General features: G+C 39.1%; 2 protein-coding genes and 1 long non-coding RNA gene across 3 annotated transcripts; all 3 read right to left on the minus strand.

The window, feature by feature from the left end:
- Positions 1-10953: 10953 nt before the first annotated feature.
- Positions 10954-11998, minus strand: LOC133778893 (uncharacterized). Its single transcript, XM_062218906.1, has 3 exons — positions 11242-11998; positions 11124-11153; positions 10954-11003 (listed from the first exon to the last, which is right to left on the minus strand). The coding sequence occupies exons 1-3, from the start codon at positions 11996-11998 to the stop codon at positions 10954-10956; spliced, it is 837 nt and encodes a 278-aa protein (XP_062074890.1).
- Positions 11999-41553: 29555 nt separating this feature from the next.
- On the minus strand, positions 41554-42801 carry LOC133834534 (rust resistance kinase Lr10-like; the record flags this gene model as incomplete). The annotated part of the gene is made up of 1 exon (XM_062264180.1): positions 41554-42801. A coding segment is annotated over one exon (1125 nt), but the record flags the coding sequence as incomplete, so codon positions are not given.
- Positions 42802-63065: 20264 nt separating this feature from the next.
- LOC133780285 (uncharacterized) lies at positions 63066-68661 on the minus strand. The gene is made up of 3 exons (XR_009869208.1): positions 67688-68661; positions 67432-67558; positions 63066-63236 (listed from the first exon to the last, which is right to left on the minus strand). It is a non-coding gene; the product is annotated as an uncharacterized LOC133780285 (long non-coding RNA).
- Positions 68662-72089: the final 3428 nt, after the last annotated feature.

The raw sequence follows: 72089 nt of genomic DNA on the forward strand, positions 1-72089 counted from the left end.
GTGGATTCTCCACTTGAGGTATGGATTTTATGAGCATTTAAGTTTGATTTCTGTTTTGAATTGTGAAATCTATAGCTTGAGTTAAGTTTTAATGTTTGAGTTTGAAGTTGCTAATTTTTTTGCAATCTAAGGGTGGATTGTTGGGTATGTTTGTGTTTTGAGCTTGAATCTAGTGTTTATGGGTTGTTAGATGGTTTATATGAGGTTTTGATTTGATTTTGGGGTTGAGGTATTTGTTTGGGGTGATTTGGAGAGGTTGAAGCTCGGGAAAAATGCATGGGAAAACCCATAAATCTGGGTTCGCGTATGAGCGTCGCGGCCCTGTTCTTGGGCGCCGCGGCGCGAGGTTGCATCAGGAGAGGGGTAGGTCGCTGGGCGCCGCGGCCCTTGAGGGGAGTGCCGCGGCCCTAGGCCATTTTGGCAGGCAAAATTCTGGTTTTTTTAGGGCTTTTGCCCGGGGACTCGGGGGATGGTTCCGGTGTATTGTCTTAGGGAATTAGAGGTCCCGAGAGTGCGGGATTGGTCCCGGGAAGTGGTTTTGGGTTGGTTAGTATTAAAAAGTGTTTTATGTGTGTTGTGACTAGGCTATTGGAGAGGCTCGTGCTTGAGGACCGTGCTCGCGGCTTTCGTGCATCAGGAGGCTCAGAGTGCAGGTAAGAAAACTATAACACCCGTAGGATAGGGCGTGGGCCCATAGTGTGATTGCGGGGCACGGCCCTATATTGCATGAAGAGATGATTGCCGGGCATGGCCCTATATTGCATTACATGTTAGGGTGTAGACTTACATGTATTGATAATTGTATGAATGTTGTTTGATTTATGCTTTGTATGATTATAATGAAATGAACGGCAAGGGCCGAGTGCGGCGTAGGCCGGGTACGGCAGCGGAGCCGGAAGTAACACCTAGCACATGGGATGCTTATGGTGAGGGTAGGACCCAGGGGATACGTGTGATACCCCTACGGTGAGGACCAAGACCCCAGGCTTCGGTAAGGCTTTGGGGGCGGCATGGCCGTGTTTGCTTAGTCTAATGGTTGACTTGTTTGTATGTGGATTATCTGTTATGATAAACTGTATAAATTGCATATGTTATGTTCTGCATGAGTTTTCTTGCTGGGCTTCGGCTCACGGGTGCTCTGTGTTGCAGGTAAGGGCAATGACTGAGTCAACCAACCATGAGTACGGAGAGCGTGAAGCGACGCGTACATGTTTGGCCTGCCTGTCTGCTTTGGTTGGGGGTTTATTCGAAATTGGCTGTAATAATCTATGATTTTATGATTTCTCAACTGTAACCTTATTTCAAGATGTAATTAGTTTTCAAACCTTATTTTGGGATCCCAAATGTTTAATAATAGAAGTTTTAATGAAACGACGCATTTTCAAAGATTACAGCCTTAACTTTTAATTAGTCACACTTTTGTTTCAAAACCTCGGTTAGCGAGTTCATTGCACACTGTTTTGTCTTAAAAACTCACTTAGTAACGGCTCTAAGGAAGTAGGGCGTTACAGTAACACTACTAGAAATATAGGCTTTTACTTCGTTTTTTACACATAGAATATAAAAAAAACTGAAGTAAAAGCCTTTCAATGGGTTTTTACTTCGCTTTTGGGAATGGTAGTACATAAAAAAAATGCTATTACTTCGGTTTCTTAAAAAAAATGAAGTTAAAATAGAAAATACACAAGGGCCATGTTTGGTTTGCACACTATATCGGGGCTTTTTACTTCGGTTTTTATGAAAAAACCGAAGTGAAAAGTGGAGCAACCAAACGCGGCCCTGAAGGCTTTTACTTCGGTTCTTATATAAGAACCGAAGTAGAAAGGGTACTTTCTACTTCAGTTCTTATACAAAAACCGAAGTAGAAAGTACCATTTCTACTTCGGTTTTTATATAAGAACCGAAGTAAAAGAGTTTTAATACCCTTAATATATAGCTCCCATGGCTCATTCGTCTCTCTGAAGCAAAAATCCCAAACGCCAAACCCAGAAAACCTCCATTATTGTCGTACTCCCACGAGGGTTTCACAAAATATACCATTTTTTATGTTTTTTTTACCATTTGAAACCATTTTTCTTACTTAAAAACAGAAATATTAGTTCCATTTTTATTTTGGAGGAAGAAAATAAAGACTTTGGGTGTGGGTATTTTTAGGGTTCGAAAATGGGTATTGTTATTGGACGTTGGCTGGTTTTCTTACATTAAAATAAGTTCTTGAGCTTCAAAAAAGGTATGAATCACTAAATCTTTGTTTGTATGATTTTTTTTTTATTTTCTATAATATTTTCATATTTTTTTTCTTATAGATATACTGTGTTTATTATATATAGGTTTTAGAGTTGCTAATATTGATTTAGAGGTTATTTTGAGCATCAAAGAAGGTTTGTTACCTTAAAACTTTGTTTGTGTTAATTTTTTTATATTATTCCGAATTTAATACTTGTTTTTTAGTATATTTGTTATATTTTTTTTATTTATTTTGTTATTTTATATAATGCTATTAATTATATATATATATATTAGTAAAATTTAAAAATTGTTGTGACTTGCTATTTAAATTTCTAAACATAGCTTCAATAAGTAATGTTGTTGCCAATGTTAGAACTTGAAATGTTTGGATTATTAGTGGCATTTGTTTTTTGTTTTCTAGAACTAGCTAGCTTGATATGTTGTTTGATGATTATGTAGCTAGTTTAATTAATTATGTAATTGATTTTTATTTGTTTTTGTTTAAGCTTTTTAGTAGGGTTGTTGATTTAGTTGCCAATTCGGTATTGATTTTGGGTGACTTCAAGAGTAATATTGGAGGTGAGTAAATTTTATTTATTACTATTGCAATATTTATTTATAAAATTAGAGTTAAATCTTGCATGCTTTACTTTAGTGAAGTAGGTTTTGGGAAATTTGTTGTTGGCGGTGATATAAGGATGGAATTATGTATGTTGATTTTGTGTTTGTTTGTGTTGAATTTATATATAATTATAAAATTGGGATATGCTACAAAAACAAAGGAAACTCTGCCAATTTTTTATAGATTTTATTAATTGTTTTTCTTTTTCAATTTGCAAACTATGTCGATATATTTTGTGTGTTATTTACAGATTTAAAATTTTTTGGAGATGTTAAAATGCAGTTGTTATGCTGCCGAAATTTTGTTAGACTTAGGAAAATTTAATAATTAAACTTCAAATATGTTTGATGTCCTAGAAAAAAGAACTAGGAGTGGAAGATGTAGATGGATATGAAATTTGGATAAGAGCGCGAGAAACGAAGAAGACTCTTGTCGAAGATAATTTGGACAAAAAAATTGAAGAAAGAGATGTAAGTGTTTTAAAGCAAAGTAAGAAATTTTTTTTAAGTGTTGTTACAAGTTACTAATTTAATCTATCATTGGTTTGTTTCGTAGAATGAACTAAATGACAAAGTTACTAGTAGTCAAATTTTCGCCAAGGGTCGGGAGAACATCTTGCCAATCCAACAAGAATAGTTAAGCCGATTGATGACTTAAAGTTATTAGTAAGACTATTTTCTTTATACATATCTTTAGTTTTATGTGAATGTTTATATAAATGTTTATGTTATTTTACTTAATTACAATTATGTGAATGTATATATGAATGATTAGGTTATTCTACTTAACAATTATGTGAATGTATAAATATTTAATTTTATAAGAATTTTAATTCTAAGTGTATAAATTTTGTGATTTTTATTTCTGTTATAAATTAAATGAAAATAAACCAATTCCAATTGTAAAAATATATATAACTATAAATTCATATAATTAGACTATTTAAAATAATTAGGGCAAAAAAAAAAAAGAAAAAAAATAGAATTGGGCCATTTAAAAATAATTAGAAATAATTATTAAAAAAAATGGGGTGGGGGGTTTCTACTTCGGTTATTATGTAAAAACCGAAGTAGAAAGTGAGGTTTCTACTTCGGTTTTTACATAATAACCGAAGTAGAAAGTGCCCAACAAGGAAGCATACCCCACTTTCTACTTCGGTTATTATGTAAAAACCGAAGTAGAATCCCCACTTTCTACTTCAGTTTTTACATAATAACCGAAGTAGAAAGCCTATTTTTCACTTCGGTTTTTAATTACTTTTTACTTCACTTCGAACTACTGCGGTTGCGAATTTTAGCGAAAACCGAAGTAAATCCAGCTTAAAAACCGAAGTAAAAGCCTTTTTTTCTTGTTGTGTAACCTATACTTTGACCAAAGGTAAGAAAACTGCACCTGGTATGTGACACATGTGATTATGGCTTGGCCCGAATTGTTGAATAGGAATATGAATAAGGCATGAATGCCTGAGAATGTGCATGATTAATATTATGTTTATGATTGTTGATTGAGCATGCTGAATGCTTTGTATCTGGATATATGATATATGATATATGCCTGTTTACATTATCTGATTGAGAAAGGCTTGACTTATGAGTCAAGGATGGCAATAGTGTGTTGAGCGCTGGTTGAAAAACATTGACTTATGAGTCAAGGACGGCAATAGCGCGTTGAGCGCTGGTCGTTTTGGTTAGGCTAACCTGGAGCGCATCATACGCTTGTCCGACCTATTGGTCGTGGAAAACTCAGCGCCGGGTACGTTGGGTTAACTCTAAGGCTGGTTATACAGAGGATAGGGCAATGGGTCCTAGGGTGACTTATTAGTCCCATATCCAAAGGCTGGACCCTAGACATGACTTATGAGTCAAGAACGACATTAGCACGCTGAGTGTCGGTCGAAAGCATTGACTTATAAGTCAAGGACGGCAATAGCGTTGAGCGCTAGTGGAAAAGCATTGACTTATGAGTCAAGGACGACATTAGCACATTGAGTGCTAGTAAAAAATCATTAACTTATGAGTCCAGGACGACCTTAGCATGACGAGTGCTGGTCCAAAAGCATGACTTATGAGTCAAGGACGACAATAGTGTGCTGAGCGTTGGTCAATATGGTTATGCCTAATTACGAGCGTGATATACGCTTGACCGGCCTGTTGGTCATGGAAAGCGCCAGATACGCTAGGCCAGCTCTAAGACTGGTTATACAAAGGATAGGGCAAAAGGCCTCTGGGTGACTTATTAGTCCCATATCCTAGGGCGTGGAACCCCAGTATGATTTATTAATCATCTATTTTGGGCATTTGGCCCAGGATGATTCATTGAACATTTATCTTGGGATATTGGCCCATATGACGTTGTTGTCATTTATATGGATGGTATGCATGCATGAGTAGGGTTATTACTGCTAGGCATGCTTATTATGATTTGGTAACATGTTATTAACTACTTATGAGCATGTGTTAAGTTTTCTTTGTTAACCTTGGCTCACGGGTGTTTTGTGGTGCAGGTAAAGGTAAAAGAAAGTTGGACCATCCTTGAGTTGTAGAGCTTAGGTGACGATGTGTACATATGCGGCTACTTGACAACCACGACCAAGGTTTTAAAGAGGAACTAGGGTGAAACCCTATTTTGCCACTTAGTTCGGCTGGTTGTAACTTTTTAATTGTAATTAACCTTTTCGAATGTAATTTGGGATCCCATGTATGGAAGTCAACGGTTGTACCTTTTGACCAAAAATTTTAACCCTAAACCATTAATCATGTTTAGTCACACGATTATGGCCACATGACTCGTTTAGCAAGTTTAGCATTATTTAAAATACACAGTGTAACGGTCCCTGAGTAGTAGGGCGTTACAACTTGGTATCAGAGCGTGCCAAGGTTAAGGGTTCCTGAAGACAAGTTGGGCATGTACACTTGTCACTAAAGACAAGCTCCACTCAGGGTTTGGTAACTATGTATGTGGTTATGTGTTTAAATGCTTAAATAGGATATAAATGTCTTACATGCATGCCTTATTAGGAAGCATGAGATATTCTGATAGGGTATGGCCCTTGAATGTTGATATATGAATGCTTTATCTACATGCTAGAGTTAAGAGCATGATATCTTATTGAAAGATCAAGGGTTATTGATTGATGCATGCAATTTATGGGCATGTATTTTAGAACTACAATTGTACAGTGTGGTGTTGTTTGGTTTTCTCGTGGGGAAAGGCTTTTGGATGTGCTCATCATGCTTAATGGATCAAGTTATTAACTACAGACTAATTCGAAGGTTATGTACCCAAGGTAGTTAATAAGACCCGGCGGAGTTTATGTTGAGGCTGGGAATTACAGCCAGGGCCTAAGCCCTCCACCTGACCCTCAAAATCGGCAGTAGATGTTTACAGATATGCAACACAAGATTGCAGAGGCAAAAGGAAGAGATCATGTGTTTAAAATAGCAGGTTTTGTCAGGGAACACCTCTTCCTTTGTTATGCCAAGAGTGGCACCAGTTTTTGCTCAGCCTAAGGTTGAGAACATGTGGGAATTACTATATGAGAGATTTTAAGAATATTACCCTCTAGTTTTTTAGGGAGGCCTAGATCCATTCAGAGCTGAACAATGGATGGGTATGATCAGTTCCATCATCGACAATATGGGGGTGGTAGGTCACGATAGGGTGATCTGTACTATATATGTGTTACAGGAAGATGCCCGAACTTTGTGGGAAGTGGTATCCTAGACACGAAATACAACTGCGATGAATTGGGAGGAATTTAGGCAGTTGTTTAAAGAAAGATATTATTGTGATGCAGTTAAGACTGCAAAGGAAAATGAATTTCTAAACCTAGTTCAGGGAAATAAAACAGTAACACAATATGTTAACAAATTCAATGGGTTGTCCAAGTTTTCTTTTGATATGGTACCCATATATGTGGCTTGGAAGGAGCGATTTATCCAGGGATTGAATTCTGGAATAGCTCGGGGTGTTAGAATCGCCTCAGTACATGAGATCTCTACCTATGCTCAGGTGGTAGGGAGGGCTCTTGTTATTGAGAGCACAGGGAATGAGATATGGAGGGAGAGTGCCGAAGAGCGCGGAGCTCAGGCAGTGATACCTCTGTTTATTGGATCAAGCAGAGGCAGAGGCCCCAATTATCAGAAAATAAATGCTACCCAATGATCAGAAAATAAATGCTATCAACATATTCGATATCTATGGAATAGAAAAGGGGTTCTGAAATGTTCAGATAGGCCATCAGGGCAAGGATGAGTATTGGAAACTCTACCCAGAATGCGCTCGATGCAAGAGGTGCCATATGGAGGAATGTCGAACAAAGGCATGTTTCTTATGTGGGATGGTTGGACATCTCAAGAGGGATTGCCCAAGGACAGGGAAGGATGAACCAAAGGGGGCGGACAGCTCGACTCCAGCTCGAGTGTTCGCTCTAACGCAATCAAAGTCAGAGACTGAGACTGAGGCTGGTCCCTCAGTAGTGGCAGGTTAGCATCCTAGTTCTGATTCCTATATTATGCTTATTGGTTTTGGTGCCATGCTATTCTATGTTTTGTTGCATCTAGTAGAGGCACAGACTTAGTGTGTGGGTTACGTGATTATGTTGGGATGAGAATATGGAACCCTATTGGTAACTTTGAAGGGATGAATTAGATTATTGTGGGAAAAGATTCATCAGTTGACTTGATAGAGTTTGTTATGACTGACTTTGATACGATCTTGGATATAGATTGGTTAGCCAAGTATGGGGCAATGATAGATTGCAAGGAAAGATGGTAACCCTTGAGCTTAAGGGTGAGAAACCCTTTGTATTTGTTGGCACTGTTCATGGACCCCGTATATTTATGATATTTGTACTAAGAGCTAGAGACCTATTGCAAGGAGGATGCATAGGATTCTTAGCTAGTGTGGTGGATAACACTTAGGTTGTGCCAGTGGGATCATGAAAGACTAGATTAGATTGTGAGTTTTCTGGATGTGTTTCCAGATGATCTGTCAAGGTTACCTCTACACCGAAAGATAAAATTGTTATTAACTTTGTGCCAGGGATGGAACTAGTGTCTAGGGCACTGTATTGAAAGGCTCCAGTGGAGCTGAAGGAAGTTACAAGATAAGACGGTATTCTTCAAGAGGAATCTTTGATCTAGCTATCACCAACTGAGGATCAAGGAGAAGGATTATGCAGAAGACTACTTTTTGTATCAGATTTGAGCATTATGAGTTTTTAATTATGTCATTTTGATTGACTAATGCTCTGGCAGCACTTGTGGATTTGATGAACATGATGTTCAAAGAGTATCCAAATTGGATTGTGATAGTCTTTATCGATGATATTTTTGTATACTCTCAGTCAAAGATTGACCAAGGCCAAGGAATGCCTCAGAGGTCAAGAGTTTCCTTGGATTGGCAAGGTATTACATGAATTTTGTGGGAGGATTCTCAAGGATGGTTACCTCGTTGACAGAGATGACATGCAAAATCAAAAGTTTGCATGGACATATAAGTGTGAGAACAACTCCCAAGAGCAGAAGCGGTGATTGAGTACAACTCCAGTTCTGAGTCTTTCTATAGATCAGAACAAGATTATGGTTTATTGTGACGCCTCGAGAAGAATTTGGTTGTGTCCTTATATAGACAGAAAAGGTGATTGCCAATACATCATATCAGTTGAAGGATATGACCAGAGCTAGAGTAGAGTTATTGGTGGGCCAGTTTGCCAACATTATGTTTAAGTTTACTCTTTTAGAGAGGATCAAAGAAAAGCAGTTGAGTGACCCACAGATGGGAAGGATTGGAGGGGATGTCCTGGTTGGAATAGCTAAGGATTATACAGTGTCAGACATGAGTTTATTGAGGTATAAGGATCGGATTTGGGATCCGATGGACACTGAGATCATACGGGAGATTATGGATGAATCTCATACTACCCCTTATTTTCTACATCCAAGCACCATGAAGATGTATCAGGATCTAAAAGCTATATATTGGCGACCTGTGATAAAGAGGGACATAACTGAGTACGTGGCAAAGTGTCGACCTAATCGTAAAGCTGAGAAGTCTCTTTTTTCATGGTTTGTAGAATTTGGGTGAAAGAAAAATTCTTTATCATGCTTTGTGCACTTTTAATGACTTGGGTTGTTTGTGTAGTTTTGGTTTAGGGACTATGGTCAGAAATCTTGAAGGAATTTTTCTAGCTTCTAAAGTTTCATTCTCGAATAATGGGGTATTGACTCGAGCAACTGAGGCTTTAGTGGTGAAACAGAGATTAGATTTTGCCAATTCCCTTAATTTGAACTCATTATTCTTGGTGACATCGGATTACACTAAGGTGGTTAACATGGATGGAGGCAAGTGTATAGGGAGTTGAGGCTTGGCCGTCTCCATATTTTAAAAATAATTTTTTTTCACATTTGGACCCCCTTATTATTTTTTTATTCACTATATATCACCCCCCGTAGCTCAAGTATGCCTGATCTGTCCTAGTGGAGCATTTTTTGAATAACTCAAGACAATGATTCCTTGACTATGAGAATATTGTTGATAATATTAAAGATGTTTGTAATTTTTTTTATGTATTCTCTTCCACTCTTTCAGAAGCTCTAACTTGGTGGGCCTACAAGTTAGCTCAATATAACTTATGGTTTGAGGAAATTTCTCATTGAAGTTGTGGCAAATTTACCCATCTTATTGTAAATTGTTATGTGTTCTTGTTAAAATATAATAATAACAAAAGGAGTGCTATCTACAACCCCAATTACAACCTCTATACTTAGCCATGCCTTTATAATTTGACACGTACGTGTCAATGTCAATATCAAATAAAATAAAAATCTGACATGGTTTATTTACTAAATTGTCATTGCTTTTCACATAAACATAAAACTACCTCTTTGATAATAAAATTACTATTTTTTTTCCATTCTTTTTTACTTGAATATAAACACTTAATTTTATACTTAGCCGTGTCTTTAGTGTAATTGTCATTATATATATAGCTGGGGATTGTTTTGGTATAAAAAAAGAAAATTTAGATTTAAACATATACATACTAATTTATTGTTGTTTTTATCCAAAGGTAACTCCCAGGTATACTTATACATTTATTGTTGTTTTTGAAGGCGTATTTTATTTATACATTTATGTATATTTATATATTAGATAGAATTAACATATAATGCACGAATGCTTATTTATTTTTGTGCAGTTTTATCTATTTTCATCTTTTGTGTTGTTTTTAGTTATTTTTGTACTGTTTTTTAGTTGTTTAATTTATATATAGTTGTTTTTATGTTGTTTAAGTTTATGTATAATTGTTATGTTGTTGTGTTGATGTTTAATTGTTGCATAGTTATTTAATTATCATAATGATATAATATTTAAATTTAAATTAACACATATACCAAATATGTATGATGTTAAAAAATATCGAGTACCAAATAACATTATTGTAAAATTAGAGTACAAAAATGATATTTTATAAAAATAGAGAGTACCTATGTTTTCTAAATTAATGAATCATACTTTTCACTTGTTTATTTTTTTTTTTAATTTAGTTAAGATATCCTATTACTAAAATAAAAAATTTCCAATTCAGATTTTTCTTTTTTATTAAACAAAAAAAGTTTGTAATTACGTACCTACACCGTCCATTATTGACTCTGCGAGAAGACAACGAGTTATTAAAAAACATGTAATGGAAAAAGATAGAGGTAGGATGATAAAACCAAATATATAAGAAGCAGTCAGCAAATGTATAAGAAAGAACCGTTACCTGATATCTTTCCAGCCGTTGCCCCACCTGTAATTATCCAAAAGAACCTCTCAGAGAACATTGGACTTGGAGTCCACTCAAAATGTTCAAATTAAATATAGAGCTTAGTAAAACGTACATATCTCCCTGGAGAAACTGCCTAAGGAACCGAAGCATTGACCTACTTTTCCGTGATACAAACTATCTGTTTTCAACCATGAAAGATCAAAGCCATATATGTTTGAAATGGGTTTCTAAATGAAAGTTAATTCTTTTTAAATTATTAGTTAATAAGATAGCCCCTATTAATTAAAATAAAATTTTCAATATAGATTATTATCAAAAGTAAAAGCTCTTAATACGTACAAAGCGCATCCACTAAAAGGACTATGAAAGTGCCAATCCCTGCAAGAGGACAATGAATATCAGAAAAACAGATGTGATGAAACAATAAGTTCTAAAACACTACATTTAAATTAAAAAAAAAAACAATTTTATAACAAGTGTAGAAGTAAGAATTGTTACATGATAATATTACACCAGCCGTCGTCGAAGCTGTAATGATGAAAGATAACTTTAAGATTAGCTCTCAGAAGAAAGTTGGAGCAGTTGATTCAATAAAAAGCCAAGAAGAACTACTTACCTAAACATCGCATCTCGTTGGAATAATCGATGTAGCATTCATTATTTCCATTTTTGAAGAATGATATCAACCATGATATCTCAAAGCCATCTGTAAGCTGGTTGTGAATATCCACAAAAGAAGTATTCCTTCCGTTCACAACTGTCTGATTCGATACCAAGGTCCTTAGCACCGGGCGGCACGAGCTCGCCAAATCAGAAACGTGAAACAGACCATCGACCACATAATAATAATAAGAAGACGAAGAAACATGATCAGCAGTAGTTTTGGTTTTGGAATGTTGGGAGGCTAAAGTAGCACCAATATTGCAGTGAGCGGTGTCTACATAATTAGAGGAATTTACTGGATTTTCACATTTCAAAAAAACTATTCTCTTTGTTAGAATTTTCCAGTGATCGTAAAAGCGGAAACCATTGTACGAGCTGAAATCCACAATTCGCAGATTGTTATTTGGGAGAGAGGAGCAATTGGTTTTGTTAAGGTTGGAGTCCACAATTCGAATTGTGTAATTGGCATAATTGATTGAGCGCACGAAGTACTTGACAGAGTTCAAGTATAACACCGTAAGATTGTTCTCGCAAGAAAGCTCATAAATTGGGTAACCACACTCTTTTGGATCGGTATTAAGTCGGAAAGGACTGGTTATGGTGATGATATTATCACAAGAAGAAGGTGAGCAATGAGGATTTGAATATGCATTGGTAGTTTTAAGAAACAATAAGAAGGGGATGATCATGAGACAAAGAAGGTTTGCCATGGAAAATCTTGAAGAGAAGGATCTTCCTCTTTCCGGCCCTTTGGTACAGACTGGACAGAGAAGTCTTTTCCACACAAACAGAAATGATTAAATCAAATTTTTATTTATCATTAATAAAAATACTAATAACAAAAACAATAATGCCAATTTCTTTACAAATAACTATATATTCAGACACGTTCTAATCAACTTCACTACAGCCAAAACAAAATACTGTTGAGCATAAAATCTGAAAAATCGAAAAATTTATATACACTGACTTTTCGAACATCGAAAAAACCGAAACCGATTAAACCGAATATCGAAAAAACTGCCAACGGCACAAACCGCCACTGTTCGGTCGGTTTGAAAAAAAATTTCGGACCGACCGGTAGAACCGAAACCGACCGAACAATATAATATTATATAATATAATATTATATAATTATTAATTATTAAATAAAAATAAAAAAATATGAAATTATGTTCTATATATTTATGTTTTAAAAATGCACAAAAATAGATTCTAACAATCCAAAAATTTTAGTTTTTTAACTAAAACTTTCAAAAAATAAAAATAAAAAAAATAAGAAATTCGGTTTGGTCAGTTTAACCGACCAAACCGCGGTCCAAAACGGTCGATTTTTTCTTTTAACTGGTTTGGTCGATCGGTTTTTGGATTGCACCAATCCGAACCGAAAACCGAATTCTAGATTTTATGTTATGAAAAAACCGCTCAAACCGACCGATGTTCACCCCTAATTGACTATAGAATATAGACTAATGACAAATCTACCTCCATTAGCAACATGAAAAGATCACATAGAGATTTATATTCCATGAGTCATCTTCCAATTCTCTATTTCCTGTACATAAATGTTGATTGATACATTTACTAATTAAAGAATACTCAAAAGTCAAAGAGACTAGGATAAGTTTATGTACATAATTAATTTAATTATATGTAACTCCAATCCATATAAATGATATGGGACATCGTTTTAAATTCTGTGAAATTTCTTTCTATTATAATTTTTTTTTTATACGATGGGGTGTTGTTTGTAGTTATAGTAAGTATTCTAACAGCTTTCAAAAAATTCATTAAAGCATATTGTATTATTAAATTTTTTCAATACAGATTTCAAGAAAATAAGAATCGTTACTTGTCAATAGTGTGAGTATGTGTGGAAAGGGGAAGAATTCAAATTTTGGAAAATAGGTATATTACACTATTTTTAAATGGCATTTTAAGACATGATTTTTTTGAAACACACTTGTAATTAATAGAATGTCTTTGGAGTAGCCAAACTCTTTTGGATCGGTGTTAAGTCGGAAAGTTATAACAAGAAGAATGTGAATATGCATCGCTCTTTTTAAGAAAAATAAGAAGGGGATGGTCATAAAGTAAAGAAGGGCACCCATGGAAAATCTTGTAGAGAAGAAGGATTCCATTTGGTACAGACTGAACAGAGAAATAGATAAGGCTTTTCAACACCAACTGAAATGATTCAATCAAATTTTTAAATATCATAGGAAAAATACTAATAAAATAAATAATGCAAATTTCTTTACTATTGACTATTTCCAATCAACTATTCTATAGCGACAGCAAGTATTGACTATAGACTAATGACTAATCTAGCAACCTCATTAGTCAACATCACACAAACATTTATATTCCATGAGTTACCCCTCAATTCTCTATTTACTCTATACATAAATGTTGATTAATACGTTAATATTAATATTAATATTAGCTTAAATATTATTTTTAATTCTATATTTTATAAAAGTTATTCATCGGTCTTTATCTTTTATTAAATAATAATTCAGATTCTTTATTTTTGTAAAATAGTACTTTGGGCCTAATTTTAGTTAAATTTTATTTTTTAAATATGACTAAAATGCTCTCTATTTTATAAATTAGTTGATTTAATAATGTTAATAAAATGTTATTGTATTAATTATTTATAAAATATAAATTGATTTTGAATATGCATGGGTAGTTTTAAGAAACAATAAGAAGGGGATGATCACGAGACAAAGAAGGTTTGCCATGGAAAATCTTGAAGAGAAGGATCTTCATTTTTCCGGCCCTTTGGTACAGTCTGGACAGAGAAACAGAGAAGTCTTTTCTACACAAACAGAAATGATTTAATCAAATTTTTATTTATCATTAATAAAAATACTAATAACAAAAACAATAATGCCAATTTCTTTACTATTAACTACACGTTCCAATCAACTTCACTATAGCCAAAGCAAGTATTGGTTTCTGCGAAATTGGTTTCTTTGTAAACTTGTTAAAGAATAATAATAGTCAAAAGACAACAAAGAAAAGATTTGTTAGAAGATAAATATCCTATATTGATAAATTTGCATCACAAGTTCTAATAAGGAACAAGGGGATAAAGAGAGACCACTTGTTTAGCAATAGTCAAGCTTTTCTCATGGTCACCCAAGAGTGGAGCCCTCCCTCTCCCTCAAGGATGGTTTAAAGCTAAGTTCCACAATCAGATCACTGAGTCTTAGTGGATAGGGATGTGATTGTTCATTGTTGAATGAGTCTTCGGTGGTGGACTTTTCAAAGTCCCTAGCAGCTTCCGTTAGAACTGTAATATCTACTATTCTCTCAATTGTGTTATTAGTGGCTACTCTATCTCGACGCTTTCAAAGTTGAACTGTAATGTGTTTGCCCAGAACATTGCCCATTGGGCTGCTTCTGCTTCTGAAAACAATAATAATCAAAGCAGCAAGTACTATTAAATTATATAATTATTTATGTTGTATAAATAACATGTATTTTATATCTTTATATCTCTTCTATATAAAAAATGGGTAGGTAACTGGAATTTTTTCTTTCAATTGTTTTTTTCCTTAATTTTAATAGAATATTATAAATATTTAACCTAATATATATTTAAAAACTATTAAAAATAGATATTTATTTATTATATTAATATAAATTCAAATATTAAGAAATATCACTATTATAATAATATATAATATATATTCTTAATTTTTATAAAATTTCAGTAAAATAAATATTTAGCAATTATATTAAATAAAATTATAAAATTTAATTATTATTATAATTGTTACACCCAGATTTCGAGACCTGAGGGTGTGACCTCGAAAGCTGAACTCGTCAGGTGTAAGCTCGTGATGTCTAAAGTGCATGTTCGTGATCCAAGTGTCCCTCGAAGATATGTAACCTCGGAATGATATCTAAGCTCGAAAGACGTAGCTCGGAGTATATCCGTTGTCGGGTGTCTTTGGGTCAAGTAGCCCGAGCTCGGCAAGGGTATAAGCTCAGAATATAATGACCTCAGTGGTATTCACCCGCTCCGAGCTGGTCTTGGGGTAAAGTGACCAGCTCATAATTTACCTAAAGACCTGGTCCGGCATGATACTGATTACCAATCTCGAACAACGTAATGGGTCATCTGATGAGACGCAGTCCATGCGTTTAAAAGATATTTATTGTTGTAACTCCCCTACATTAAAGAGATATTAACTAGTCTGTTATATGCTCCTTGATCTTCAGGGGACGTTTCCTTGTATATGGGAGTTACAAACTTTAAAGTAATTAAATTTATTAATTTACAGAATAACTTCCCGAAACGTGTGGGATTGGATTCTAAGATCTCCTCTATAAATAGAGATGTCATGTACCTTTGTAAGGGACTGAATTTTTGTAATCTGGAAAGAATATTCTGGAGAATTCATCCTTGAAGGATTTCCAGAAAATTCCAAAGTCATAATAAAATTGACTCGTGGACTAGGCAGAGTTAACTGTTGAACCATGTAAAAAACTCTCATTGTTCTACTGTATTATTCTTCTTTGCCATAGTTTTTACTGTTTACGTACTCTACATTTTAAGTTGACGAAAAACAGCATCAACAATAAGAATATAATATAATATATAATCTTAATTTTTATTAAAATAAATTATCATTTAAATTTATAAATAAAACATATTTTTTTATTAACTAATGTAACTTAACTATATATATATTAAATAACAACAAACATTATACATACATTATATATAGGTATCATGTGTGTACAAATAGTATGATTGTGTAACTACATAAAAAAGTAGAATAACATTTATCTCCTATCAAATTATAAACAAATTTCTTCTCTAATCATAAATGTGTGATTTGAATAATATCATAAATGTTTTATACATTAAATAATGTAGTTTATGATCTAAAATATTATCATATATATTTAAAAAAAGCATAGACAATGTTTAGGTTTAATTTTTCTTTTAATGTGTTTATGTCATTCTTTTCTATATATATATATATGTGTGTGTATAATATGTTTTATTTATTTAAAATTTATATGACAATCGTAAAAACTTAATAAATATATTTAATAAATTTTTTAAATAAAACTAGGCAAATGTGCAATGCACATTGCTTGCACCTAGTATTTTTATATATTAAAATGTGTGTTTAACGGAAATTGTTGGTTTCCATTAGATTTAATACTTTTTTTATTATTTTCTAACACCGTTAGTTTTAAAGTTATCTAAATAAGGTAAATATATTTTAAAAAAAAGTTATCTAAATAAAGTAAATAAATTGAAAATAAAAATAATAAATTAGCCATAATAAATTCTAATCACATATTTTAAAATTTCTTATTAATGTATTTAAATTACTGTTATACCCAGATTTCGAGCCATAGTAAATATGACCTCGAAAGCTGAGTTCGCAATAAATGGTCTCGTGAGGATTAGAGTATGATCTAGGATTGTAAATCGAGCATGCAAAGTATGATATATGATCTCGAATGCGGTGACCTCGAAATGATCTCGATCTGGAAAGATAGCTCCGAGAACACCTTCATCTTCAGGAACTTTGGAGCATGGGTCTTAAGCTCGATGTACTATCTCGAAAGCAGTGTCAGCTCGGGAGATGTCAATGGCTCGCACAATGATATGAAACCTGAGATGTTGAAGCTTTGAAGATACGCTATAACCACCTTGAATATCTACAAGTATTGTAAACATGAGATGTAATCCTCATTTATTGATGTAAATCCCCAAGAATCGTGGGAAATTATTTAGTCAGTTATGCATTCCCTGGTCTTCAGGGACGTTTCCTTTTTTATCTGATTAAAGGCATTTAAAGCCATTTATTTTTATTCACAAAAGAGTAACTACCCAAAATATGTGGGATAGTACTCTGCATCCTTCTCTATAAATAGAGAAGCCATGCACCATTGTAAAGGACCGAAATTCTGATCCTTGAGAGAAAACTCTGGAGAATTCATGCTAAAGAATTGTTCAGAGATAATCTTGAGATTAATAACAGAGACTCGTGGACTAGGCAGATTTAACTGCTGAACCACATAAAAAACCGTGTGTTTTGATTCGTTTATTTCTTTTGGCCATTGTCTTTAATTGTTTACGTGCTCTCTTCTTTTATCTGTTGATGAAAAACGGCGTCAACAGTTTGGTTCTTTCATTGAGAGCCTTAAGCATCCATCCCTGAGAGATTCATGGCTGCAAACAATCAGAAAACTCCTGAAGAAAATTACCCAAGGCGCCCTGGAAAACAACCAATGGAGAACCCGGATGCTGATGAAAGAAGTGGGTCCTCTGATTCCCGGGGACCACCTCCACAACCAAGGGATGAGGACATGTACTACAATCCTGAGCGTTATGTCCCTATTGTAGAATTGGAGAATCGGCAACTGAAACAGCTGCTGGCAGAAGCCAACAAACGGAATGAGGAGTTGACTAGGATGGCCGCAGAGGCGCAGGTGGCTCAGCCCCCGCCTCCGCGCGAAAACCAAGTCCCTCCTCCGAGGGATGTGCATGTTCCTCCCCGAAGGCCCCGTGGACGTCCACAGAAAGATGCTGCCACAAGGAGGCCAACTCAACCTCCGGCACCAGCAGAGCCATCTGCTCCTTCTAGACCCCAGAGGAGTACCCGAGCTCGAGTCCTGCCTAATCCACCTGTGGAAGTGCCTGCAGGAACTGAGAATAACCGAGCTCCTGCCGAGGCTCGGACTCAGGTTCCTGGTAGTGCACCGAACGCGACTGACCCATCTCGGGCAAATTCTGGACCCTCTAGGCCGAGCCAAGGGCGGCCACCACCGTCGCCTATACGGTTCCCTCCGTCTCCCGTAAGATATCCTTCACCTCCCCGTAGAAACGCTCAACCTGATCGAAATCAGGATCAAGGGCGTACAGGGGAAAGACAAGGAAACAGGGAGACATTCCGGGAGCAGAGAGGCGCACCATCTGAGAGAAGTCAGACGTCTCGGTCTCGCACTACGGAGACGAGGCAACGTAGAAAGGATCCACCACGAAATGACCGATCGATGAGTTTCACCAGTGATGAGTCCGGAGAGACTAGGTTCGTCAGTAAACACGACCGAGGTCGTAAAAATACTGGAAATCGCAAGAGTCATCCTGACCTGCGAAATCATCTGAATTAGAGCAGGGGAAAGGGAGATCAGACAAATCCGGATCTAAGGAATCATCTGAATGGGCGTAGAGATCCCTCACGGAGACGCGAGCCTGGGATCACGATTAATGACTATCAATTCCAGACACCACATAAGGACCCAGTTCAAGAAAGGATTGATCAGCTCGAAAAAGCCTTTAGGCTTTTGAAGAATGAACGAGGAAGTGGTCGATACGAGGACTCTGATGAGGAGCTCGAGCCATTTGCTCCTAATATTTCTAACACTCAGTTTCCTCAAGGGTTCCGAATTCCTCATGTCCCAGCGTTTGAAGGAAAAACCGACCCATGTAGCCACCTGAGTACATTCAACACTATTATGAGAGCCAGTAATGTAGGTTACGAGCTCAGATGCATGTTGTTTCTGACATCATTAGCCGGACCTGCCAAGAGTTGGTTTGAGAAGTACAAGAGACACTCTATAACCTCGTGGGATCAATTGTCTAGAGACTTCAAGAAGCAGTTCCGGGCTATGATGGGAGTCAGACCCGAAGCATCCACTTTGACTAACGTCCGACAACAACCGGGCGAAACACTGAAAAGCTACCTGACAAGATTTAATCTGGAGGTCGCCCGAGCTCAAGACGTGGATGACAGTGGGCACTTGATGGCAATCCGAGCTGGTGTGTTACCTGGAAGTGCCCTGTGGGATGACATGCAAGGGAAACCGGTGAGGTCAATAACCGAGTTTAACAAGCGGGCGCAGAGATTTGTCAATGTAGAGGAGGCGAGGTCAACGCTAAAAGCGACCTCGCAAGCCGAAACTACAACGATAAACATTAACTCCGCCTCAACCTCGGCTGACCCAGCAGCTTCACAGCCTACCTCAGAGAATCCCTCTAAGAGGAAAAAGAGCGAGGGAAATAACCCCGAGGCTGAAGGAGGAAAGAAAAAGAAAGGAGAAAGGTATTACTCCGTATACAAAGTACACACCGAGCTCAACGAGTCTCGAGAAAATATATACCTGGCTAATGAAAACCAGGTCCCCTTCAGGCGTCCGGACCCAATGAGGAATCAAAAGTCCAAGAGGGATTCCAGTAAGTATTGCCGGTTTCATAGAGACACCGGACACACAACTGATGAGTGCCGACAGCTGAAGGACGAGATCGAAGGGTTGATCTCGAGAGGTTATTTTCGGTAGTATGTCAAAAACCAGAGTACTGGACAGACTAATGCAAGCCAGAGAGTAGCCGCACTTCCGGCAGCACAGAATAATAACTCCCGATCTCGGGAAGAAGACAGGCCTCCGCCGATAGATGGAGAGGACGTAATAACCATCTCGGGAGGTCCTCATCTCGCAGGAGGGGGTAGAAATGCTCAAAAGCGATACGTGAACGAGCTGAAGACAGGGGACGGGTCTCCTTATGAACCCGAACCAAGGGCACCAAAAAGCCAAAGAGTTGAAACCCAACCTATAACCTTCACCGAGGAAGATGCTTCTCATGTCCAGTTCCCTCATCATGATCCATTGGTCATCACCCTGCAGCTTGCCAACAAAAGAGTGCGCCGAGTTCTCATAGACAATGGGAGCTCAGTTAACATTCTTTATAAAGCAACACTAGATAAAATGGGACTCTCCCTTCGCGACCTGAAGGCTTGTGCAACCACTTTGTACGGCTTTTCTGGAGAAGGAACCGCCTGTATGGGGTCCATCGAACTCCCTGTGACCTTGGGAGACTATCCAGTCTCGGTGACCAAGATGATGGAGTTCGTGGTAGTAGAGTTACCATCTGCCTACAATGTATTGCTCGGGAGACCCGCCTTGGTCGGGCTGGGGGCAGTTTCATTTGTGAGGCATCTAGCCCTTAAGTTCCCAACTCCGAGCGGGGTCGGAACGTTGAAAGGAGATCAATTGGCAGGAAGGGAGTGTTACAGCATCTCCCTGAGGGGAAAGAAACAAACGAGCGCTCAAGTACTCGTTATCATACAAAATAAGGATGGGACGGTTTTAGAAATTGACGAGGAAATCGATCCAAGGATCGAGGAGAAAGTTGACCTCGAACCATTGGAAGAGCTCGAAGAAGTTCAGCTCGAAGATGCTGAACCCTCGAAGAAGGTAAAGGTCGGAAAACACCTCCAAGACAAGGCAAAATAGCAATTAATTTGCTTCCTCAAGAAAAACCAGGATGTCTTTGCATGGTCACACTCAGACATGGTAGGAATAAGCCCAAATGTTGCGAGCCACGCATTGAATATAGACAAAAGCTTTCCCCCAAAGCAACAAAAGCGAAGACAGCTGGACGAGGATAGAAAGAAAGCGCTAAAGGAGGAAGTTGACAAGCTGAAAGCAAACAATTTCATAAGGGACGCTTTTTACCCTGACTGGGTAGCCAATCCAATGTTGGTCCCGAAGCCCAATGGGACGTGGAGAACGTGCATTGACTACTCGGACCTCAACAAGGCCTGCCCAAAAGACTGTTTTCCACTGCCGAGAATTGACCAGCTCGTAGACGCCACAGCGGGACATGGCCTGATGTCGTTCATGGATGCCTATTCTGGATATAACCAGATTCCCATGCACGCCCCCGACCAAGAGCATACGAGCTTCATCACAGATAAAGGGCTCTACTGCTACAATGTCATGCCATTCGGACTCAAGAATGCCGGAGCCACGTACCAGCGGCTCGTAAACATGATGTTCTCAGAGCAAATAGGGAACAATATGGAAGTTTATGTTGATGACATGCTTGTAAAGTCTCAACTTAACAAAAACCATGTTGATGACCTCGAAGAGTGCTTTGGCGTGCTCAAAAAGTACAACATGAAGTTGAATCCTCAGAAGTGCACTTTTGGGGTGTCTTCAGGAAAATTTCTGGGTTTCATTGTCAACTCTCGTGGGATCGAGGCAAATCCCGATAAAATAAAGGCCCTGATCGATATGCCTTCACCTCGGAAGCATAAAGATGTTCAAAGCTTGACTGGCAGGATGGCAGCTCTGAGCAGGTTCATTTCAAAGTCAACGGACCGCGGTCTCCCATTCTTCAACTTATTGAAAGGAAGTAAGAAGTTCGAATGGACAGATGAGTGCGAACTAGCCTTTCAGGAGCTCAAAAAGCACTTAGCCGAACCACCCATCCTATCGAAGCCTGAGACGGGAGAAGTACTGTTCCTATACCTCTCAACTACCGAACACGCGATAAGCGCGGTGCTCGTTCGAGAAGAAGAGAGAATACAGAAACCCGTCTACTATATCAGTAAAAGATTACTGGGGGCAGAGTCAAGATATCCACTGATGGAGAAGCTCGCCCTCAGTCTAATCCACTCATCTCGCAAGCTCCGCCCTTACTTTCAAGCACATCCTATCCATGTACTAACAGATCAACCACTAAGGCAAGTCTTGTCTAAACCAGAGGCGTCTGGTCGACTCCTTAAATGGGCTGTTGAGCTCGGACAGTTCGAGATCACCTACCATCCGAGAACGACCATTAAGGCACAAGCATTGGCTGATTTTATAGTGGAGTGCACCGGTATAGCCGACGACGAGGTAACAACCACGGCCCACGAGCTGTGGAAACTTTACGTCGACGGGTCGTCAAATGAAAATGGAGCGGGGGCAGGAGTTATTCTGATCGCTCCTGCAGGGAGCAAATTTCACTCTGCTTTAAGGTTCGGCTTTAAAGCATCTAATAATGAAGCTGAGTACGAGGCTTTACTTGCGGGACTGCGGATAGCAAAAGAGCTCAAGGCCAAAGCTATACATTGCTATAGCGACTCCCAGCTCGTGGTAAATCAAATCTTGGGAGAGTACCAGGCTCGTGGCACAAAAATGGCAGCTTATCTGGAGAAGGCAAAATCCGCATTAGAGTTTTTCGAGTTTTATGCAATCGAACAGGTTCCCCGAGAACAAAACTCAAATGCAGATGCCTTAGCTCGGCTCGCCACTTCCGCCGAAAATGAGGAGCTGAATGTTGTACCCGTAGAACACCTGTAAGCACCCAGCATTACTGAGCCAGATGAGGAAGATGTGTGTATGATCGAGACAGAACCGACCTGGATGAGTCCGATAGTTGATTATCTCGAAAATGGAATTCTTCCAAAAGATCGAAATCAGGCTCGGAAACTAATGTATCAACTTCCTCGTTACACCATTCTGGACGGAAAGCTATACAGAAGAGGGTATTCCATGCCGTTGCTCAGATGTGTAACTCCTCCCGAGGCAAAGAAGATTATTGAAGAAATTCATGAAGGGTTCTGCGGAGACCATACCGGGGGGCACAGCCTGTCCAAGAAGATTATACGCCAAGGATATTTCTGGCCAACCATTAAAACGGACTCTTTCGAATACGTGAAAAAGTGCGACAAATGCCAAAGATTCGCCACGATACCCCGAGCTCCACCTTTCGAACTGACTATGTTGACATCCCCATGGCCTTTCGCGGTATGGGGCATTGACCTCATAGGCTCACTCCCAACTGGCAAAGGAGGAGTAAAATATGCTGTGGTCGCGGTTGATTACTTCACAAAATGGACGGAGGCTGAACCATTGGCGACCATAACTTCGAAAAAGATCCTAGATTTCGTGGTAAAGAACATCGTATGCCGATATGGAGTACCAAGAAAGATTGTATCTGATAACGGAACCCAGTTTGATTGCGACTTATTCACCAACTTTTGTAACAAGAACGACATAATAAAGAGCTTTTCGTCAGTGGCTCACCCTCAGGCGAATGGTCAGGTCGAAGCCGTTAACAAAACTCTCAAGAGTTCTCTAAAGAAAAAGTTGGAGGAGGCAAAGGGACGATGGCCCGAGGAATTACCCCAAGTCCTTTGGGGATATAGAACTACAGCTCGGACGTCGACGGGACATACCCCGTTCTCTCTAGCGTATGGCTGCGAGGCAATGTTGCCCATCGAGGTCGAAATCCCAACCATTCGAACTCAAATTTACAATCAGGATTCAAACCACACTCAGCTCGAAGAAACCCTAGACTTGATCGAAGAAAAAAGGGAAGAGGCTCAGCTAAGAAATGCTGCTTACCAGCAACGAACCACAAAGATATTTCAATAAAAGGGTTCGAGATCGAAAGTTCGGAGTGGGAGATCTGATATTAAGACGCGTATTCTTAGCAACCCGAGATCCAGCGGCTGGAGTGCTCGGGCCAAACTGGGAAGGACCGTACCAGATAGAATCAGTCATCCGACCTGGCGTATACAAACTGGCGAGATTAGATGGGAGCCTGATACCATGAGCATGGAATGGCAAACACCTTAGACCTTATTATCAATAGTATAGGAAAAGTGTTGCCTGTAACCATGATTTTCTATCTATATTAGTTTGTTTTTGAATTTCATCAAATAAAAGGTCTACTTTGTTTCACATGTAATTTATTTTTATTTTTGCAATCTCTCTTAATTTAATAACCTATGGTCACACTCATAGGATATTAAGGGGGCATCATTGGTATACATACCACCAGCTTAAAAAATAAAAAATATATAAAGTATTTGGATATAACCAAGTACGCGAGCTTAGATAGTTCGAACATAACCGAATCATCAAAAACATAAAGTATTTGGACATGACCAAATACGCGAGCTTAGATAGTTCGGACATAACCGAACCATCAAAAAACCTAAATATTTGGAGTTAACCAGATGTGCAAACACAACAGATTTGGAACAAACCAGCCAAATTATCGATCGATGATAAATGGGAGCCTAGACCTATTGCGAAATATGTCGAAATCGAGGCTGGAACATCTTAGAAAAATAGTTTCGAACTCGTAACCTCGGAGCCAAGATACTGAGGATGAGGAAAAGTGACTAAAAAAGATATAACCAAATCATTCATATTACATGCCATATAAGTACTTTTCAGTTCATGGTTAAAGTAATGTCCGACCTTGATAAATAACGAGGTTGGAAGCGGATAGTTCGAATAAACTATGCATGAATGCATCGAATTTCGAGCCTAAATCTAAACTATGTTTGTATGAATTAAATAAACATAACTCATCAATGTAAGAAAATGCAAAATATTTCGAGCCAAGAAATGTAAAGCATATAAAAGGAATAGTTAAAGAAATTGTGTCAGCCCCGTGGGCACAAATTTAAATAGTTACAAGAATGAGGGGACGCAGCCCCGATAACTGATTTCTCCGAGATCGGATTTAAGGAAGAAGAGTATCCTTGGCCTTCTCAGCATCAGTATCACCAGACCCTCCAGGACAAATAGCATGGCTATCCTGCTGGGCCGCCTCTCGAGCAGCTAAACTTGCCTCGAGACGGGCATTCCACCGCTCAACATATGTGGCTTCGAGAGGACCCAGGAAGCCGGTGTCGAGGTCGTCATTGTCGGCCCAAAGCTTGTACATGGCCTGGTCGACCGCTTTCTTCTTCTGCTCCTTAGACTCGTTCAGGAGGCGGACCTTCTCGCTCTCCATGAGGTCGAGGGTAGCAGATTTCTTCTCTTCGAGCTTGGCATTGGCCTTCTCGAGCTCAGCATTTGACTTTTCCAGCTCCTCGAGATGGGTCTTCAGTTTTTCAATTTCAGACTTCGAGTCTTTGAGCTCGTCAATCAACTTAAGCTCGAGATCCTTCGACTTCTGAGCCAAAGACAAGCTCGTTTGCACCTCGTTGGTCAGTTTATAGTTGAGTTGTGCTGAAACAACAAGGGCCTGAAACACAAACAAATCAGAATTGCGAATTGAGGCATAAATACTTAAAATAAAGTTGAGAAGGCTACCGCGGCGGAGAGTTCGATACTTTTCTCATAAAGAGTGTTGCAGTCCGAGGCCTTGCGCACGAGATCCCAGTGGTCGGCGCCAAAGCCAGAAAAGCTCTGACCTACCCGAGAAAGGACGTCCGAGCTGAGTACAGCCCCTTCTGTCCCGGCGGCACCATCGAGCACATACTCCTCAGTGTGGGTTCGAGCCGTTGGCAGCTGAACCGTTGAGGTAGAAGGTTTCTTAGGGGGCCGAATAACTGTTAACCGGGTTTCGGCGGGAGGCTGCGAGATGGATGCAGTCGGGCCCGACCCATCAATCTGGGCAGTCGGTTCCTTGGAGGTGTTCGCAGTGGTCTGGGCCGTGGGAGTCGTCTCGCGATGGTTAGGTACCTTGGACGGTCGGTCGGACCTCTTTGGTATCCTCGGGCGTTTACTCTTCTGGGCGCCAGCTCCCCCATCGCTAAAAAGCACGGCGTCGAGGTCGGGATTCATGGCACCTGCACAATGACAGTGAGTCAAACAATAATAATAACTTTGAAAAAAGATGGAAACCAGATGAAGAAAAAACCTAACTGAGACTCTCCCCCGAGCTTGAGCTTGGGGACCAGGAAATTCCCCCGTCTTCAGAAGAGGCGGGGGGAATGCCTTCCCTATAAGTTGGTGATAACCTCGAGAGGTCCCTATAAACATTGGTCCCATACTGCACAGCTATCCCATTCCACACCTCGTCCGTGGTGTACTTAGTGTCGTATTTCCCGAGCCCACTATCAAACCTATGGACACAGTCATCTACCCAACTCCATATGTAGAAGTGGTATCTATCTTGTGGGCACAAGACTAATCTATTGGGCCTGTGTTTTAATAAAGTGGGGGACCACATTCGCGAAGTAGGAAGGGTTTTACCTCCATCTGAGTCCGAACTCGAGGCTTCGTCATTGGCCTCATTCCCCGACCGCGGACTTCTCGAGCGAGTTGGGAGAGATGCCCTCCTTTCTCTCCTTGGAGGAAGGATGCCTGTGGGCAGTGGCACTTCCTCCCATCGTTCATATTTTTTACTGGACCAGTCAGAGGTTGACTGGCCCTGTCCCAACAACCCACAAGCTCGTAGCTTGTCCTCATGTAACAGAAATGAGAGAGATCTCTTGCCGTAAGGGAGTCGGAGCAAGGTCTCTCTGTGCCCCTTCATTGTCTCGTCAGGGGTGGGACGCTGAAAGTTAGCTGAAAGGCGAGATACACTTCAACTAAATATGGATTTAAGGGCTAAAATTCCGAGCTCAAAAATAGAAAGTAACGAGAATACTTACGAATCCTCCTAAACGAACGGTGTCGAGACGGGAACAGACCGTCTGTCCAGAAAAAAGCCTTCTTGAAGTCAGGAGGGTGGTTCAGAAGATCTTCAAAGATCTTCGTCTCTTTGGGGTAGCTCGAAAGATAGTAAAAACCATCTCCTCCCCGAGCTCGGGAGGGATTAATCTTCAAGCAAAAGAGATATAAAATCTCTTGGGGTGAAGGCCCTGTCCACCCCAGCTCGTGGAACAAGGACCTCAGGGCAGTCAGCACCCTGTATGAATTGGTGTTGAGATGGAATGGAGCCAACCCAACGAAATCAATGAAGTCTCTGAAAAAGGACTTTAGGGGCAGCAAAGCTCCGGCCCTCATATGTTCCTGGCTCCAGGCCGCGTATTTTACACTGGAATCGCGGCCCCCAGGGGCAAAACAGCTCCGTTCATGCCTAGTCGGAGCTCGACACTTCAGTGTGTCCAACGAATTAAGGCCATGGAGGGCCAGGATATCGGTTATTTGGTCGGTGGTGGTAACCGAGCTCTGGTAGAACTCAGCTTCAAACATCTCCCTCCTAGGCTGCGAAGACGAAGGCTCCGCCATTAAGGAAAACTGGAGTTCCCCTGGGTTGTATGCAACCGTGACTTTTAATGCAGGGTCGAGGGGAACTGGCCTAGGCCCTGAGTTGGGCTCCGGATAGATGGCTTCCCGAAGAACCCTTCTCTTCTTTTCAATAACCTCGTCAATCTGGCGACGATAGTGGGCTCGAATGTCTTCTTGCTCGCGTGCGATCTCGTATTCTTTAATCCGACGTTGGTTCCGGGCAAAGATCGATTCTGGGCTCGGAGATTTGGGCTCGTAAGGAGTTGCTCGTAATGACCCCCACCGTCTTTCCGGATTCTGTGACATCTAACGAGAAAGAAAAAATGGTGAGGGCCATGCATGCAAGAATCACGAGCTCGACGGGATGAACTTGGAGATTTAAGGACAAGAAACTAAGAATTAAGACCCTTACTAAAGAGTCAGAGCGTGTGTTCCACAAGAAAGAAAAGGAGTGTGGATGATTTTTTTTGAAAATCCCGAAATTCAAGGGAAAGAGAGGTGGCGGTTAGCCAGAAAAGGGCATTCTTGGGTTTCGGGTAATTGTCAAGAACAAGGGTTTTTACCCGAAAACTTAGTGTACAAGAAACATGGCCTAAAATTTTCAAAACCCAGAGACGAACATCCAGAATGAAAATCTAGAAGGCATAAAAGCCCATCAGTTCAAAACTTCCTATCGTATCATTCTAAGAACGTAAACTAACATACACAACCAGAACAGTATGGGTAAAAAGCTGAAAACAAAAATGGCATACTTACACAGTGATGGTGATTGCAGCAAAATCGTCGTTCGGAGAAGAGGTTGCAAGAAAGAACTCACTGACTCGAACAGACCAGGATTCCTTTGTTTCTTGGGTCGAGAAAACATGCACGGGATGGAAGCTTCTTAGGAAAGTTTCTGGTTTTCTTGTTTTTTTTCCTTTCTGGTTTACGATGAACAAACGTAAAGAAGAAGACGAAGAGGGGGTCTTGTATATATAGGTGGGAAAATTAAATTAATCAGGAGCGTTGATTAGGATCCTCAACAGATCGAACGGATGGGGATCAATGGCAAGATGGCGCCGAAAAGTTGTCAGACGAACGATCATGGGCGTGTTCCCAAGGTACTCAAGTACCTAAAGTGGGCAATACCCATCTGGCACGTGTCCATTTTCAAGAGCGTATGACGGTACAGTTCCCAGGGAAAGTAGTTCAAAAGTTTCCTTCTCTTAGGATTCGAACAAATACTTTTGAGGGGGCAAGATGTTATACCCAGATTTCGAGCCATAGTAAATATGACCTCGAAAGCTGAGTTCGCAATAAATGGTCTCGTGAGGATTAGAGTATGATCTAGGATTGTAAATCGAGCATGCAAAGTATGATATATGATCTCGAATGCGGTGACCTCGAAATGATCTCGATCTCGAAAGGTAGCTCCGAGAACACCTTCATCTTCAGGAACTTTGGAGCATGGGTCTTAAGCTCGATGTACTATCTCGAAAACAGTGTCAGCTCGGGAGATGTCAATGGCTCGCACAATGATATGAAACCTGAGATGTTGAAGCTTTGAAGATACGCTATAACCACCTTGAATATCTACAAGTATTGTAAACATGAGATGTAATCCTCATTTATTGATGTAAATCCCCAAGAATCGTGGGAAATTATTTAGTCAGTTATGCATTCCCTGGTCTTCAGGGACGTTTCCTTTTTTATATGATTAAAGGCATTTAAAGCCATTTATTTTTATTCACAAAAGAGTAACTACCCAAAATATGTGGGATAGTACTCTGCATCCTTCTCTATAAATAGAGAAGCCATGCACCATTGTAAAGGACCGAAATTCTGATCCTTGAGAGAAAACTCTGGAGAATTCATGCTAAAGAATTGTTTAGAGATAATCTTGAGATTAATAACAGAGACTCGTGGACTAGGCAGATTTAACTGCTGAACTACGTAAAAAACCGTTTGTTTTGATTCGTTTATTTCTTTTGGCCATTGTCTTTAATTGTTTACGTGCTCTCTTCTTTTATCTGTTGACGAAAAACGGCGTCAACAATTACTATATCAATTATTTTTTAAAAACTATAACCAAAAAAATATTTATGTCACTTAATATATATTTTATCCAAAGATATGTAATAGTGACATAAGACATAAATATACATATTTCTTATTTTGTCCTTTAGTTTTTTAAATGAGAATTGACTTATTTTAATTGCTCTAGTAATTAGCTTATATATAAATTTATGTTCATTTAAAAAAAAATAAATTAAATAATTAAAATTTGATCAAATAGACTTTTTAAATTCATACTTTTAATTTAGAATTTCTTAATGTTGACGCGGTTTTTCACCAATAATGTATTTAAGAAATAATAAGGTTGATTAATGCTTAATAACAAACCGAAATATAAAATGAATTCACAAGAACACAAATCTATTTACGTGGTTCAGTGGTTAAAATCCACCTAGTCCACGAGTCTATATTGTTGTTATTTCTCTCTCTATTTTGGCAGAGTTTCAGTATTACAGAATAATCGTCCATTTTTCTTGTCCAATATTCTTAGTATTTATAGAGAAATTCCATGGACAGGTGTGGGAAACCGCATGAGTCAATCACGGATTTCATATTTATTACATTTAATACAAACAATTCTCATTTATACTAGGATATGATTTGAACACAAAATAAATGGTCTCATAATATCTGGGACATTAAATATGACAAGCTGGTCATAAATAATCGTATAAAAGTACTCTAATCTTTGGGGTTCGCGGGTACGCAATATATTTGAATTATCACGAGCTAGATATCTCTTCGAGCTCGTACTTCGGTAGCCATTTGAATATCATGAGCTCATGCTTCACAACCTTCATGTCTGTAGCTCGGGTTAAACCAATGACGCCTAACACCACACGTGCCCATGTAAAACCGAAGTTGCTTATGTGGATAATAAACATATATCATTTCCTTGGTTATTTCTCCGTATATTTATTTGTCAGCTGTACCCGAGCTGAGTGAAGGACTCGTGCTGAAATTAGGGTACAACACTTCATATTTTATTATATTGAATATTTTTTCTAAAAGAAAATTAGAAAAAAAAGTATTTAACTTTAAAATTAAAATTGTCATATATAATATATAAATCAAAACATAAAAATACCAAAATTTAAATTATTATGAACACTAAATGTAAAACTAATAAATAACATCAATAATTTACTTTAAAACTATAATGCATCATATTTTTATAAGTAAAACGAGTGCATATAATAGATTCTTGGTTTAATGATTTTTTAAATAAAAATTATAATATTATTTATTTCTTTTAAAACTATAGACATTTATTTCTTTTTAAATAGGTTTGTATCATTCTTTTATAATATATGACATTGTTTATTTATTTGAAATTTAAATGATAATTAGACAATATAATAATTGTTAAATAAAATTAAGCAAACGTACATTGCACGTTGCTTATACCTAGTATATATTATAAATGTGTGTTTAACAAAAAATTATCAATTTATGTTAGATTTTACATTTTTTTAATTATTTTCTAACGCCCTTAGTTTTAAAATCATCTAAATAAGGTAAATAAATACATAAAAGTAATTAAATCTTCTACATAATGTAAATAAATTGAAGAAAAAAATGACGCATAGTTATTTCTCATTATATATTTTAAAATTTCATATTAAAGTATTTAAATTACTCTATCAATTACGTTTTCAAAACTATAAACGAAAAAAATATTTATGAGCTTAAATTTATTCTTTTCTTTCTTTTATTAATTATTTATTTTATCATTTAACATATTTTATTTATCCAAACATATATCTAATTGTGAAATAAGATATAAATCTACATACTTATTTTGTCTTATAGTTTTTTTAATGAAATGTTACTTATTTTGATTGCTTTGGCCATTAATTAATTAAATATTATATATTTATATATAACTTTATGTTGGTTTTAAAAAAATTTAAATTAAATAATTAAAATTTAATCCAATAAACTTTTTAAATTCATAGTTTTAATTTAGAATTTTTGAATATTTTATTATATTGAATTTCATAGGTATTTTTTCAATAAGAAAATTAGAAGGAAAAAAAAGTATTTAATTTTTTAAACAAGAATGCATTTTGTCAAAAAAAAAAAAAAAAAACTAGATTGCAAGATATATAAATCAAAACATAAAAAATACCAAATTTTAAATTATTATGAACACTAGGTTTCAAACTAATAAACAAAACTAAAGAATTTACTTTCTAAGCACACACAAATAACTAACCCAAAATATATATAGTTTGCAAAAGAAAAGAAAACACACACCAACATAAAAAAAAGTTCATAAATATTAATGCTATGGAAAATATTATTATTTTATGTTTATTTTACATTTTGTTTAGTTGTTTTAGTTTTAGACCTAAAAATTGATATCTAAAATCTTATTTAATTGGTATAAAATTTGTAACTTAAAAATATTAAATCAATTATGCAACTTAGTAGTGTAATTATAAAGTTAAATAAAAAACGATAAAGTAATATAAATGAGATAATAAAACTACTTTGTACATGTAGCTTTTAATATAATGTATTCAATTTTAATTGTAAATGATTTTATTTTCACTAACAATGAAAAACATACAACAATTTTAATATTTAGAATTTTATCAATTTACTTTTTTATAATATTTTTTATTTATAAAAAATAAATTATAATATATATACACACTTGAGTCACGTGCAATATATATATACTAACTAAAATAACTTTAACTATATATTCAGAATAACGATTGAAGCCCTACTTAGACTCACATAAAACAATTTTGGAAGAAAAACCGCATCCTTAAGGAAATGATTGACAAGAATGGACTTCCAACATAAGGTAAGGTAACACTCAAATTGTGTCATAAAAGCAAAGAGTGTTTGAGAAGTTGTTCACTAAATGTTGAGAGGCGCTCAGGCATATGATGGCTTAATACCTATGCCCGCTCAGTAAGATTAAACTTGAATCAGGGACGTGAACAGTTCATAGAAGGTGCTAAAAGAAAGTCCACCGAAAAAATGTTTGAGTAGGGAGGGTTCAGTTATTAGAAAACATAAGGGAATTAATATTTATGAACTTAATAAATATTATTTTATTATTACTACAACTATTTCTACTTTTAATAACTCTCTACAAGTCTTTAATGTTTTATGATGGGAGTCAATGAAACTTTTTCTTTATAAGTAACAATTTAAGACATAAAAATATAGTATGAGACATTTCAAGTGGATAGTGAAAAAAATCGGACTTAGAAAGCACATCTCCCAAAAGACGCGAAATATGTTAAAAATAAAAGTGAAAAAAAATCTTACATCCTCACTATTCCCCAATCTCCATCTCTCCCACGTTATAATCATTCTTACCCAAAAAAAATGACTTATTTTCATTATTATTTTAATAAAAAAAAACCCTCAAATCTTCACCCTCTGCCATGTTTCTCTCTCCCACTCCCATTAATTCTCATCAATTCCCACGTCTCTTTTTTTCTAATCATATCCATTTTTTAAATTGTTTATAAAATAATAATAATTAATAAAAGAATAAGAAACCCTAAATTCTATCTTTTTTTCTCTCCTACAGTTAAAAATCATAATAAGAATACTCTACAAGAATAGGCTCTATTTTATTATAAAAAAAATTAAATTCAATTTGGGTCAATTATAAATAAAAATAACATATAATTAGTTATATGTTATTTAATTCTCGTATTAAGAAATTATACATCTATATAGTAATAATTATGTATATAGCCAAATAAATATATATATTATGTTATTTATTTGTACTCAAAGGATAAAATCAAAGATTTATTCCACATTTGAATTACATGAATTACTTTTAAATATGTAATAGTTTATTAGAGATTTTTTATTATTATGGTTGTTAAAGTTGATACTTTTGGAGTGTTTTGAAATCTTTTTGTACTGATACATCTATTTAGTTATAACCTTCCATACTACAACATAACAAGGAATTACCGACGGAAGGGTCTATCGGTAAAAATAGGGGAATCTGCTAGCAATAGCCCGCTGGTAATAATCGTTATTACCGGCGACTGATACCCCGCCGGTATACAAGTAATCAACATCGTATTTGACTCATTTAATACCGGCAGGTCTCGCCCCTATAAATCTGCCAGTAATTAAGTAATTATTTTAAAAAAAAATAAATATTAAAATATAATAATTCATTTGAATTTATTTAATAATAAATAAATATATAATAATTTTTTAAAGATAATAAATTTAACATAAATTAAAATTAATTATTAATAACACAATTAATATTCATCAAACAAAATTACATATAAACTAATCATAAAATAAACATAATAAAATATCAATTGTCTTAATTTAATTAAAAAACGTAAAATAATTATTATTGCTTAGATGGGGCCAGAATACAACTCAGCTTCAATCTACTCAAACAACTCGTCGTAATATTGACTCGCGTCAGAATTATTGTCTACTTCCTCAGTTGTCTGTAAGAGGAAGTCCTCCACTATGGGAATCATCTCATCAACTTCATCCCCAGCAACCACCTCATCGGCAACATCTAGTTCCGCTTCCCCATGATAAATCCACCTCCCATAACCTTGATAAAAACCCCTATCGAATATGTGTGCTTCGACAACAGGTAAAGTTTCAAGCCTATTATTTATGCATTTGACATACGGACACCTAATTCTTCCATCAGAATCCTTATGTTCCAAGGCCATCGTCAAAAAGAATTGTAGATCATTCCAATATTCTTGACAAGCACGATTTCTCAATGTTGTCCAAGTGTTGTCAATCACCATCCAAAGTGTTATAAAAGTGTGTGAGTTTTAGTAATGTGAATAGGAATGGATATCAAACAAATTTTGTTATCATTTTTAAAATCTTATGCAATATTATAATATCTTATGCTATTTTATGATGTTTTATTGAATATAATTATCTATTTCTATATTTAACTAATATATAACTATTTAATATTATATAATGTTATTTAATAAACAAATTAATAATTTTTCTTAAACTAATTTATTATATATTTAATTAATTATTATTAAATTTTTAAACATTTAATAATAGTAAACCTATTATTAAAAAATAAATTATTATTTAATTATTTATTCATAATTTTTTTAATTTGTAATAATAATAATAATTTTACAAATTAATTATTATTTAACTGTTAGACTAATTTTTTTTAATAACTACATAACTTTTATTAATCTTTTTCATTAATTATTTTATTAATTATATTTTAAACTTATTAATTTGATAATTAATGATAAATTTTAAAATTAATTAGTAATTACTTAACTTAAATAATTATAAGATTATATCATAAGATTTGTGACAGTTCCCCACTGACACAAATGTCAGTCTGATTTGCGTCATTGGATTCCACGTCACATATAAAACTGACGCAAAAACTCAATTGTGGGAGTTCGAAACTGACGCAAATGACATTTTTTGTAGTAGTGGTCTAATATTAATTTAAGCATAGCAACGATCGGTGCTTGATAAACATTCATCACCACTACAACAATTTTAACATTCAATGACTCCCTACAATGTCTTACACCATTGATGTAAGACATTAAAAATTAGGAGTTTAAATGTCTTATGTTGGGAGACATTGAAATTTTTTATTAATTACCAAAATTGTAAGACATTAAAAGTGTAGGAAGATGTTGAAAAACTAGGGGCTAAACTTGTGTCTAGGGAAGACATCTAACGTCTCCCACTGGGAGACGTTCCACGTGTCCCACGTCACTTCCAATGTCTCCCACTGGGATACGTGGGACACGTGGCACGTCTCTCAATTGAAGATGTTAGATGTCCTCCCTGGCTATTTCTCCTCTTTCTCTTCTCTTCCTCAGACGCGATTTACACAGAGGCGAATTGGGGTTTTTTCTGGCGATTTCTAGGGCTTAAAAGATACGAGTTTCTCAAAAAAAAATTATAGGTTTTTTATGATTATGATTTTTTTCAATAGATTTGTAGGATTTTCTTGGAGTTAGAACATAAGGTAAGAACTTGAGATTTTGACTCAAAATTTCAATTTCAAGCACAAATTTGAGGTAAGTTTTCAAAATTATAAATATAAATCAGTGTTAAAATGATATTTAGTGAGATTTTTCTTTATTAGTAGATTTTTAGTGGCTTTCTAAGAAAATCATTACTTTGTTGACAATGTAGAATTTTTTTTTAATTTTACATATCACATTGTATAGATTTGGTTAAGTATATATATTTATGATTTTTTTTTAATTTTTATTATTAATTATTTCGAAAATTAGGTATGTTTGTATATATATTTAAAGTTTTTTTTTTAAATTATAACTATTTTGATTATATATAGTTATGTTAAAATAAATTTATTAAATTATTTTAAAAATTAAAGATATATGAAAAGTTATCTGTTTTTGTTGATTATTGAGTTTTTCGTGACTTAGTTGCTAGAGTTGATAAGTTTAAGCTCTATATATACCACATTTTTTGTTTAGATTAATTAGTGGCTCATTGGAATTTTTTTATTTGTTTAGCAATCATTTATTTATTAGATGTTTAGTTATATTTGTTTAGTAATCTTTTATATATTAATTAATTTAATTTTGTAGGTTGTAATTTTGTTGGTGAGATTTTAGGGTATTTTTTGCATCAAAATTTATATTTAAAGCACACATTTGAGGTAAATAAGTTTATAAAATTACAATAATAAGTTATATATTGCTAGATATTTAGTGATATTTTATTTATTAAATATTAATTTAATTTTGTTGGTTGTGGATTTAATAGCAAAGTCGATTGCTAAGTGAAGTAATTTTGCTAGCTTTTAGATTATTAATTGCAAGAGGTACATATATATATATTCTCTTACTTCTACTGTTAATATTATTAAACAAATGTTAGAAGAGTTTAAATATCTTAAATAGTCATCCATAGTAAAGTAGATTCTGATATCAAAATTGTATGATGCGGTGATAATAGAATGTTGAAAACTTGTGTGTTTTAGTGAAGTATGTTTTGGGAAATTTGGTTGTGTGATGCGTAGCTATAAGGAAGAAACTTATTGTATGTTGTTTGAATTGTTTATTTTGCTAGTCACATGCAGATGGTTAGGTCACTATTATATGAGAAATGCTGTCCGATTTTATCTAGAATTATGTTTTTTTTTCTTGTTTTCAAATTTTGTTTTGCTTGCTTGATTGGTTTGATTAAATTGATAGATGGTTAGCTTAAAAATATAAGAGGAATGTTGGCCAAATTTACAAACAATTAGCTTTATATAGACATAATCTCTATATTGTGCTTATTTAGTGTTGTTTCTTTTATTGAACATGGGAGTCCAGGACATTACTTGAGAACGATGTTATTAATTAAAGTTTACAAATTATTTTTGAAACCATATATATATAAATGTAATCGAATAATTAATTAATATATTTTACGTTATATTTTTTGCAGCTAACAAGTACGCCATATATAGAGGCACAAATTGATGAGTTGCGACAAGAATGGGCGACAAATATGTTACCGATAATCCAGAGCCCCCAACCCCGTTGTTAGGTTTTCTTACTTTTTACTGCTCTCTTCATATATATATATTTATATATATATATAGTGCAATATTTGTTAATTTTGCATATGTCTAACAAATATTGCTTATATTGTAAAACAATCTAAATTTGCATTAATGAATATTTGCAATTGCATTTTGAGTAATTATATCAATTTCAATTTAATTAATTATTAAATCAATTTTATTTTAATTAATTATTAAATAATATATATTTATATTTATATTAATTATTAAATCAATTTAAATTAATATTAATTATATTTTCATTTAATTAATTAATTTTTTAAAAACTAGGAGACTTTTCAAAGTCTCCCACTGGGAGAGCTGAGAGACATCTCACGTCTCTCAGTAGGAGACATTGAAAAGTCTCCAAGGGACTTTCAATGTCTCCCACTGGGAGAGGTGAGAGACATCCTATGTCTCCTAGTGGGGATATTGAAAGTCCATGTGCTTGGACACCTTTCAACGTCTCTCATTGGGAGACGTGGGATGTCTCTCACCTCTCCCAATGGGAGACGTGGGATGTACACTTATAATGACCCCAACTACCACGTCACGTCTCCCCCAACGGGAGACATTAAAAGTCAACAATGTCTCCCAAATAAAATCATAAAGCTTTTATATTGTTGTAGTGACCTACTCTTCCATAGCATATAAGAAACAAAATGTCATTTCAACTATAGCGCCCTACTTCCTTAGAGTCGTTATTAAGTGAGTTAAAAACGTGACATTAGCTCGCTTATCGAGGTTTTAGGTTAAAAGTGTAGCTAAACAATAATAAAAGTCATTTGATATGAAAATGTAGTCATTCATTGAAAACGTAAAGAGTTATACATTTGGGATCCCAAAATACTGTTCAGAAAATACTTTGCATCTCAAAATACATTTAAGGTCGACCTAAGCAACAAATAAACTATTACAATACATTTTTTTTCCAAAAATAACCCTAGCCGTGGCGACCAGGCAGGCTGAACATGTACCCGTCGCTCCACGCTCTCCATACTCATGGTTGGTCGACCTTTCCTTTGCCCTTACCTGCACCATATAGTACCCGTGAGCTAAAGCCCAGCAAGAAAACTCAACACAAAATAGATAACATATGCATATCTATCAACAGCTTATAGCAAAGCAGCCAACAGGCTAAACACATAGTAGCCATGTCGTCCCAGGTGCTTTACCAGGCCCCAGGTTCGCAGTCTCCACCAAGAGGATGACTCCAGCATCCTAGGAGGGTCTCGCCCTAACGGCCTACACTCCGCGTGCTCAATACCGTTCCCGGCCCCTTGCCGTTCTCAGCCTTCCTTGTTCCCGGCCTTCGTCATTTATTCACAAATATGCATTACATAGCATAATATCAACAAATATTTAAACATATACTAAACATAAACAATAGGGCTACGCCTTACAATTTAATCAATAGGGTCAAGCCCTGCAATACAAGCAATAGAGTCACGCCCTGCTCTACGGGTACAACAATTTTCTTGCCTTTAATCGGAGTGCTAACAATCAGGCAAGCAATCACGACTTTCGATAACGATCCTCTCCTGAGTCTCAGCGGTAACCTAGTCACACACCACAAGTAACGTTCTCGTTACTACCCTATTTTATAATTGATCCCCATAACCAATCCCGTGCTCTCAGGACCTCCCATTTCCCCACATGGGGTGGTGAAATCGTCCCCCGAGCCTAAGACCTAAAAACACAAATTTAAGGGCCCTGAAAATGGCCTAGCGTCGTGGCTCAGCCATACAGGTGCCGCAGCACCCAGCCAGTGTTAGTCTATTATACAGGATCTTTATTTATTTTCATGTAGATCTAATATTAAACAAATTAATATGAGATAACCTATAACATGTTTCTAAAATTGAATTCAAAGAGAAATAAAGACAAGAATACTTACAGTATACGCAGCAGAATGAAAGAGTCATTCCTTCAGTTTCTCTAACTCTTGTATCCTCTCTGTCGCAGAGTATTATCAAGAAACTGAACAGATCTTCTATTTTCTTCACAGTCTTCCAATGTATCCTTAGAATCACCTAGACTAGTGTGGGCAATTCTCAACAAATGAGATAGATATAGAGAGAAGAAGAGAAAATAACTAAGAGGCTTAGAAAATGACTTGTGTTTAGAGAGAATCTAAAACCTATCAAAAAATCTGACTTGTGACTTGTCAAGCTTCTGTTTTGACTTCTCTCTAAGCACTCCTTTTACAGACTCAATTAGGCCATTTAATTTAATTAAAAAATCAATAAAATAATAGTCATTTTAAAGCCCTAGGTCGAATTTATCATGGGCTTTAGGCCCGTGAAATTTCTCATTTGATTATAAGCCCACTGGACTTAAAATCAAGGCATGTATTATTTTCTATTGATTTAATTAATTAAATAATTATTTAAACCATTTATCAAATTAATTATTTATAATTTGAAAACGTATTTATTAATTTAGAAACCAATTTATCTTAATTAATAAATTTGCCATAATTTCTCTTTTCTTCTCAAAATTACATAACTCTGTGAAACTATCCAAAATTGACCTGGTCAACTTTGATAATTCTAATTGATGATTAAATCAATTAATTGAGACTATCTAGATGATTTTATCCAAGGTACAATGGGGACCATGGGCCTATGAAATCAAGCTCCAATAAGTTATCATAAATCTAACAAATAAATTTACTAACTTATTAATTCCCCGTGACTCCACTATAGACTCAGAATTGCACTCTTGAATTCATAGAACGCTCTATAATAAATATAGATACGCTATTAATTATCTATTGTTACAACCATAATTGTCACTCAACCATAGACGGTCTACGATGAGATATGACTAAAATATCGTTGTACCCCTCATTGTATTTTATCCTTAAAACACTTAGTTCCTTGTAAATGATATTTCAGTAAACTAATTTAATTACTGAAATGAGTTCTCTATCATTTAACACCTTGAACCAAACTAAAAGGAAACCATCGTTTCACTTCTTCATCAGAAGCTATAAATGTTCATATCTATGATTAACACTCCCACTCAATTATACTTCCGAGTTCCCAAGATGTAAATATGGGCTAGTCTGTAGGGTAAGTTGGTAACGAGCAAGTCAAAGAACTCAAATAATACAATCAGTTAGAACACTAACCACTCAGAATTGAGATTGAATTGACATGTGGTCAACTATACGATATGACTAGAATAGATAACAACGGTATGTTTACTTAACTTATCAACTGTCAATATCGGTCCTGTTCGATGTAAGAAATACATCCGATCTTATCTACTTTGCTAATGTTCTGGAAAGAACATAACACTGTAATGTGTAAGTAGATCATATCCTAGATTGACAAGTCAGTGTAAATCCGGTGCACTGACTAACTTAGGACTAACTTATTTTGAACATATAATCATATTTATATTCCGCTGTGATTACGTCACTATAAATAAGATTAGCTATATGCTCGGGATTTAATAGAAGTTTATATTAAACAAATAATCATGAAAATAAAACATGCGAGCAAAGTGATTAACCAAGTCAAAAAATGATTTCTATTCTTTTATTGATAATAAAAGGAGATTACAAAGAATTTGGGTTTTAATTAGGGCATAAAACCCCAACATCCAGGGCCCCCTACCCTGGATCATCACAGCGCCGCGGCTCGGAAGAACAACACTGCAGCGCTCTTGCACGAACCCAGAAAACTAGGTTTTCCATCATTTTTCCCCGAGCCAAAACTCACCCAAGCCATGCCCCAAGTGTACCCAAGTCCCAAAAGGTCCCAAAACTCCAAATAACACCACATACACAACATATATGCATCAAAATCCAATCCAAACTCACACCTACACTCAATTTCAATCACAGGTTTAAAATTCTACAAAACTTAAACCAAACCAAAAAAAATTCAAAACTTAATGGAATCCTTCCCTTTAGATCAGAATTCGACCCTAAGTTGCCTCCAATGCCACTCCAAGCTTCAGTCTTCAAATTCCCAAGCTTAAGTTCCTCAAAACTTCATCCCAAAACCCAAATTCAAAAATCAATTTCACATTCCTCAAGAACAATATAAAATACCTAAACCACCGAAATGAAATCCTTACCTCCGCTTAAATTTCGAGATTCCTAGGTGTGAATGGCTGCTAATCTCTTCCTCAATTATGATTTCAATTCCTATTTCCTTCAAAAATCCAGCTGCCTAGTCTTGTGCTCTCCTCCTCCTTCTTGAACACTTGAACCAAAGGACCATGAAACTCTTGAGAAGCGTAGAACGTAAAGAGTAACTTCAGCTGTGGGTTTGTCTAGTTTAGAGCCTAAATGACCATTCCACCCCTTCTTCTAACTCACTTCCTTATTAAACCTCAAGGGCAACCTAGTCCTTTACTTTTTTTTTTCAAAAATACCATCTTTTACTTATTATTTCAGTAACAACACAAATTCTCAAGTTACTAGTAGTTACCAATCTCACCACTAAACACCAATTTCGTGACTCTCTCTACTAACACTGCAGGACAGGATCTCCTCATGCCAAAAACACCGCACAAAGTGCCACCCTCAACGGGTTCAAATTACAAATAAGCCCCTAATAACCAAATGGGACCCACATGCATCTTTAATTCACCTAATCATGCGTTTCTAATCACATAATCATTGAATTCACATATTAACATAATTAAATCAATTATTGCCCTCCTGGCACGCTAATCAAGACCCTAAGCCTTATTAGCAAATTTGAGATGCTACATCAACTGTATAAATAGAATGAAGTTTGTCCACGTTCAATAGAAAGCTCCTTTATTGGTGCTCTTAGTGAATCAATTTGAGTAGTGCTTCTTCATTTCTTTTCATGTGACATTATTAAAACTTTTTATAAAAGCAAGTAGTTATCACACCAAAATTAATAAATGAAATATATATTATTCAACATATATAGATTAACTTAAAATATATGAAAGTGTAATTATATTAAGATGTTTAACAATACTATTGCTTACACTGAAAATGCATAAATTTAGATGTTTACAAAGTAAAAGAATAACTTGCCACCTATCTCATATTCACTCCAACTCGGTTATGGTTTCTAATTCTAGGTTCATCCGCCTTCCTGGCATATCAACTCTTGCTTTCATTGATTCTGTAGAGGCAAAAGGGTTAGGTGGCAAAGTCAACTCTTCTTCTCCTTCAAGCATTTGAACCACAACTTTCATAGAAGGACGATCTGTAGGATGCCATTGAATGCACCACAGTCCTACAATTGCTAGCATTTGTGCAATCTTAGCATCTTCTTCTTTGTCAATATGGATTCGTAGGTCTTCTCCTTCTTCTAAGAGGTTATAGATCCATTCTGGGTAGTAAACTTCCTCTTTCACATCAGTAATCTTCTTCCCTCCAACCATTTCGAGCAACATCATTCCAAAACTATAGATATCTGACTTATATGAAACAATTCCAAAGTTTCTAGAGAAAACTTCAGGAGCAATATACCCCATAGTCCCTCTAGCTGTAGTCATTGACACTATACTTTGATCCTTGGAACACAACTTGGCCAAACCAAAGTCTGAAATTTTTGGAATGAAGTTTTGGTCTAGCAAGACATTATGAGGTTTTATATCAAAATGAAGAATTCGTTGATCACACCCTTGGTGGAGATATTCAATTCCTTTGGCTATGCCTAATGTAATATCTTTCAACTTTTCCCACCCAAGGAAGTGTTCAGAGTCTGTTGAGGATATGTATTGTTGCAATGACCCATTTGGTGAGAACTCATAAACAAGTGCTCTTCTAGCTCCATCCGCACAATAGCCAACCAAGCGAACCACGTTAACATGGTGGATTCGACCTATTGTTCCAACTTCATTTATAAACTCTTCTCCATTGCCTTTTGAACTGTTAAGGATTTTTACCGCAACGAAAAAATCAGCAGAGAGCTTTCCTTTGTAAACAGTTCCATAAGCTCCTTCTCCCAATTTTTCCAAGAACTGACTTGTAATTTGCTTGATATCTGCATATGTATACCTGCTTGGCTTTAGAGCCTTGTAATCCTCCAAAAATCTCTCTATTCTCAGCTTATGCTCCTTTCCCTGTTTATTAGAATTGTAAGCACGATAAACTAGAATAAGCACCACTGTCACAGCTGCCGCACCAAAGGTAGAACCTATAGAAAGTGAAAAGAAGAATAGCAGTTATGAAGATCCATGATATCAGTCTACTAAATCAAAGATATTAATATTCCAATAATACAACTCACCAATAGCCACATATTTCTTGTTGTCACCTGAAAAAGCACAAGTACAGAACTAAGATAAGAAACTGTTTAAGAGATAAATTAACACGACCCTTGACATATTATTAAACGTAGTAAATCTAAGAGATCACAGGGAAATGGTCTCCAAACATGATCAGGATACCATAATTTTGTCCTGATAGTTTTTGAAGAGGCTAAAACATGCTTGATTACATTAAAAAATTAACATAAAAGCAAGCGGCAGATGTTGAACTAGAGAACGAGAAATGAAAAGCATTAAATAGTGTTACTTTTGCGAGGAAAACATTCAGTCATTTCGAGATTTGTGGCATTATTGTCTTTATTGATATGACACCTCTGCCCTTTTGCTTCACAACGACCACAATTCGGTTCAAGCCATTTCAAACGTAGTGTACTAGACCAGTATCTTTCAGCTGGAAGGGGTGAAGTGTTATTCAACTTGGTACAATATAAGGGCAAGTCTTCGATTGCATCGCCAGAGTAAGAGAAATAAATTTGATATCTGGGGCCAGCAAGGCAACGGATGGATTTGAATTGATAATAATAACTATCTCCTTCTGCTTCGTTAGAACAATTGAACAAGGTATAATTGAAGAGGTCATCCTGGGCGAAACGAAATGGAGAAATTGAAGGCAAGTTGTGGATTTTTATAACCTGTCTCCTAAGGCAATTATCAGGGTCGTGCAGATCAATTACTTGAGCTTTATAATTAATATGGTGTACGAAGAACTTCAAAGATAATTTTGGGAGCTCAAGAACTGTGTGTTTGCCGCTGCAAGACAGCTCGAACCCAGGGTAGGCAGAGTGACTTTTGTCATGTTTGAGTCCAAAGGGGAATCTGATACTTGGGCCTTTCCTTCCACACGTAGCTCCTCCAACCTCCACCAACAACGCCAGCACCAACAACAGCGTGCTTGACCAATACATGATTAACCAATTTCAATTTGTAGTATCTATAATATAATTTCTAGCTCTATGGCAGATCTCTCTCTCTCTAATATATATATAATCTTTTCTTTTCTTTCTATCTGTATATAATCTTTTATGCACTATGACTCTTGGGGTTATGGAAACGGGGAAACTGCTGCCAGTCAGAAGAAAATGCTGGTCAATGTATGCATTATGCATCTTGAGGTGACCAAGGTAAGTACTGACGAAATTACACAGGCGAGGTGGTGGGCCTCGCCAATTTGATATATCAGCCTCTTCTCTAATTATTCTGACTTTTCTTCCCATCAAAAAAATTCAATACAAACTTTAGAAATCTATTTTTCCAAAGTCAATTAATTAGTAAGGGAAAAAAATATAAAAAGTGAAGTGAAAAAAAAATTATAATCATTTATTATATATATATATATATAAAAAAACTAATATGATTTCTCATTAGTCTTGCTACTTAGCCCAAACACTTGGAAGGGGGTGTGTGTGTTTTAGGGTAAGAGTAGGGTTCGTGAAATCTCTAATAGAATAAAATTAATGGATTAGCCTGCGAGGGACATGTGGGATGATTATGAGAATTTAATTATATGTATGTGACTATGTGGAATATATGAGTTATATTATGATATAATTATTTATGCATGTGTATTAAATGTGTTTAAAGATTTACTTTTCAAATTTTGGTCTGTTGATGGTATATTTATAATTTTATATGTTATGTGATTAAGACCACATTATTATGTTGATATAATTGTGGCATTCGGCACGAGTCCATCATTTTGAGCAATTTAGTAGAAAAAGTCACAACGAGGATTTATACCTGGCTCGGGGTGAGCCAAATGTTATTTTGGTAATTTTGTGTATGTTGGGAATTATTGGTACATTGTTGAGGAAAAATTTAGTGTTTGGGGGATTAGAGGATTTAATTGGGAATTTGAGTTTTAGTGGAAATTTTAAGCTAAATGACCATTTTACCCTTGAGGATAGTTTGGGGGTTAAGTGAATGGAGGGGTAATTTTGTCATTTGACCTGTTGATTAGTGGAAATTTGGCAAAGGGAGCAGAGTATGGAACACATACGTTCAAGGCTACATTTGGTTTTTGGACTCTTCTTTCTTCAAAATCTCACCCAAGAACCAAGAGCACCCTAGTTGGATCAAGCTGAATTTTGAAGAATTCTGGAGGAATTGAGTTTGAAAGTGGGAGTAGGAGCTGCTAAGGTCATCACCAACCTGAGATTTCGAATTTAGAGAGGTAAACTATAATTTTGGTGTTCTTCCTTTACTATGGTGTTCTAGATGGAAATGGGGATTTAATGTTCAATTTTGAGAAATTGTGGACACTAGGCTATTTTTGTGTTAGACTTAGCTTAGGAATGAATTCATAATTGCTTTAATGTCTGAGTTTGGTGTTGAATTTGTGTGTATACTTGGGATTTTCAGATTTTGGGGATAAATTTAGAGTTTGAAACTCTAATTGCAATTTTGGGTTTTGATATGTTTTTGGTGTATTTTGTGACATCTTTGTGTAGTATATTGGTTATGCTAGCTATTTTGAGGGTTGTTTTGTGAAGAAAAAAAACCTGCTTTGGGTCGATTTCTGGGTCTGTTTATGTAGGAAAATCTTGTGTTTAAAGTTTGGGGAAGAACACTTTGATTCTGGGGTCGTTTTGGGTTTCTAGAGACCTAGCGCGACCATGCTAGGGTCCTTGAACCTTAGGAATTTATTTCCAATTTGGGGTTTCAAGACTAGGGGTATGACCCCGCTAGTGCCCTAGAAACCCCAATGTTTTGGTGGGCGCAACCGCACCAAGTGCCTCGAATGTGTGTTTTTTCTAAATTTTGGGATTAAGGCTCGAGAATCTATTTGGGGGCCCACTTGGTGGCTCAGGGGATGTTTCCGTCACCTCGTTAACTGGAAATAGTGGTTCTAAGAATTAGGGTTTGAATTGGAACTCAAAATCTTGTTTTGGTTCTTGATAAGTGTATACTTTCATTGTGACTAGGGTTTCTGCTAGGCTTTGAATAGTGATTGCACTTGGGGTCGTTTCATCTTTTGCGCAGGACTTGAGGTAAGAAAACTGCACCTGCACTGAGATTAGAGCATTAGCCCCGGTTATTGAACGTTGGTATAACCACACTTTAACACTACAAGAAAAACTGCTTTCAATAAGGCCAAAAAAGTATTATCAAATATATACCATAACACTTTTTGATGTGTTAAGGAAAGCAGTGTTATAGTAGGTGGAAGCACTTTGCATAACACTTTTCCATAGTTATAGACATGTGTTATGGTATAGCCTACGATAACACTTTTGTTGTGTTATTTTAATAATTAGATAAGTATTTCATTATGCTATTTATAAATAGATTATATAACAATTTTTTGTTCTTATAAAGTAGTGTTATGATACACTTTATAATAACACATTTTCTACATTTTAGAAAATAGTTTGCATAGCATAATTTTATGCTTATAAACCAGTGTTATTGTAAAAGATACAATAATACTTTTTTCTATTATTCTAATATTTGGATGTTATCCCCATTTCTTGTCGTGGGTCCGGGACGAAGGTCCAAGCCCGTGGTCTGGGCGTTCGAATGTGGGCCCAGCCCAAACACGCTTGGTATAGGAGTAACCAAGGGCCACTGCTCTAGTGTGATTCTAGACCCGGATGGTGTCCGGGATTGTGATCCAGGATAGTCGTCTGGGGGACGTACTGAGTTGGGAGTACAGTTGAAGTATACGTAAACGATCCCGGAGCCTGGTAAACGGTCTGGGCCTATGGTAAACAAATAGGGACAAAGGTAAACGAACCCGAATCAGGCCCTCTCGGTTTGGCAAGGAAAAGCATCCATGACCCTGAAGCTGCCCCACGATGCGTGGGGGTTGTCCCCACTTTTCACCTGCGGAAAAGGCCATCTCGGGATTGCACACCGCTGTTTCAGAACAGCGCTGCCAAGTACTCTGACTGTTGTTGTCCCCTGAGTCTGCCTCGTAACTCGGAGTGCCCAGACCAAAAGCACTGTTTTGTCGGGCGAAATATAGTTCTTGGGCCGCCCTATTGGGCCTTAATTAGTCTTGGACCTATGTATGTTTTAACTTTTATATTGGGCTTCCGCCAGAGAAGCCAAGAGTATCCACATCTTTGATGGGTCCGGGTCATACCCGGCCCAGATCCAGTGCTCCTATGAGCCTATAAATACAGGCAATAGATCACTGAGAAAAGGATCTCTCTTCGACTGATATACAGTTACTCTATCAAAAAATAGAGAGAAACTCCATTGTAAAAGACTTTCCAAGCTCTAATACAACTGACTCGTGGACTAAGGCTTATTAACGCCCCAACCACGTAAAAATCCTGTGTTAATCTTCTATCTTTCATACCATTAGTCTTAACTAATATTCATTAGTGTAGTTTTCGAAAATCTCGGTAAACATTTTGGTGCTTTCATTGAGAGCTGAAGAAAGCTAGTGCTAACACCCAGCCTTTACTACGATGGTGAACACACGACACATAACTTTCGACCCTAGCAATCCAGAGCAGGGCAATGGAGATTCATTGCCTTCTCAGCATCTTCCTCAGAACCTGCCCGAGAACGCACCTCCTCCGACGTCTCACCATGACGAGTCACAAGACTACGAGGGTGGGACAGAGTACAAAGAGGAGAACGAGGAGGAGTATTACGAAGAGGAAAATGAGGGGGAGTACCACGACGAAGCTGCGGATCCCGAGAGCCCAACAAGCAGGACCTGGAGGTGACTAGACTGAGGCAGCAAGTCCTAGACCAGGAGGCCAGGATCGCTGAGCAAGCGGAGGCGCATCAGCGGATGCAAGAGTCTCTCCAAGCCCTGCAGGCATTCATAGTCGTGCAGGGACCGGCGACCAATCCTAAAACTGGCCCACTTCCGGGAGCGCAACAACCCGCTCTGCAAGCTCGAGTCGGGGTCCCCGAAGAAGCAAGGCCGGCCCCTCCCCGGGAGCAGTTTCCTGAGCCAGCTCTAGGAAACCCCGATAGGGAGAAAAAGAAGGCCGGTGGAAAGACCCAAGAAAAGAACACCCCCGTCACAAAAGCCGGGATCCGTTCTCGGCCGCTCCCTAGGAAAGAGAAGGTGTGCCCCGTCCCAGGACGAGGCCACCCGATCGATCCGCAGGGGATGCGGCCGCAGAGCGCACGGCCCCGGCATGCCCCAGGGCGAGATGAACGGGAAAGGTCTTTGCACCCAAGCGCCTCGGTAAACAAAAACCGTCGGGAGCGGTCACGCAGCGAGGAGCGTCATGCCCTTAGTTCAGGGGACGACACGTCCCGGATAGACCTTCGCGATGGCCTGAATGCTCGGAAAGAGCGGGCCCGTAAGGAAAAAATTCTCCCCCGAGGTGGCGACCTTAGGAACAACATCAACTACAGGAGGAATGAAAGAATCCCCCTGGAGGATGGCACGGCCAGACAGCTAATGGAGCAGCTGGCCGCTTTGAAAAAGGTCACGGACCGTTTGGTCCGCAAGCAGGAAGGAGTGGATACTGACTCCAATGAAGAGGATAAAGAGCCCTGCGCGAGACACATCCTAGACGCTGTACTCCCCAAGGGGTTCAAGATGCCAAGCCTCACCGCCTATACTGGAAACACCAACCCCAGGGACCATCTGTCCCGATACAACTGGCTCATAGCAGTGGCCCACGTCAATGACGACGGCAAGTGCATCTGTTTCTCGATCACTCTAGGCGGTCCCGCCGAGGAGTGGTGGAAAAGACTTAAGCCGGGATCCATCCAATCCTGGTCCGGACTGCAGTCAGCGTTTCGCAAGCAGTTCGTGGCTGCCATGAGGATGGACATGCAGATCAGCGCCCTCGCAAATATCAAACAGCTCCCCACGGATACACTGAGGGCCTACATCCAGCACTTCACTGAAGAAGCCTCCAAGACAAAGGTGGACGACGGACAACGCCTAGTAGCATTGCAGTCCAGAATCCGAGCCGGGTCCCTCTCTAGGACGACATGTAGCGTAACAAGGTGGCTACCCTGGAAGAGTTCATCAGGAGGGCCCAAGGATTTATCAATTGGGAAGAGGCCCAGATCCAAGCTTTCAGGTGGCCTCCGACACCACAGCCCAGCGCCCAAGTGTTCTCAGGGTACGGGGTACAGTTTCCGGCGTAGTCCTATGTCGTGCCCTCGATCGCCCCGGGACCGGCCATTACGCCTGGAATCACCTACACCCATACGGTGTACGGTCCTACCGCATCGGGGTGTGCCCCGGCCCCATCCACCCACTTCTCCAGGTATGGGGCCGCACTGGCGGGTCACAGCGTCGCCCTCGTCGGGGCACAGCAATCACAGGCGGGAGTGACAGAGGCGAGCGTGAACCCCTCATCGGGGAAGCGGTCTGGCAAAGGCCAGAACCGACCCGAGCCGGTCAAGAAGGGAAAAAGGGGCTACGAGCCCCAATATTCAGAATACACCAATCTGGTGGACACCAGGGAGAATATCTACCTAGCCACAGAAAGGCCAGTTCACTACCGGAAGCCTAGCCCCATGTTAAAGGGGGGAAAGAATCCGAGGGATACCAGCAAGAGGTGCACATATCATAAGGATGTAGGCCACACTACCGAAGAATGTCGGCAGCTCAAGGACGAGATCGAAAAGCTCATCAAGCTGGGGCATCTCCACCAGTGGGTCAGGATGCCCGTAGGAGTCTCAGGCCTGTCAGCAGGCCCCGGGCAACCCACGGGCCCGGGAGCACCCAGAGCATACCCGCCTCAGGGAGGGTATGCACAGGGACCGACGACGCAGGCCCCTCAGGGGGCCCCCATCGCGCAAGCTCCCAACCCTAGAGTGCCTTACCCATCCGGGGCAGCACCCCCTTGAGTGGATGGGCATGTGGCCACCATCTCGGGCGGACCTCACCTGGGAGGACCGTCCAGGAATGACCAAAAATGCTACCTGAGCGAACTGGACCATGATCAGGAGGTATGCGCCCTTGTCCAAGCCCCGGCTCAGCGCCCAAAGTTGATGAACCTCCCCATCACCTTCACGGAGGACGACGCCCGCAACATCTATTTCCCACACCATGACCCACTGGTCATAGATGCGCAAATCGCCAACAAGTTGGTGTCCTGCGTGTTGGTGGACGACGAAAGCTCCGTTAACCTCTTGTTCAAGCCCGCCTTCACCGTCATTGGCTTGACTGAAGGAGATATGGCATCTTGCCCGACCCAGATTTACGGCTTCAACAGAGACGCACTACTCCCCATGGGAAAGATCCAGTTGCCCATTACGGTTGGAAGTGAGTTGCTGCACTCGTTCAAGTTCTGGACCTTTGTTGTGGTGGACTGCCCCACCGCTTACAACGTCATTTTTGGCCAGCCCTTGCTAGTGGAATTCGGGGCCATCACCTCTATCCGTCATCTTTACATGAAGTTCCCTTGCGACAGCAGAGGGGTGGGAACTGTCCAGGGAGATCAGAAGAGCGCCCGGAATTGCTACCATGTGCCAGCCCGGCCAATATATATGGTCCGGGACGAGCCCTTTGAGGACTTCATCGACCCGATTCCTTCCCCACCTGCTGAGAGGTTGATCCGGGAAGAAGATGACCTGGACCCGAGGATAGGGGACGACCGCGTCCTAGAGCCAATGGACAAGATAGAGGAGGTGTGCATCAGCGACACCGATCCGACCTGGGTCATACAAGTCGGGAAAAATCTGCTGGCGGATGTCCGAGCCGCCATCATCGCCCAAGTTAAGGAGAACTAGGATATCCTGGCCTGGTCTCACTCGGACATGACGGGGATCAACCACAACATTATCTGCCATGCGTTGAGTATTGACCCAAACGCGACCCCAGTCCGCCAGAAACGCAGGCCTTTGGGGACGGAGAGGGCCGAGGCCCTTAAGTTGGAAGTTGAGAAGCGATATTCAATCAAATTCATATCCGAGGCTGTGTACCCCGTGTGGCTGGGCAATCCCGTCCTGGTGTCGAAACCAAACAGGACATGGAGAACGTGCATCGACTTCACGGATCTCAATAAAGCCTGTCCGAAGGACTGTTTCCCGCTGCCCAGGATCGACCAAATGGTGAATGCTACGTCCGAGTACGAGATCTTAAGCTTCATGGACGCATACTCCAGCTACAACCAGATCTCCATGCATGTGGCAGATCAGGAGAACACCAGTTTCCAGACCGACAAGGGGATATACTGCTACATAGTCATGCCCTTCGGACTGAAAAACATCAGGGCAACCTACCAAAGGCTCGTCAATCGAATGTTCCGGGCCTAGCTAGGGAGAAACATGGAAGTCTACATCGATGACATGCTGGTTAAGTCCAAGACGTCCAGGAAGCATTCGGAAGACCTGGCGGAAGCTTTCGCAGTCATTCAGAAGTACGGGTTGAAGCTGAATCCCAAGAAGTGCACTTTTGGCGTGGCCTCCAGTAAGTTCCTGGGCTTCATAGTGAGCTTCCGGGGGATAGAGGCCAATCCGGATAAGATCAAGGCACTGATTGATATGCTTTCTCCCCGGAAGCATAAGGACGTGCAAAGCCTGACCGGGTGAATAACCGCCTTAAGTCGTTTCGTTTCCAAAGCCACGGACAAGTGCATCCCGTTCTTTAACGTCCTTCGGGGAAGCCAGCGGTTCGAATGGTCAGTCAAGTGTGAAGACGCCTTTCGGAAATTGAAAGAACACCTGGACCAAGCTTCGATCCTGGCGAAACTGGTAGACGGGGAACCTCTGTACCTATATCTAGCAGCGACCGAGCACGCGATCAGCGCCACTTTGGTACGAGAGGAGGAAAGAACGCAGCTCCTGGTGTACTATGTGAGTAAGCGATTGCTGGACGCTGAGTCTCGGTATCCATTAATCGAAAAACTGACCTTTTGCCTGCTGATAGCATCCCGGAAGCTCCGGCCCTACTTCCATGCCCACGCCATAAAGGTCCTAACTAACCACCCTCTGCAGCAAGTGTTACAGAAGCCTGAGTCATCGGGAAGACTCCTAAAGTGGGCCATGGAACTGAGTCAGTTTGATATATCCTACGTCCCTAGAGTGTCCAGCAAGGGGCAAGCCCTGGCCGATTTCATCGTTGAATGTTCTGGGGTATCTCAGGAAGGCAGTGATCCCGAGGTCCCCGCGGCACCCGTATGGAAGGTCTTCGTGGACGGGGCCTCGAATGAGAATGGGGTCGGGGCCGGGATCATCTTGGTGTCATTGCAGGGACACCAGTTACAAAATGCCCTTTGTTTCCAGTTCAAAGCATCGAATAACGAAGCGTAGCACGAAGCTGTCCTAGCCGGGCTGCGTTTGGCCCAGGAAGTAGGGGCAGCAAACTTGGAAATCTACAGCGATTCCCAGCTGGTTGTCAGGAAAATCTCGGGGGAATATCAAACTAAAGGATAGAGAATGGTGGCTTATGTGACCCAGACGAGGGAGATAATGCAGGCGTTCACAAAACACTCCATCCGCCAGATCCCCAAAGAGAAAAATGTCTTCGCGGACACACTAACAAAGCTGGCCACTGACGCCGAGGCGGAACTGGCCGGGCTCGTCCCCGTCAACCATCTCCCCATCCCGAGAATCAGGGCCCCCGCGGTCCACACTGTCGATCACTCCACGTCTTGGATGGGGCCGCTTATCCGCTATCTGACAGCCGGGGAGGTACCGGTCGACAGGGCCGCAGCCAGGAAGCTTCAGTACCAGGTCCACCGATATGTCATGATGGATGGAAAACTCTATCGCTGGGGGTTGTCCATGCCTTACCTCAGGTGTGTGTCCGGGACAGAGCTAAGCACCATCATGCATGAAGTGCACGAAGGCTTTTGCGGAGATCATACAGCCGGGCCCAGTCTATACAAAAAGATCCTGCGCCAAGGGTACTTTTGGCCGACCATGAAGAAAGATTGTATCGATTACGTCTGCAAGTGCGAACAGTGCCAGAGGTACGCAAAGGTCCCGCGGGCCCCCCAACAAAAATAACCTTGCTGACTAGCCCCTGGCCCTTCGCGGTGTGGGGGATCGATCTGGTAGGATCACTCCCAACCGAGAAGGGAGGAGTGAAGTATGCCATCGTGGCCGTGGACTACTACACCAAGTGGGTTGAGGCGGAGCCCATGAACACTATCACTTCCAAGAGGGCCTTGGATTTCGTCATCAACAATATAGTGTGTCGGTACGGCCTCCCCTACAAAATTGTATCTGATAACGGGAAGCAATTCGACAGCACCCACTTCACGGATTTTTGCGAGAGACATGGTATCGTCAAGAGCTTCTCCGCGGTCGCCAGGCCCCAGGAAACGGGCAGGCAGAAGCTGTGAAGAAAAAGCTCCAGGCCTACAAGAGAAAATGGCCAGAGGAGTTGCCCCGCGTACTATGGGCTTACCGGACGACCGAGAGGACATCAACCGGCCACACTCCTTACTCCATGGTCTATGGATGCGAAGCTGTCATCCCCATCGAAACGACCATCCCGTCTCACCAAAGAGACACATATGACCCCACCCAGAACCACGCCTTACTCCAAGAATCACTAGATCTCATCGAGGAGATCCGGGAGGAATCGCAGGTGCAGCTGAAGATGTACCAAGGAAAGATCGCACGACATTTCAACTCGAAAGTAAAAAGCCAAAAGTTCAGAACCGGCGACTTAGTCTTGCGAAGAGTCTTCCCTGCTACTCAAGATCCGGGAGTGGGGGTTCTGGGCCCGAATTGGGAGGGGTCGTATGAGATCCAACATGAAGTGTGCCTCGGGACATACCGCTTAAAGCGGCTCGATGGCTCAGAAGTCCCACGAGCATGGAATGCGGAACATCTCCGTAAATACTATCAGTAGTCAGGAGAACGTGTTCCACTTTAGTATTTTCATTATAAACAATGTACGCCTCAGGGCAACCCCTTTTGAATACTAAAAATGGCGTGTACAAAACGTCATAAAGAAATATTGTCGAACAATGAGTATCTTTCTCAAGTGATCCCAGACCAGTCTCCGCTCACTTGCGGGGGGTATCCCGGGTATAAGCAAATACCCAACGGGGCATAAGCTCAGGCTAGTCCCGGCTCCGACCAACGATGTCTGGGTGATACAAACCCCGTGAGACCGAGCCCAAGGCCGGCCCCGCCCCGGACCAACGATGTCCGGGGGTACAAAATTAAAAAGAACCGAGCCCAAGGCTGGTCCCGCCCGGACAAACAATGTCCAGGGGTATAAATTAAAGGGACCGAGCCCAAGGCTATTCCCGCCCTGGACGAATGATGTCCGGGGGGTATAAATCAAAGGGACCAAGCCCAAGGCTAGTCCTACCCCAGATGAACGATGTCCGAGGGGTATAAATTAAAGGGATCGAGCCCAAGGCTAGTCCCGCCCTGGACAAATGATGTCCGGGGGGTATAAATTAAAGGGACCAAGTCCAAGGCTGGTCCCGCCCCGGACGAACGATACCCGGGGTATAAAATTAAAAAGGACCAAGCCCAAGGCTAGTCCCGCCTTGGACGAACGATGTCCAGGGGTATAAGTCAAAAGGACCGAGCCCAAGGCTGGTCCCACTCTAGACGAGCGAAGTTTGGGAGAGAGAAGCATCCGGTATGCCCCAGGGCAAAGTCGTGGTCTACGACTGGTAAAGGGAGAACAAGGTTCCAAAAATAAACTCAGCTACGTTGGCCCTGGTCGTTGGAGTCGGGATTAAAGACTTGGCGGTTAGGTCTAAAAACTCGACAAGCTAGTCAGCTAGTCTAGTCTAGTCCAGGCCGTTGGAACTGGGACCAAACCCTCATAATCAATCAGGCACGGCAATAAAATGAAGTTTCTACTTAGGTAATAACAAAAAATATATATATATATATATAAAAACTAGAGAAAGCAACATAAGGTGTTTTGGATGCGTACCCGTCCGAAAAAGTTACAAAATTACAAAGAAAAAAGAGAGAGGAGACAAGGTGAGGATCCGGGCCTAGGCTTCATCCGCTAGGAGCTCCACGTCTTCCTTCTCCTTGGCCTCGAATTCAGCCCGCTTCGATTCCGGATCGGGGAAGACCAGGAGGTTCATACTCTTGTCCTTGCGCCAAGCCATGTAAATGGCCTCATCGAAGGTGACCTCCAGCATGCATTCCACCTCCTCCTTCTCGTGGCGGGATTCTTCGTGCGCTGCCTTCTCCTCACGGAGAGAATCGTCCAGTTCGTGGACCCGTGCCGTCAAAGCCTGGATCTCCTCCTTGTCCCGGACCGACTGAACCACGACCGCCTCCAGGAGTGTTGCCCTCTCATTGACCTCATTTCCCTTCCGGGTCAAAGCCTCTTCCAGTCCGGCCTTGACGCGGTCGAAATCCTCACGATCCACCCGGGCCTGGGCCGTCCCCCTGGCAAGGGCCTCCTTGGCGGCCTCCCTCTATTTCACGGCCGCCTCTAGCTCCAGCTTGGGCGTCTCCATCTTCATGGCCATCACGGAAACCAGATCAGCACACCGATGGGACAGAAGATCAACATGGAGCAAAGAAAAGTTAGGTGAAATCCTTATTAACAAGTAAGAAGGGGGAAGAAAGACAAGTAAAACTTACCGCGGTCGCCTGGTGGCGGAGTGTCTGAGAGATAAACAACACATCCAGATTGGCTATGGTGGCGTACCGTTTGAGTTGGAGGTTGGACATGGTGTTCCCCACCTGGTCCAATAGGTCCGCAGCCAGGGGGGTCATGTTCTGCCCAAGCTTAGGGCGGAAGCCTAACTCGGTGGCTGGCCGATCCACGATCGGCTGAGGGGCGCTGAACGCCACCGGACGCTCTGCGAATTCGACCTGACGACGGATCATCAGGGCCTTGTATGTGTCGTCCCTCCAGCCCCGACCATTCTCCCAGGTCTGGTTGATCAGCCGGGACTGCTCGTCCCGCACAACGGCCTCCCCCTCCTCGAGTAGTGCCGGACGTATGGGGAGAACCGGCGGTGCGGGAATCTCTTTCGCGGTGAGCCGACTTTCGCCGTGCGACTCGTCGGCCGAACTGGCCCGCCTCATCCAGGGCCTCTTCCCGGTGTTGGCCTCTTCAGCACCAGCTTCCAGGCCCCTTTTCCCAGAGCTTTGGCTGGCCGCTGCACCCGTCTCCAAGTCTATCACCGGGTGTTGGGCGGGGCCGGAGACTGCAGCCAGGTCCATGGCTTGAATGGAAACCATGGCAAGGGCTCCCCCGCCGGGATGAAGTTCAGTCCTGGGCACTTCCTTGTTGAGGCTGGGATCCGGGCCCGTTGCCTCGTTTGCCTTCCTGGCAGCTTTCCTAGCCGTCCTGTCCTTGAGGATCTCTCTCATTTTGCTAGTCGGAGTAGACATGCCGGAGTCTCCTGCAAAAGCACAGAAAAGAGAATTAGTATGGCAAACAAAAAGAATCAACATCAAAACTAATAATGACCCGGGACGAACCCTCATCTATGCCTCGGGCGCGACTCAACTCCTCTAACGCGAAAGAATGGACTCGATCCCCTATGTCCTCCGGGTTCAGGAAATTCCCGTACTGAAGGAACCCGGATAAGAACATAAGGACCTCCGAGCCTATGGGGACGGGAGACGAAGGTCTCGTCTCCCCGTCAGCCCCAAACGCGGGGCCTCGGAGTACTAGCCTATCCCTAGCTAAGTCCCCAACTTGGGGAGTATAAGTCAAGATTAAAGGGGAGTTACCTCGCCCCGATACGCTAGCCCCGGGAGTCCCCGCGTTCGGTAGGGCGTCCTCGAAGAGCTCTCCAGCTTCTCCGAAGTGGCTGCCTTCGTCTGGGCCTGGTCCTTCTTTCGCTGGGCCGCATCAGCTCGTGCAGCCTTCTCCACTTCTGCAATGTGGTCCAATGCCAATTTATCCCGGATGGCGACGTTCTTCTCGCATTAGATGCCCTGAAGGTTCGGGATGACAATGGTTTGGGTGGCCGCGAGCATCCCGACCAGTTGGAGGTTGTCTGTGGTGATGTAGCCTCCTATGTCCAGTTCCTCCACGCTCAACCCGGCGTAGAACTTCCTCTGTTCCATGATGAACGGGGTGAGGGGAGTTTGAGCGAAATGTCCTGCCACCCGGAGGAAGATAATGAGAAACGAAGAAAAAGAAAGAAAAAATAAGAGGAAACGGATCGGGGAAGCACTTACCCACTCGCTGGAAGTCCAGCAGAAGCGTGGGGTTCTTCTCCACGAGGAACCCGGACGTCATGAACTAGTAGTGACGGACGTTCAGGGGATGCTTCCAAGAGCTGGTGGGAGTGGGGTAGCTACCTCGCGGCTTCAGTCTGTAGAAGTCGGCCAAGGTCTTGTCCTTGGCGTTGACCTGCGGCTCCATCTTGTAGAAATACAAAATTTTCGCAGGGGTCGGCTCCGCGATCTCCTTCGCGATGCAGAATATTCGCCATCCCTCGAGCAATCGGTAGGCTTGCGGCAGGAGCTGGAATGGTGCGATCCCCACGTATGTCAGGAACTGCACAAAGTAATAATGGAGCGGGAGTGTGGCTCCCGCGCTATTGTGGCCGGCGCTCCAGGCCCCGAACCCTTCTACGGACGTGTGCGCCCGCTCCTCAATCCTGGACATGCGATTGTGGAAGAGTTCGGGAGTGGACTCTATGCCCAGGCGCTTCTCCAAGAGGTACATCATCCGGTAATTTCGGAACAGGTTGGGCGCCATGTCCATTTCCCACCTGTTGCCTGTGGGGGTCTAGGACCTGGGGAGGGTGATGGGGGCCCTGTTGACTTCCTCCTCCGAGTGAAGGGTGATGCCCGTTGCCATAGTTGATGATCTGGGAACAAAGAAAGAAAGCCAAGCAGTCAGTACCTAAACCCGAGAAAATCGGTTAAGACCAGAGGATTTGCCAGTGTGGTTGATACCACCCAGGTCGTGCCAGTGAGACTAGAGGATACTAGACTTGTATGTGAGTTTCTGGATGTGTTTCTAGAGGATTTGCCAGGGTTGCCACCACACAGAGAGATTGAGTTCGTTATAGAACTGGCCCCAGGGATGGAGCCAGTGTCTAGAGCACCATACAGAATGGCCCCAGCTGAGTTGAAAGAATTGAAGGTACAGTTGCAAGAGCTGTTGGATTTGGGTTTTATCAGACCTAGCTTTTCACCTTGGGGTGCGCCAGTTCTGTTTGTAAAGAAGAAAGATGGTTCTCTGAGGATGTGTATAGATTACAGAGAACTGAATAAGTTGACAATTAAGAACCGGTATCCTTTGCCAAGGATAGATGATTTATTTGATCAATTTCAGGGTAAGATGGTATTCTCTAAGATCGACCTTCGTTCTGGTTATCATCAGTTGAGGGTCAAGGAGGGAGATATACCGAAGACCGCATTTCGTACCAGGTATGGGCATTATGAGTTTCTAGTTATGTCATTTGGGTTGACTAATGCCCCTGCTGCTTTCATGGATATGATGAACAGAGTGTTCAAGGATTATTTAGACCAGTTTGTTATCGTCTTCATCGATGATATTCTGGTATATTCTCAGACAGAGTCAGAGCATGAGCAGCATCTGAGGTTGGTTCTACAGAGATTGAGGGAACACAGATTGTTTGCGAAGTTCAAGAAGTGTGAATTCTGGTTGTCTCAGGTGTCCTTTCTTGGGCATATTGTCAGTAAGGAGGGGATTAAAGTAGATCCATCAAAGATTGAAGCAGGCAGAGATTGGCCAAGGCCAAAGAATGCTTCTGAGGTTAGAAGTTTCCTTGGATTTGCAGGGTATTACAGGAGTTTTGTGGAAGGGTTCTCAAAGATTACCACCTCATTGACCGAGCTGACACGCAAGGGTCAGAAGTTTGTGCGGTCAGACTAATGTGAGAACAGCTTCCAGGATTTGAAACAGAGGTTGATTACAACTACGGTTCTGAGTCTTCCGACAGACCAGGAGAAGTTTGTGATTTACTGTGATGCTTCTCATCAGGGTTTGGGTTGTGTTATGATGCAATCAAAGAAGGTTATAGCTTATGCTTCTCGTCAGTTGAAGGAGTATGAGAAGAGGTATCCTACTCATGACTTGGAGTTGGCAGCGGTGGTTTTTGCTTTGAAGATATGGAGGCACTATCTCTATGGAGAGAAGTGTGAGATTTATACAGACCACAAGAGCCTGAAGTACTTCTTCACCCAGAAGGACTTGAACATGAGGCAAAGGCGTTGGCTGGAATTAGTAAAAGATTATGATTGTGAGATTCTGTATCACCCAGGGAAAGCCAGCGTGGTAGCTGATGCTTTAAGCCGGAAGGGTCCGGGACATATTCATGGTATTAGGCTGATAGCCAGAGAGTTAGCTGATGATATGACCAGAGCTGGTATAGAGTTACTGGTGGGCCAGTTGGCCAATATTACGCTACAGTCTACGCTGCTAGAGAGGATTAAAGAGGGTCAGTTGGGTGATCCAGAGCTGATCAAGATTAGAGAGGATGTCTTGGCTGGAGCATCCAGAGACTGTACAGTGTCTGATTTGGGGTTGTTGAGATACAAAGGACGGATATGTGTTCCGTTAGACACTGCGTTGAGGCGGGAGATTCTGGATGAATCTCACACTACACCTTACTCTTTGCATCCAGGCACCACGAAGATGTATCAGGATGTGAGATCATTGTACTGGTGGCCAGGGATGAAGAGAGATGTAGTAGAGTACGTGGCTAAGTGCTTGACATGTCAACAGGTCAAGGCTGAGCATCAGAGGCCGGCAGGGTTACTGCAGCCTCTGGATATCCCGGAGTGGAAATGGGAAGACATCACAATGGACTTTGTGGTGGACTTGCCCAGGACGGTTGGTCAGCATGATTCCATTTGGGTGATAGTGGATCGCTACACCAAGTCAGCTCACTTTCTGCCAGTGAGGACTACCTATATCGTTGACCAGTATGCAGATCTCTATGTGAGAGAGATCGTGCGCCTCCATGGAGCTCCTAGGTCGATCGTGTCAGATCAGGACCCTACGTTTACTTCCAAGTTCTGGAAGAGTTTACAGACAGCCATGGGTACACGACTGAAGTTCAGTACAGCTTATCATCCTCAGACAGATGGGCAATCTGAGAGGACGATTCAGATATTAGAGGACATGCTGCGGGCATGTGGGCTAGACTTTGGTGGGTCGTGGAGTAAGTATCTGCCTTTGATAGAGTTCTCCTATAATAACACTTATCAGTCTACCATTGGTGTTGCACCTTATGAGATGCTATATGGTAGGAAGTGTAGATCTCCCTTTCATTGGGATGAGACAGGTGAAAGGAGATACTTAGGTCATGAGGCAGTTCAGAGGACTAGTGAGGCTATTGACAAGATTAGAGCTCGAATGCTTACTTCTCAGAGTAGACAGAAGAGCTATGCAGATCCCAAACGCAGGAACGTGGAGTTCCAGGTAGGAGACTATGTCTTCCTTAGAGTCTCGCCATGGAAAGGGGTGAGAAGGTTTGGGAAGAAAGGCAAGCTGAGTCCTAGGTTTGTAGGTCCATTTGAGATTCTGGAGAGGATTGGTCAAGTGGCTTACAGGCTAGCTTTGCCTCCGGCATTGTCGGCCGTGCATAATGTGTTCCATGTATCCGCTCTTCGGAGGTATGTATCTGATGAGAGACATGTTTTGAGTTATGAGGATCTGGAGCTTGAACCAGATCTCTCCTTTGAGGAGCAGCCTGTTCAGATACTTGATAAGAAAGATAAAGTCATCAGGAACAAAACAATACCTTTGGTTAAGGTGTTGTGGAGGAACAACAAGGTCGAGGAGGCGACCTGGGAGCTGGAGTCAGATATGCGGAGTCAGTATCCCGAGCTGTTCAGGTAAATTTCGAGGACAAAATTTCTGTAAGGAGAGGATAGTTGTAATGCCCCAGATTCCCTAATATGGTTTAATGGCCGGATTAGTAGGCCGGGAGGGCCATAACTGTTTAATTATGCCATTAAATGTGTTTATGCATGTTTATGAGAATTATATTATAATATGATGTTAAATGCATGCATGTGAGTCCACATTTGTTTACAGGGGTGTTTTGGTAATTTGGCCCGTTGAGGGTATAATTGAATATTTGTTTTCATGTTAATGATATATTGTGAGACCACATTATAATGTGGATTGGTTCGAGTATTTCGGCATGAGACGATCTTTAAACATGATTTATCGGTTTGGTCATAACAGGTTTGAGCTCGGGGCTCAGGGTGAGTCTCGGGGTGATTTTAATGATTAGAGCGTTACCGGGGATTTTAGGGTAACGGAGTATGAATTATTGGTATTTGAGGATATTGAGATTAGCGGGAATTGGGAAGCGTTAATTATGATTAACGGGATAAGTGGAAAGTACCAATTTTACCCTTAAAGTGGTTTTAGAGGCTTAAAGTGACTTAAGGGTATTATGGTCATTTGAAAGGATTTATATTACCCTTTAGTTGGCTGTAGAAGGTTATAGATTAAACAGAACAAAAACAGGGTTTCTCTTTCTCTTCCCCGTACATTACTTCCCTTCATTCTTCCTTTGGTGTTTTTGAGCTCTAGGTGGGGATTCAAGCTAGGGAATCCAAGGGCTGAGTTAGTGGACTTGGTACAACTATTGAGGAAGGTTCAAAGCTGGTTTTAAGGTGAGTTTTAGTCATTGAATTCAGGTTGTGCTCTGTTTTCCTTTTAGTTTTTAGCTCATGGTTTTTGATGTAGAAAGTGGGAATCAAGGGGAGTTTTTGTGTAGGTTTGGTTGGGATTTGATGAGGGTGAGTTATGGGTGATGTTTGGGGGCTTAATTGTGTGTTTGGAGGAGGTTTGGAGTTGATTTGAAGGGCTGGTTTGAGAGGAAAAACACAGGAGAGAATTCTGGTGCGTGCGGCCATTTGGCCTGGTCTGGGCTAGGCGCCGCGCCGCGGCTGTGGTGCGCCGCAGCCCTTGGCATCTGGCAGGGAAGGCCCCTTTCTGTTTGGGGGCGCGCCGCGGCGCAGCTGGGGAGGGTCGCGGCCCTTAAGGTCATTTTTGCCAAAAAGATGTTTTTAGCTTGGGGATTCAATCCTTAGGCCTCGGGGTTGAACCTAGTACCCGGTTGGGTGGTGTTTGATGTCTCGGAGGCTAGGTTTTGGTTTGGGAACCCTCTGTTAGCATTTTTATTGATGAATCCTATATTTTGGTTATGACCAGGTGACCGTCAAGGAATTTAAAGGTTGATCGTTCTTAGGGGTCGTTCATATAATAATTCTCACTCGTACCAGAGGTAAGAAAATAGTGTATGAATACAGTTGCACCCTGCATAGGTATATGACATGCATGGTTTGATATTAAGGCATGTTGGTTGATATATGTGGACGTGGATTGCATATTAAATGCTAGTGAACGTTGATTACCTGTTTATGGCACTGACTAGTCAGGGACCGACTCTAAAGTCGATGATCACGCATTGAATGGCTCTATGGCATTAATGCGGGACCGACCCTAAGGTCGAAGAACTTATAAGCACTTGCCTGGTCTAAGAACAGATGTTTATAGCCAAGGTATATGACCTCGGTGACTGATTGTCACATGGCTAGGGGACGTTGTCCATAGTTACGACTCTAGAGTCGGGAGGAAGGTTATGTTCGTGACCAATCGCCATGCACCTGTCCTGATCAAACTTATGAAAGAATCACTTATCAGTTAAGCCCTGGTGACCCTATCGTCACATGGCTAGAGGGAGCTATGCTCATTATTGTGACCTTTGGCTATTGTCACCTATTTGCTTGGACTGCTAATCCTGAACGATTATTATGGCTATTGTTGATATTATATCATGCGATGCTATGTTTTCTTGCTGGGCCTTGGCTCATGGGTGCTATGTGGTGCAGGTAAAGGAAAGGAGAAGCTCACCCAACCCTGAGTGGAGAGCTTGGGCGATGTTGTGTACATACTGGGCCGCTTGACAACCACGGTCAGGGAGTTCTCAGAGGGACTAAGGGTTTACCCTATTTTTGCCGCTTAGGCCGGCGGGAATTGTAAATTTGAAACAGTAGCGACTCTTTTGTATTACAAACTACTTGTAAACATTTTGAAAGGCTCATGAGCAGTTTATTTACTTAATGAATTGTATCCTTTCCTTTTTACTGGTTTTCCACCTTAACCTAATAATAACACTTAGATCACGTTTTTAACCAAAGGACTCGGGTAGCGAGTCAAATTTCCAGTTCACTGTTCACCGTAACTGTTCTGGGGTAACCAGGGCGTTACATAACTAATATTCATTAGTGTAGTTTCCGAAAATCTCGGTAAATATTGGATAAGCTTGAATTATTATTATATAACACTGTACATTATAATTAATTTTTATTGCTTTAATTCAAACCTGCTTAATTTAATATACTTAAAACACCCTTAAAATTGTACAAATATATTTTTGAGGACCGGTACAATTTAGGAAATGTATACAAAGTTGGTAAAATACATTCTTTAATTCTAAAAACTTCAACCACAAACTTTGTCTAGCATTGCTCCAAAGAAAGACATCTCAATATACCTGCACATTGCCCAAAAAAAAAGTCCTTTAATCATTAAAAACATTAGACTTGTCAAAGACTAGTTTATGAACAATCAATCAATTACAAAATGTCAGAAATAGAAGTCATGCTTACAAGTATAATGTTTGAACTGGCCACTAAAAGAGGCAAAGACGTTCCACAAAACTGATTTATTAGGGAGAGTAGACTAAGAAAAAGCAAGAGCAGCCTCATACTTAGAATAGTCTCATATCTTCAATAAAACAAATAAGCAAAACCATAAAATGAATGACCATCACCAACATAAATAACTATTCAGGGAATGACCAATCATATCTCATTCAGTTACTCCATTCAGTTAACTTTAGCAAACCAATATATATCGTTTTAAGAAAATTTTATACACCTACACAAGAAAAGACAAAAGCAGCACTGAAAATTAGATCCAGTACTAGCATTCCAAAATAAAAAACGAAAAATAACAAATTAGTAAAAAATAAAAATCAGACAAAGCTACAAATATTTGACTCAAAAGGATTTAAACTAATTAATTATTTAGGTCAATGTTTCCAAAGATAAAAAGAAAGACTCCACTTAAAAAAATCCACAACAAAAATCTCAGTCACATAAGAAAAATCTTTCGATGCCCGAAAAAGAGGCAGAGATTAGCTAAGCTACTAATTAATCCCAATCAAATATTATAAAATATAATTAGGTAAGCAAGCTATGAATTAATTGAAAATTCAAAAAATAAAGGTAGAGAATAATGTATGACATACATATTGATATGTATATTCCAACATGACATTGTTTCTATGCAAGACATACGCTAGTTAAAAGTGTACTTATAATGGAATATGAGATAATTTTGTTTTGTTGTTTGTTATATTCCTTTATATCTTCCCGTCTTAATTACACCTCATCAAATTTTTCTTTTTCCTAAAAGCCATTGAGTTTAAGCCTTTTGGCTATACTAGCGATATGAGATTCCACTACTTGTAACAGTTTCTTTTTAGGTAGTAGCCCCTCTTTGGGTCTTAATTATGTTATAAAATCATTTCATATTATATTCACATTATTTGAAGAAGAAGAAGGGGAAAAAAAGGTAAAAAAATGGAAACGAAATAAAGGGTGGAAAAGATGTTTCAAATTGATCAGTTTTGGGGTTTGATCAGTAATAGTAGTACTTTGAGGCTCAAGAGGATCAGACCAAGTAGACACAGAGGAGGTGATTCATCAGAACAGGCTCATTTGGGAATCTTTTACAATAACCATAGATAAAGCAAGTTAATAATAAATAGAAACTTATACATATAGAGAAAGAAAGTAGGAATTTGCTGCTTCTTTTTTATTTTTTATTTTAGACATCGATACCACTATTATTTTTAAAACAACTATGACATCAAAACAATCTCAAGCTAAAATGAACAAAATACATATATATACATTTACCTATTAACAAATAAGAGCAAATAAGAGCAAGGTCAGATTAAATAAAATACCTAAGACTATAATAATTACAGAAATAAAAGTAAGTAAAATGCAATATCAATAAGACAAACAATTAAATAATTTATGAACTACACTCCAAAACGACTCTTAAAAAGCAGAGTATTGACAAGATAAGACTTCACTAAATTTTGACTTGCAAAAACAAATATTCCATGACTGTTTTATATTATACCATTGGACAGAAACAATAAACCTCTAAAAGCAACTTAGGTTTGGGTTAGCAAAAATCAAACAAAGGATAAAAATAAGGATGAGGGGTTCAATTAACAAAATCAAACAACATATCCCCTAATTTACTAGCCTAGCCATCTGTCACAATCAACACCAACATGTCAAACAAATCAAACAACACACATGTTTTCATCCATATATCACTGCAACACACAAAATTCTCATAACCTACTTCACTAAGACATGCAAGTTTTCAACCTTCCGTTATCACCGCAGCACACATAATTTTCATAACCTACTTCACTACGAATGAAGATCTAAGATATTCAAACTCCACTAAAGTAATACAGTTATCATTCAAAACTGTAAAATATTGAAATTTTTTAAACTAAATCAAATACAACATACCTCTTGCAATTAGCTACCAATCCAATACTTTAAGACCAATCAAAATATTAACATATTCATTTTAACCAACATTATAAAAAAAAAGGTCAGATGTTGACATGCTCTTTTAAAAAGGTTAAAATCAACACAACAAATATATGCATACATACTTGTATATTCTTTTACAAGTCACACTTGTATCAACAACTATTATTTGTCTAATGAACTCTTTAAGGGCTTTTTTTATTTAGACATATTGTGTGTGTGTGTGTTAATAATAATGGTTTGTGTTTATATGCAATACTAGAAAGATGAATAAATGTAAGCCACAAGTTACATTAGCTTCATCATTATTCCACTTAAACTAAGCAAGCTAGTTAATTGAGGGGAGATAGAGATGAATAATAATAATAAAAAAGAAGAAGAAAGAGCTACATGAAAAAGCTGAAAAGTAATAGACATAAAATCAGCAATTGATTATGCACTCAGAATGTTACTTACTTAATTACCATTGTAATTAAATATTTACACTTACATGTTTCCGTGATTAATTTGTCTGCAGAGACAAAAAGAAGAAAAATATTGTACTACACACAATCACATGCAAACAACTTTGTAAGCAGAAAAATCTTCTTTGGTTGATTATTATTCACTAATGGTCAGAAATTTATTGGAATAGCATCAGGAATGATGAACCTAGCAAGTCCTAAATAATTAAATTGCCATAACATCATGCATGGTGGTGAGGCCAAGTGATGATTAAATTAGCAAAGAAACAATAATCCTAACATTTAATTAATTAGCGAAAAGAAGAATATATGAAATACAAAAAGTTTGACCATCATTTTCTTCAAGACTTTGGATATTAGGGGAATAAGATTTTGATAGATCAAGCAATATATATAGGTGGTCCATCATCCCTATCGAGAAGAATATTGCATAATCTTATTGAATATTCTCCTTTTTGTAGGTGAGGTAGGTATCTCTCTGTTTTCCCTACCTTTCACCTCTAAAAGAGTGAGTTAATTGGCTCTTTTTTGTATTCCCTATCAAATTTGCATTGACAATCTTTGTCAAGTAATGAATGTTTTATGTCTCTTCTAGACTTGCCACCATGAAAAATTCAATAGAAAAGTAAAAGCATGTGTGTATAGTGTACGTTGGAGAAAAAGAAAAGAAAAAGAAGAAAAGGGTCCAAAAAACACAAAGGAATTAGGATAAGCACAAAGAATACTAGTGGTTGTTATTGAAAACTCAAACATATATACATATATATATATATATATATATTTATGTATTTATATCCTTAATTTATTGAAAACCCATTTTACTTCCTTCAGACATAAGCTATATAAACTTAGTTATTAGACGCCATTCATGGAGCAACAATAAATTATAGACTCAAAATTTCCAAGTAACAGAATAGTTGGATGGTGAACTTATACCACCTGGGCTTGTACTCAGGGAGCCAAATAATTGTATGACTATGAAATGAAAGAACTCATTGTCTAATGTTCAACTACTTTTTAGTTAACTACTCTACAAGATACCAACTGCACTTTAAGATCAATGCATTTGTGTGTATATGTTGTTTTCTTGCATTCAAAAGATTTATTCAGTTTACCGAAGCCAAAAAAACATGAAAGTAACGTGCCTTGCGTTTGTTATTATGGTAAGAAGTTTAAAAAAAATCTTCCAAATTATCTTATGTACTCTTAAAAAAATTTGTTTGATTTATTCAATACAGTAGCAATTTATTGAATTCTCTTTAATGGAATTAAATAAAAACTAAGAGGGGCTTACAGAATAGAATGGAGGAAAAGGAAAGAAAGACTTGTTTTTACAACAATTCTCTGTTATCATTGACTTTTAAATAGATAAATATAAACTACGGAAACATTCTACATTTCTTTTAAGTATAAATAAAATAAAAGTCTATCATTAGTAAAGAAGTCTTATTCATCAAATTATTAGCAGCTCCTATTTTTCAGAAAATTAAACTTTCACATAACTAAACATTTGTTTAGCACGCTAGAAGTTAGCTCCTGGTGAAATGTAGTTTGATAATCATAGCATCAAACAAAACTTACAGGTTCAGAATAAACAAGAATTCACGTACAAAAAAGGAAAGGTTATCAAAGTCACCTGTGGAAGGTCTTTTTTTCATCATTTCAGCAAAACACATTCCATTTTCACCCTCATTAACATAATCTAGCTCCTCAAAGAAACGGGCTGCCCATTCATCAACCAGTCCAACAACATCTACAGAGATCTGAAATGAATTAACAGAAAGAATGGAGATTGGGAGGAAAAAATCTTTTATTAACACTACGTTCACCCCTTTGAAAGCAAGTATTTGAAGGAGCAGATTAATACTAAATCCATTACATGAGAAAACTACCTGGGGAAACTTGTGAGCAACTAGTCCCAAATTTCGTATGATGAACAAATCAACTGTTACAGTCTCAAGAACAAAGGGCCTTTGCACTTTAACAGCCACCAAATCACCATTTTCTTTCAAATATCATCAAACAGAAAAGGACAGGGGGTCCCTGAAAATGGAGGGATCAAAGGTAGAAAAGGACCAATTTCAATTCAAGCTGAGATATATGAATTCCCACCCTCCTTTCACCTGGTTGAAGTAAGCAAGTCCAGTGGTGATACATTGGAATACAATACAATAATGAAAAAGGATATAAGACCAGCTTTAAAAGACATTGTTTGGACATGGCAAGGTGAACAGATGCAGTAAGAATAATAACAACACCACCATCAACAATTTCTACATAATTCCATTCTATTTTAGTGTGCTCATTTTCTTAATGCATACACATGTTGTATTATTTGATGTTTTACTAATAATGGTATCAATTATGATGAGATTATTTGAGCACAAGAAAGCAGTAAATCTTTGGACGTTTTATTCAAAAATAAATATATATATCATCAAACAGAAAAATCAGCTATAGAAATCAAATGGAGAAAATTATAAACATGAAGTACTATCAGGTATTTGGTATGACTCAATAAATTAAAATAGTGGGTGCCACGGAACCAATAAAAACCCCTCAATAGAATCTAATCATTTTCTTGGGAAATTATGCAAGAGAAAAAAATAGAAGTTCTAGAATTAAATTGGTAGTGTTAGTTCAAAACAGAAAGACAAAAAAATCCAAATAATTAAATTGATAACTAAATTATAGTTTGGTTTTGCAATTCTCAACCTAACTTATTTATTCCCACCATCATAATTAGGATGCAAGTTAATGATATTGCAAATAAAAAAACAATAACATTTTCAAGCAAAAGTTTGTGCAACCCCTTTGGCTTCGCTATCAAGGTCCTTAGTGTAGCCAGTACTTCCAACTACAGTTAAATATTGAAAGAAATTTGAATATAAATACAAACATAAATCTAAAAGGCATTAAATAGACCTTGTTAAACTAATATTCTAGAAGCAAACACAAGTGCAAAATAAAGAAACAAACATAAGCAAATGAAAAGACAAAATAATAAATACAAATTTTGGTTATATAAATTATTAAGAAGAAAAAACTAATTTGCAGCATGTCTGTTTTAGTAGCCAGGACAGCTTTTCCCAAAGCATAACTGCTGTCTTTGTTGACAAAATTGTACAGTAATGGACAAATACACAATTGATCAAGGTCTTGGGCTTCAAGGGTAGACAAAAGTTAATTATTTTATCTCCAAAAACGATTTGTAACCACTAACCAGTAAAGTACTTATGCTATAAATATAGAGAGTGAATGTATCAGAGAGTAACAATTCCACTACAATGAAGTTTCATATAAAAGCATACCAATATGAGAAATCGATTATTAGAGTGCAAATAGCCTTTAATTGCATCATTACTAGGAAAATCAGGTGTTGCATCTCGAATTCGTATTTTCGCCTCAACAACAGTATCATTTAGTTCATTGAAAAAAAATAAAATTTCATTATAGTCCATCTATAACTTCTCAAATACAAGTATGGGATCTTTCTAAAACTAATAACAAATATATTAAATATCTCCCTGTCATGTACCTCAGGAAACAATTATCTATTAGTCTAGTTTTTTTTATCTACTACTCTAACATACACAAGACTTCTACTTCAATGTTGTTAAAGCACAACCGTTTTGGGTGGTTAACTGAAAATATTTAAGACTTGAACCAAATGCGCCGACATGCATTTTGCCCGATAATAACAAAATTCATGGAATAGTACCAATCCCTTTATTTCTTTGTATGAAATTCAAGATAACAACACAAATAGAGTTTGCATGCTATGGAGAGCTTCTATTCATGCCTTCAAATATAAATGTTCAATTAAACATAATGCATTTAAGACAGGAGTCAAAAGGTTTTACAATGCTATCTTATTTTCATATTTATGACAATGTTATAAAACTTATGCATGTATACCTCACAAAAGTCTCCGCCCATTCTTGTGCAGTGTTTGTAGTCACATGCAAACAGTTGTGATTATGTCGCTTCTCTCTTTTCTCAGGTTCCATATCCAAAGCTTGGCCAATTGCATTAGCAACGTCAGTGATGTTCCACGGGTTCACCAGAATGGCTCATGCACCTAGAGATTGTGCAGCACCAGCAAACTGCAAAATAAATCACAAGTATCAAAAGCAAGATCTATACAATCAACGATTTCACTGCTAATCTCACTAGATGGGTTTGTTATTATTGTCTTCCCCCTTCTTTGAGATGTTGCGGGAAAAGAAAAACAAAATCTCACTAGATGGGTTTGTTATTATTGTCTTCCCCCTTCTTTGAGATGTTGCAGGAAAAGAAAAACAAGTACATAAACTGCACAATCTTAACTCTCCTAATAATTTATTCTGTAGGAAAAAGATCTCATCCTTTTTTCTCATATTCTCCCCATTCAGATGTCTGCCATATAATATAAAAATAAAGCGTGAGTAGACCTGAAAGTCCCCAGAAATTACGTCCCTAAGAATCAAGATTCCTCTCTTTGAATCTTGGCATGCTACAAGCTCATAACTGACAAGATTCATACCACCCCTTAAAGATGTGACTAGTGCTACATCTGAAAAAGATAAATTGGTATTTAGATGCAAATGAGGCTGCTTGAAGACATTTCATGCGAACTTGAAATTTTTTTCCCACATAATCTGGGATTTTGTCACTACCTTAAAACAGGGCTGTTTATAATTCACTAATTTTAGTTATAGTAGCACTCTGTCTTACTTTCTCAGAGTTTCTTTGCAACAATATTCAGAGATATTTTTTATATCCAAAGAAACAGATAGCTAATATGATGTAAAAGATGAATTTTAAGATAGCTTTTTCAAACCCCAAAGGAAGTAGGGAAAGAGAGGGGGGCATGTAAGTTTACAATAAGGAAATCAAGAGAAAAAAGGAATGCGCAAAAATAAATGAACTAATGTCCTCCCTATAGCCTCCATAAGACGAAAGAGGGACAAAGATGATGAGGGTATTGAATCGGGTTCAAGCCATTAAATCTCACAGAAGAACAAACACTCACACAAATAGAGGAAAATGATTAATCCAATGATTTGAATCTATCTTCAACCTAGATATATACAGAGATCTCAAAACACAAAATAAATACACAAATATCATATTCAATATCTCTATTTTCATTCAAGATATTAACAAAAAAAACAGGTGAGAAAAAATCTTACCCATTCGTCACCCTTCAGTCCCTGTCTGTCCCTGACCTTTGCAGCAAACACAGTCGACCACCACCTGCACTGATCTAGCCCTCACCACCAAAGCACCGTATGCATCCCATCATCGTCAACCTTTAGTCCCTGCCTACGTCCCATAGTCGTCGAGCCTTAGTCCATGCCTGAGGGACAAAGTAGCTCTTGCGGCGGAGCAGAAGAGGAATCAGAGAAAATTGGTGCGAAGGAGCTTTCAGAGCTTTCAGAGCCTTTGCCTTTTACATTTGCTAAAAAAATGCTTTTACATATGCCATTTTTTTTGTTTCCCTCCCTTTTAACTTTACCCAGCCATTTTTTTTTTTGTTTCCCTCCATTTAACTTTACCGCTTTCTAACTTTACCTATTATAATACTTTTCCAATTAGCTTATAATTATGTATTATAGAAAGAGGTATTTGGTGTAAGTAAATGCATGTTTGAATATGAATGTCTTTGGACATTTTTTAATTGTGTAATACGTGAAATGCATATATGTTTCTATTTGTCTGGAAAGCTCGACCTATATGTTGTGGTCAGCAATAGCATGTGGAATGCGGACCGTTATGGATGGGCCACTCTAGGGGTGCGATATGCGCTCGTTCGACATAGATGCAGCATAAATGAATTATATGATTGTTCAAGTTTGGTTATAATTGCGAAGCAAGTTATAACTATTTTTACTTAATTGAGTTTTCTTGCTGGGTCTTGGCTCACGGATGCTATGTGATGCATGTGAAGGGAATGAAAAGTTGGATCAACCATGAGTTGGATAGTTGTAGGAGTAATGTGTACATATGCAGCATGCCTGACCGCCACGGCCGGGATTTCTCTTGAGGAACTAGGATTTTACCCTGTTTTGTCGCTTAGGACGACCACTTTTGTACTTTGTTCACATTTGTAATAAACTTATAAACTCTTTTTGGGATCCCGTGTATAAACTTAAAACTTTTTAATGAAAAGTATTACTTCTTTGACCAAAATTTTTAATACCTAACCATTAGTTAACTTTAATCACACGTTTAAGTCTAAATAACTCACTTAACGAGTTAAGCACTATTTTATACACACAGTGTAATGGTCATGGATTAGTAGGACATTAC

The sequence above is a fragment of the Humulus lupulus genome, chromosome 5 (assembly GCF_963169125.1).
Source record: "Humulus lupulus chromosome 5, drHumLupu1.1, whole genome shotgun sequence".
Classification (NCBI taxonomy): domain Eukaryota; kingdom Viridiplantae; phylum Streptophyta; class Magnoliopsida; order Rosales; family Cannabaceae; genus Humulus; species Humulus lupulus.

Excerpts from the sequence above, each read along its gene's own strand:
- LOC133778893 (XM_062218906.1), bottom strand. The coding sequence starts at position 11,998 with ATGGCAAACCTTCTTTGTCTCATGATCATCCCCTTCTTATTGTTTCTT. Across the intron at positions 11,154-11,241 it reads CAACGAGATGCGATGTTTAG|CTTCGACGACGGCTGGTGTA; the intron begins GTAAGTAGTTCT and ends TCATCATTACAG. Across the intron at positions 11,004-11,123 it reads GGCTGGTGTAATATTATCAT|GGATTGGCACTTTCATAGTC; the intron begins GTAACAATTCTT and ends GTCCTCTTGCAG.